Source organism: Eretmochelys imbricata, chromosome 16 (genome assembly GCF_965152235.1).
Source record: "Eretmochelys imbricata isolate rEreImb1 chromosome 16, rEreImb1.hap1, whole genome shotgun sequence".
In the NCBI taxonomy this organism is placed as follows: Eukaryota; Metazoa; Chordata; order Testudines; family Cheloniidae; genus Eretmochelys; species Eretmochelys imbricata.
This window is the reverse complement of record NC_135587.1, coordinates 1,884,857-1,954,330: the sequence shown is the minus strand read 5'-3', so window position 1 is coordinate 1,954,330 and position 69,474 is coordinate 1,884,857. Positions and strand designations below refer to the sequence as shown.

General features: G+C 50.8%; 1 protein-coding gene across 1 annotated transcript; it reads right to left on the bottom strand.

Annotated features, from left to right (window-relative positions):
- Positions 1-10,056: 10,056 nt before the first annotated feature.
- Positions 10,057-41,215, bottom strand: WDR31 (WD repeat domain 31). Its single transcript, XM_077836133.1, has 9 exons — positions 41,157-41,215; positions 39,428-39,557; positions 36,772-36,846; positions 21,952-22,096; positions 21,765-21,865; positions 16,559-16,626; positions 15,023-15,164; positions 13,697-13,859; positions 10,057-10,361 (listed from the first exon to the last, which is right to left on the bottom strand). The coding sequence occupies exons 1-9, from the start codon at positions 41,213-41,215 to the stop codon at positions 10,057-10,059; spliced, it is 1,188 nt and encodes a 395-aa protein (XP_077692259.1).
- Between the last annotated feature and the right edge of the window lie 28,259 nt (positions 41,216-69,474).

Here is a 69,474-nt window from a genome sequence, read left to right as displayed (position 1 = left end):
GCAAGCCCCTCACACTGTCACTCCCCCACCCCACCTGGCTGAGACTGGCCAGGCTTCTGCACCAGTCCCAGGCAGCTCAGCTCCGAGGGGCCGGGTGGGCCCCAACAGGTGGTGGGAAGCAGAGACTGCCCGGAGCCGGAGGCGCACTGGAGTCCAGCCAGGAGGGAGAGAGGAGTAGGGGGGTGGGGCCAAGGGGCCGAGAGGAGCAAGTGATGGGCAGCAGGGAGCCAGTGGGGTCTGAGAACGCAGTGCAAGCAGAGCAGGCTGGGGCCCCTTCTGACCATGGGTGGGAGCTTCACATAACTCACCATCACAAAACTCCTGTGCACTTTGATTTTTATTGGCTTCTGTGCGGTAACATTCAGTGCTGTGATGGAACAAACAAGGAATCTATAAAACTTCTTCCGTTTGTATTTGCTATGTAAAAAGTGCCAGAAGATCCGCTAAGTAGGTTACAGTAACACACATCCCGCCTTTCAGGTGAGACTAACAGGTAACACAGGAGATGCCACACTCCCTGCTACAGTAACATTTATTAACCTACCAAGAATTGCCACCAGCACAGACACTTAAACTTTACTTTAAAATAATGTAGAAAAAGACAAAGTGCAGTACAGTAGTTCCTCGTCCTTTACAAACCAGCCTTAGCGCAGACTGTGGTAGCATGTCTGAAAGGGCATGAAGAGGCCATTTCCATTTTGTGCCTCTTCTACAGAAGTGACACACAAGTGAGGAGGTGTCTCTTACACCGGAGTCAAAAACACATGATCATTCAGAGCATGTGGGTGGAGGTTAGGCAAACACATCCCTGGAGGAAAGATACACTCCCGCTCTCCATGAGAGGCTCACAGAGAGCATAATTCAATGAAGGGGCACACACCAAAACTAAGGATACAATAAAACTGAGCTCAAGAGGCACCGAGCACCAGCAGCTCGTCTAATGTCAGTGTCACATTCAGGATCGGGATCATAAGAACACATTGACTGATCCTGCCAGCTCCTGGTCTACAGCCAGCTCACTCAGAGTGCACATCTTTGCTGGATGCTGGTGCAGGAAGAGCTAAAGCGATGGGAAAGGGCTGAAATTCAGCAAAACAACATTGTGGTCTAATGTATGAAGGAGACAGGGAGCTCAGTGAGCTAAAACACAGGATGGGGTGTGTGTGGGGGGGAAATGAGCCATGGCAAAGGAAGGAGTTAGTGCCCAGCACAATGCTGTTGCCAAGGCCTCAGATACAGTGGTGTAGGAACACTTAGAATAGTGGGGGTGCTGAAAGCTAGCCCCCTTTCCCCTGTCTGCTCCTGAGCTGGCAGCCCAGACCTGGGGTTCCTAGTTCCCACGCCTATGCTCACACAGTAGGAGTCAGAGGAAGCTGGAGAGAAAAAGGGTGGGGGTGCCAAGAAAGGGGGATTATGGAACGAGGAGCAGCAACATGGTGGGTGAAAAGGCAAGGGGCAGACTAAGGAGAGGGATTATATCGGGGCAGTTCTCTGGCCTGTGCTATGCAGATCAGACCAGATGATTAGATGGTCCATTCTGGCCTTGGAATCTCTCTAGTTCTGCACGTTGGACGATGGAAAGGAGACCCCTTTCTAGAGCTCAGAGAACAAGGAAAGAGAAAGAAAGGCAGGGCTAAAGGGGCAGTGAGAATAACAGGGTCAGAGGCAGGATGGGAATCTTTTGCCTCAGTGCGTGGGCTAGAGATCAGATGCAGAGATTTCCCACAAGGTGGGCTAATGGCAGAGGAAACCAGAGTCACATTAGAAAAGGGGATCAAGAATTCAGATGGTTTGAAGACTGATGAAAAGGGAGCATTCTCAGGGTAGGTGGGACTAACCGTCAGCACAGCAACCCCATCCACATGGCCTACATTCTGGGGATGAGTTGGATGGATGGGGATAAGCAAAGGCAAACTCCAAATACAGGTGGGATTGTGGTGACTTGATTATTAAACCCTAGAAGTGGCTGAGAAATGGAGAAGGCAGAAGTAGCCAGGACAGTACTGCAAAGTGCAGCTCAGTCACTGCAGGACAAACCTTGGGCAAGGCGCACTGTCTCTGCACCTTTGCTTCCTCTCTGGCCATGCTAACTACACTCCCCTTCCTCAGCAAAGTGCCCTGAGCAGCACAGCTGGACACACTCAGGGTTAGTACTTGTGTATATAGCCCCTTCATCCAGAGATCACAGCACTTCATCATCCCCACTCTGCAGTCAAGGAAGTGGAGGACAAGGAGGTGCAGTGGCTTGTTCAAGGCCATTCAGTGAGTCAGTGACAGCAGGGAACAGACAACTCACTCATCCAGGGCCCAGCTCGGCAAGGTGCTGAGAAACCTCAACAGTCCCTTGCAAGAGGTACTTCTTCCTCACAAGATGGCATCTAAAGCACAGGAGATTAAGAAAGGGAGTGAGACGATGCAGCAGCTCCACCTTAACTAGTCATGTTAGAGAACAAGGGACAACTCTTCTGGGACAGGAACACAAGAACAGTCCGACTGGCTCAGACCAATGATCCATCCAGCCCAATATCCTGTCTTCCGACACTGGCCAATGCCAGGTGCTTCAGAGGGAATGAACAGAACAGGGCAATTATCGAGTGATTCATCTCCTGTCATCCAGTCCCAGCATCTGGCAGGGGCTTAGGAAACCCAGAGCATAGGGTTGCATCCCTGACCATCCTGGCTAACAATGAAAATGGAGACTAATGGAGACCAGGTGCAAATTTAGGGGATATTTATTTACATAGTAATGAATGTAAAGGGCCAGTAAGAGCAACAGTTATTACAATTTGCCTTTTTAAATGGCCAAATGCTTGTCTAACCTAGACCATGCCCACAAAGAGCAGAGAAGGGAGGGAAAGGCGGTATTCGTCTGAGCTGACAGTGCTTTCCAAGTCAGGTACTCAACCTTGCCTTCACTACAGACAGATGGAGCCTGGACTTGGGTTTGCTGATGAACGAGGGGTATCTGGCAGGGCCAGCTTTAGCACTGGCATAAGAAGGCAAATCCCATTGCCATCAATACAGGTGTGCCCACTGGGCCAGTACAGTCAGACTTGGTGGTCATCTAAGATGATTTCATATTTATTCAGTCTCATCTCAGCAAGAATTTTTAATGAATCTGTAAACTCAGGGGTTGTACCGTATGATTGGAGAATTGCTAACATAGTTCCTATTTTTAAGAAAGGGGAAAAAAAGTGATCCGGGTAACTACAGGCCTGTTAGTTTGAAATCTGTAGTATGCAAGGTCTTGGAAAAAATTTTGAAGGAGAAAGTAATTAAGGACATTGAGGTCAATGGTAAATGGGACAAACTACAACATGGTTTTACAAAAGGTAGATCGTGCCAAACCAACCTGATCTCCTTCTTTGAGAAAGTAACAAATTATTTAGACAAAGGAAACACAGTGGATCTAATTTACCTAAATTTCAGTAAGGCATTTGACACTGTGCCACATGGGGAATTATTAGTTAAATTGGAAAAGATGGGGATCAATATGAAAATTGAAAGGTGGATAAGGAATTGGTTAACAGGGAGACTACAGCGGGTCATACTGAAAGGTGAACTGTCAGGCTGGAGGGAGGTTACCAGTGGAGTTCCTCAAGGATTGGTTTTGGGACCAATCTTATTTAATCTTTTTATTACTGACCTCGACACAAAAAGTGGGAGTGTGATAATAAAGTTTGCGGATGATACAAAGCTGGGAGGTATTGCCAATTTAGAGAGAGACCGGGATATCATTCAGGAAGATCTGGATGACCTTGTACACTGGAGTAATAGTAATAGGATGAAATTTAATAGTGAGGAGTGTAAGGTCATGCATTTAGGGATTAATAACAAGAATTTCAGTTATAAGCTGGGGACGCATCAATTAGAAGTAATGGAGGAGGAAAAGGACCTTGGAGTATTGGTTGATCACAGGACGACTATGAGCCACCAATGTGATATGGCCATGAAAAAAGCTAATGCAGTCTTGGGATGCATCTGGCGAGATATTTCCAGTAGAGATAAGGAGGTGCTAGTACCATTATACAAGGCACTGGTGAGACCTCACCTGGAATACTGTGTGCAGTTCTGGTCGCCCATGTTTAAGAAGGATGAATTCAAACTGGAACAGGTACAGAGAAGGGCTACTAGGATGACCCGAAAAATGGAAAACCTGTTTTGTGAAAGGAGACTCAAGGAGCTTGGCTTGTTTAGCCTAACCAAAAGAAGGTTGAGGGGAGATATGATTGTTCTCTATAAATATATCAGAGGGATAAATACCAGAGAGGGAGAAGAATTATTTAAGCTCAGTACCAATGTGGACACAAGAACAAATGGATATAAACTGGTCATCGGGAAGTTTAGACTTGAAATTAGACGAAGGTTTCTAACCATCAGAGGAGTGAAATTTTGGAATAGCCTTCCAAGGGAAGCAGTGGGGGCAAAAGACCTATCTGGCTTTAAGATTAAACTCAATAAGTTTATGGAGGAGATGATAATGATGGGATAACATGATTTTGGCAATTAATTCATCTTTAAATATTAATGGTAAATAGGCCCAATGGCCTGTGATGGGATGTTAGATGGGGTAGGATCTGAGTTACTACAGAGAATTCTTTCCTGGGTATCTGGCTGGTGAATCTTGCCCATATGCTCAGGGTTCAGCTGATCGCCATATTTGGGGTCGGGAAGGAATTTTCCTCCAGGGCAGATTGGCAGAGGCCCTGGAGATTTTTCGCCTTCCTTTGTAGCATGGGGCATGGGTCACTTGCTGGAGGATTCTCTGCTCCTTGAAGTCTTTAAACCATGATCTGAGGACTTCAGTAGCTCAGACATAGGTGAGAGGTTTATAGCAGGAGTGGGTGGGTGAGATTCTGTGGCCTGCATTGTGCAGGAGGTCACTAGATGATCATAATGGTCCCTTCTGACCTTAATATCTTTGAATCTATGAATCTCTGCTTTTGCTAAACTCCACCACATGCAGACAGCCACTGCCGCATACCTTGGCCTAACTTGCAGACAAACATGTCACTCTCCAAAGCTAGGTCTCAAGTGTGACCTTTCTACACTGGTGCAACTTGGAGTCTCCTGCCTCACTGTGCATCCGTTCCAAACACTCCTCTCCTCAGTTCACATGGCAACTCGCACGACAGGGTTTGGTTATCAGGGGTCACCAGCTGGGAGGGAGGGGTTCTGTTACTTCCATGCTACATCAATGTCAGCTTAACGATACATTGGTAGAGTCCTTAGTATAAAACTTTAAACCCTGGATGGTCAGTTTCCAGCCCCAGCAACCATGACACGGCCTGAAATGGGCCATGTGTCCCGTGCACTGTCTGGCCCTGGTGAGGGGCACAGTTGGACATAAATCAGAGATGCGTTTTAAAAGACCCTTTGATGTGCTGTAAATGAAAAGCTGCCAAATTGCTACAGAAAGTGCTGTACACTGATATTAATCCAAATCCCTACAAGAGAAAAGGGGAAAGGACAGATCACTGAGGACAGACATGAAACAACATTACACAACAAGACTATATTACACACCCCAGCAGCCATTTTAACTGGTGGGCATTCAGATAATTTTAAAAAAATTAGTTGGCTCAAGTATAATTGTGCGAAAAAAGTGCCCAGAATCCAAGCCAGTGCTCCAAGAACTACCCCACCACACAGTCTCAGCAGTCTAGGCAGAGGGGACCCAGGGGATGGGCTCTGCAGCGGCATCGCCCCTAGACCTGGCACAAGCACCACATTAGATCACATCTGGGTGTCACTGTTAGGTCACCCGACACTCTCCATTGGCAGAGGTTCTTGTGACCGTCCTTTGAGCAGCTCTCACACCTCAGCCTCTGACAGGTTTTGTCTTGGAGCTTGAGATGTGCCTTTTGCTGGCTGCACGTAACTCTGATCAGGTCTGGCCCAGTTAGAAGGGGCTGACAATCACCATTTCCCAGCTGTGTTTTCACAGAGCACAGCTCACCTTGGCAGCATGCCCTGCAGATCCTAAAGGACCACACATGCACTCTGCCCCAGGGCCTTATTGCAACACCCCGCAGAAAGCTGGGTCTCTGGGCAAGACATGGACACAGTGAATCCAGGAGACATGGAGCAGGGGAAAATGGAACGTCTTTGGGGGACCACTACAGATGGGGGAGCCAAGGGCACAAAGAACATTGGGAAGCTCAGAGGGTTACAGAACCCTTGGGGAGGGGACAGAGGAGCAAACTATCCTTTGGGGAACACAACGGGGATTAGAGCTCGGGGGGGAAGGGGGCACAGTTTGCTCTGTAATGCCACAGAAGGGGGACAGCCTTCTCCAGCTTCCAGACCCTGCAATTAGCCTTTTGCCCCTGGGGTATCAGTTCCCAATGTGGACCTATGTAAGTGTTATTAGCCATAGTCACATACGTAGCAGGCAGCTCTGTCAGGCAAGAACTGTGAGGGAACAGCAGCAGCAAGGACACAGCTAATGCTTGTGAACTGGGAGGGTTTCGCCTAATGCCATGATGGAGAACTCCCCCCCCCCCCCCCAGTCACAGTTCACATGTGCTGAGGGGATCTCCCAGGCCACCCAAGAACCCCAAAGAGGCAAGTCCTTGGGGACCAATAAGGAAGCAACTCAAAATGCCATTAAGTAAATCAATTGGGAATATTCCAGGTATTTTAGGGATTACAGTGCAGATTAGCACCACCCATTTAATCTAGTTCTACTCTGCAGTGTAAAGAGCAGCCAGACGGCTCAGGAGCCCATAGCCCCAGGGTCCCCTCCCTCCCAAAGACTCTGTCTCTGGAAATGTAGATCTACAGAACCTCGCCTCTGGCCAAGGAGTGTACAGCCACATTCAGGAAGCAGCGGGAAAGACGGCACCAGCCCAGGGCCAGCTGCCTGCCAGGCCGCACCCCCAACGCAACTCAGAGGACCCTAAGGTAGTGCCAATTAGCCTACCAGCCAATGGCCTGTCCAAGGGAGAATACCCCAGCCAGGGATCCCCTGGCCACACCCCTATGCCACAAACAGGGCGGGGCACAGCTGCCAAGTTTTGTGCAGCTCCACGTGTGAAATTTCTCACCAGTGAGAATCACCAATCTCTCCCTTCCAAGCAGTGGGAAGAACACGAGGGGAGGGAGAAGGGGCAATGCAGGGGGTGTCCAAGGGCAGACTACAGGAGAGGTAATGGGCTCGTTTGTGGCAGAGAAGGACAAGTGAGCCTTAGGCAGCCTGGAGGGCTGTTAGGGGTGGGGCTCTCCATCCTTCTCCTCATTACCCTCCAGCTTCCATTCCTCCAGCTTCCCCTCATCCCACCACAGGCAGGCTGGGTGTCAGCCCGGGGAGCAGAGAAGAGACTCCCTGCCTTTAGTGCTGGTGTCTGGCACCACAGCTGCTCCAGGGCGGTAAATGCAGGAAGAGTATTGCTGAGTCCCTGCAGCCCTGCTGGAAGCCTGAGACTCCACCAGGGCTGCAGGCAGGCATAAGGCAGAGGGAAAATGCACGAGCGTCAGACCCAGTGGGTGACACTGGACAGCACAGTAAAGGGTGACATAGCAGTTTCTATCTCAGCTCTGTGCCACTGCAGCATCCCCACTGCACGGGGGTGACCCTTCCACGGGCCAGCACCCCCTGACAGCATGGCACAAATCATCCATATCATTTGATCTGGGCCGTAGCTCCTAGTGCCAGGTAATCAAGCACCAATCAAGGATATTAACCAACACAGACGGCATTTTCCAGGCTGCCAGCCAAAGACTGGCAAGCCCCTGCAAACCCCACAGGGGAGCCCGATCTGTACGTACGTGGAACTCTCTCAATAGCCTTTCCTGGTGGAGAAGCACCCTGTATTATACAAAGCATCCTCTTCAGCCTCTGACAAAGAGGAGAGGAAACATCTCTTGCCTACTTCTGCTCTCATTCATGGCCTCTCAGTCAGCAGTAACCCCACAGCAGCCATTGGAGCTGGCATTGTGACCTCCGAGCCGACTGGATCAGGAAAAGAAGCCTCTGCCAGTGCTGGACAGACAACTCTCCCCAGAACACTGTGAACTTCAGAGCCAAACACACCCATGGAAAGGAAGGCATCTGAGAGCTGGTTACTGACTCACTGGACCACTTTCTGCACTGAAAAGCTGGCTATCACCCTAGGTACCACACCAGGGCAAAAAGGGGCAGGCTGAGACCAGGCAAACTTGTTGAAAACACCCACCATCCCATCTGCAGAATCAGCTTTACCTGGAAGTTAAAACTGTCCCTAACCCCTCTTCTGGGGCTCTCCCTGCGCCACATCTCCCTGAATTCTTCAGCCATGGCTTCCGCTCAACAGGCTGGCAATGTGCCAAGAACATGTCATTATTTCTGCCATCCCATTAGTCTTCTTTATCAGCTTGCTTCTCCCTTGGATTGGGGAGAAACAGCTACCTTCACAGCTGCTGCCAAAGCTTTTGGTGACAGGATAGGAGCGTGAATTCTCTCCCCCTTCCAGCAGGGTGCATACACACCAGCCCTGGTTGTGGAACAAGCATTCACTTTGGGGCACAGCGTTCAGCTCCATTAAACAGCACCCTGAACCTGACCAATGGGAACGGGGCTGACCTTCTCTAGCCTGACACCTTAGCACGTTCATTCAGTTAGCCAGTCACTGGTATGTTCCGAAACAAGCCATTCACTCCACACGCTGACATCTGAAAGGTGGTTTTCAGAACTGTAGCAACTTTGCTGCTTCAGTACTTGGCTTCTACCCTGAGATAACAGAACGGTCCCTTTGTTCCTCAGTCTGCTACTGCACACAGCATCAGTAACCCAGGCTTCTCAGTGAACCAGACTCTCCCCTGGTGGCGTGACCTTGGGGGTAACAAATGGGGACGCCATCATAACATTGATAAGGGAAGAGGGACAACGATCCATGGTTTTTCCTTACCTCTGCTGACAAGCATCCAAGCCTTCCTTGATAGGCTCTTTGTAACAAGAAAAGCCATGAAACCTGCAGCATAGCAAGGAATAGATGCTTGCACGACAGAATGGAGGCTACCCCACCATGGTCAGCAGGATGTTCCCAGAAACACACTTCCCTGTAAGCTGGCAGCCTGTTTCAGTAGAGTCTCTTCTTGTGTCTTTCTTTCTCATCTAACCAATTGTTAGACCTATAACTAGTTCGCTTGTGATTTTGTGCATCAAATGTGCAAGGCTCATTTCAAGTTAAAATTTGGCCTAAATGCATCTAGGACTTGGCTTTAAAAATGGATGCAGCTAGTTTCCATAATCTCAGAAACTGGAACCTGATGACCCTCCTGGCTCTGCATTGTTGCTGCTTTGGGGCTAGGGACGTTACAGGTGCCTGGCCATTAAACCTAGTCAGCCGGGAAATGAATACCAACAACTGAGAGCCTTGTTTACCAGAGAGGCGGTTCCCGCTTTGGATTTTGACCATGATGGTCTGGGGCAGAGAGGGTCACTATGAATCAGAATGTTGCCACCTCCTGGAGCTCCAGCCCTTTAATGCTGTTTATCCTGAGTAAGTGAATTCCTGAGTTGAAGCTGGCACAGAGAAGCGTGGAGCTGTCACAGACAGCCAGGGAAGCAAGGGGTCCGGATCCATCAAGGCACACGGTGGCCAGACAGGCTGTGGAGAGAACAGGGAAGCATCAGTCAGTCAGATGCATTTCGTTGTAATTCAGAAGTACATTTTCACCAGTGAGACAACAAACAACTGACCTACAGAAAACAGTGGCTTTTTAAAGGGGGGGTGCAGTTACAGGCCCCTTCTACAGACACACAGGGATGACACTCAAAGGAAGCCATGGCCCAGCATAGGAAATCTAGCCCCACTTTGTCTCCCAGGTCAGGCACTTCTCCCACCTGACATTACTGCCACAGCACCCTGCTGTAGGAGCCTTCTTAGGGCTCCTAGTGGCCATGGGCCCCTCTGCAAGCCAGGTGTTAGCAGCTGGCATTTCTAGGATTAAAAAAGGGACATGATCAAGGTTCCCTCTTGCCCCTCTCTCAACCCAAAGAAGTGAGAGCTTCTACTGCTCAACAGTCCCATGACAGATACATGAAAACTAGCACAAAACCAGGCCCCACCTGGGTCACACCATCCCTTTGCTCTTCCACTCCCCCCGCAGTGGCGGACGGGAACAGAGATCAAGGGGAGATGACATGGCAAGCAGGTGCAATCTGTATCCGGAGTTTAGAGACAGCAGGTCACCCAGATTGTGAGCTGGGATTCCAGACTGTTGCAGTGCTTGTTTTGCAGGGGCTGCTCTCAGGATTAGCCCCTGCAGTGCCTCCGATTGGCTCTCTGAGTGCTGATATGAAGCCCATTCAGGTGCCAACATAGCCTTAAGAAACTCCTGCAAGCCTGGGACAATGGAGGAGTCAGTCCTAATACGCACTGATACAGAAAAACACCTGATTGTGACAGTAACGGGGTTGGCACAGTTTGAAACACATTCTCAGGTACCCATTACACAAGGGGTTGTGAGAATCTGTACATCCTCTCGTAATAGCTGGTACGTTACAATAGCCCGCGGAAGGATCAATGCTTGAGGATTATTTGTTCTGCTTAGGCGCTATCATTTAGCAGATTTCCACCTCAGGACGTTGCCATCACACAGAACATGCTGTTCTCACAGTGATTCGTCTGCAGGGCCCTGTTTCACCAACACATTAATTCCTTTGGCCTAATTGTTGCTGGATTTATTTTTCTCAGGCACGGGGGTGGGGTCACGTTCAGAAAGAAACCTCAGAACTTTAGAGCCTTACTGCTTTGCAGGAGGTGCAACCCGTAACACATTAGCCTCAGAGCAGAAAACACAGTCAGCCATCATATTAATTCAGCATCTCCTGATGATTTTGATCACCACCAATGGACATTAAAACAAGCCTCTCTTCCAATGCCAATTAAATTATTCGTTACTGCACTTCTGGAGATAATCCTAATTAATGCCACACAAATTCCTCGCCCTCCCCCTGCTTATTTCTTTATTACATTTTTTTTGCAATGTACATTTGATCACCAAATTGGGGGTTGGGAAGGAATTTTCCCCAGGTCAGACTGACAGGAACCTGGGGTTTTTCACCCTCTTTGCAGCATAGGGTGCAGATCACTAGCTAGGATCATCTGGGTAATATCTCACTCATTTCATTCCCTGTCATTGCAGGGTCCTTGGGCATGGGCACAACTCGGTCACCCACCAGCTGCCCTGGCTCTCGGCCTGTGGCACACAACAGTTCAGTCTCTCTTCGGTCTGATTCTGGTTGTGGGGTCTGGTGTGCGGGGCTGTTTGAATGACTTAGACTTGAACTTATTTCCAACATGAAGGAGGTTTCAGCATAAAATATATTTTAAATGGAGGCTAGATCATCGGACATTTGCGTCTATATCTGGAGACAGCCTAATGTCATGTGTCTTCTAGGGCATTTGTAGCAGCTCCTCCCATCCCAGTGGCACCAGCAGTGATTTTCACAGGGTATTTACGAAACAGGCAAACAGAATCAAATTCACTCAGTGTTGGTCTGTACAGCCCCTGGGTGCTTGGGGTCCTGGGCCATGACTGGGGTCCTAGGCACTATCGTAACACAAATTAATAATACACGATTTTGTACTCAGAGTCTTAGTTTACCTACTATTAAAACAAGTGCAGATATCAACTGCTGGTTAAGACTGAAGCTAACATACCAATAATGCCATTCAACACACTGCATCCATGCAGGAGGATTAAGGCAGTTTATCGTGGATCCAGCCTGAGCTCAGGTTCCTTCACTGCCAGGGCTGGCAGGCAGCACAGACACCTGCAGAGTGGCCTCTACAACCAGCAGACTGTGGGATGAGCATGGGTGTGTGCAGGAAGCTGAACTGTCTGTGGGCAGAGGGAGAGTCTATGCAAACTCCTGTTTACAGTAGATGCATTGCCTGCAAGTCAGACGGTGGAATGGGAAATATAAAAAGGATTGCCAGTCTCTAGAGAGTCACTTCTGCAGTTTTGTTCACCTCTGCCCTCGCAGCATCAAGCTGAGAATGGAAAGATGGCATTTCTACAACACTCTGAGCTCTACATGTGGGTTACAAAAGTGCCGCATACCACAGGAATTTGTACGTAACTAAATTTCATACTGGTTTACGTACATAGCACTGCACCTAGATTAAAGCTAAAATTCCATCAAGAGGTTCTGGCAACACCACACCCCACATGATCAAAGATCCAGTGCTTTGCTAACATCACCAGAGCTGTAAATTCAGCTGTTTCCCAGAGCTCTCTTTCCTCTCTCTGTATTCTAAACTGGGTGGCAGATAAGCAATAACTAACCCAACCCTCCCAGTCTAATAGTGCTTAGGCGGTATTTGCTCTTTGTTCTCTGATCATTGTAAGACCTAGCCTCATCATACCCCCAGGGTGGGAGGGGCTGGGAAGCAAGTAGGATTAACCCCATAATGCCTGTAATTCCCAGTCACAAAAGTGAGTAGGAACATCAACCAAAGTGAGTGGGAATGTTTGGTCAGCAGGCCCTGGTTCCAAAATGCAATTACAGCTTCTAGTCCAATTGGGACAACTCCTTGGCATTTCCTTTCATATGTTATCCTGTCCTCCCGGCTGCCGGATTGTCTCATCTGTAAAACTCTATTCTTTATCTTTCATTTTAATCAGGATGCGACTGAGTTCCGAGGCTACAAATCTGAGCACTCATTATTTTTGTGATATAGAAACTGAGTCCAAGCTGTTTATCACAGGCCACGAAATAGCCATTTCTGTCAGAACCCCATAGGCTGGATCTGGGTCAGTGACCTACAGAATGAAGCAGAGGTCCCCAAACTGTGGGGTGCACCCCCCCTATGGTGGCATGGAGGAATGTCTGGGGAGGTGTGATGGGGCCCAGGCCAGCCCCCAGGAGGGGTGGGGAGGAAGCACCACCCAGCCCCTCCCTGCCCCCAGCCTCACGCCTGGCCCCGTCCCCAGCCTCGGCACAGCTCTGCACCCGGCAGGAGCTCCACTCCCGGCCCCTGCCATCTTCCAACCTGAGCTGCTGGCTGCGGCTCTGTTCCTGGCCCAGGACCAGCTGCCAGCCACCACTGCAGCCTGACTGCAGCTCCACTCCCGCCCCTGGCCATGGCCCTGCTTCCGGCATGGGTGCTGGCTTCTGCTGGAGGGTGCTAGACTCTCCCTTCCCCACCCCCGTTCCAACCCCTTTCCCAAATCCCTGCCCCAACCCAGCCTCTTCCCCGCCTCCTCCCCTGATTTCACCCCGTTCCTGCTCCTCCTCCCTCCCTCCCAGAGCTTGTTTCACCACGAAACAGGCAAGTGCTGGGGGAAGGAGAGGTACACTCAGGGGAGGAGGCGGAGGTGAGGTGAGCTGGGGCAGGGAGCTTGGCTGCTGGTGGGTGCAGAGCACCCACCAATTTTTCCCCGTGGGTACTCCAGCCCCGGAGCACCCACAGAGTCGGTGCCTATGGCTCCCAGCACCAGCCTCATCCCCAGTTGAGACCCCAGCCTCGATCCCCTTAACCCTGTCTGTGTCCCCCCCACCCACCTGGAGCCACATCTCCACTCCTGGCCCCGAGAAGGAGGGGTGTGGACATGGGTAAGGGGGGGCGCGACCCTCCAAAGTTTGGGGACCGCTGGGATAAAGGCTCAGTAGCCCATCCTCAACCATCTGAGAGAGGAATAAAGAGGGATGTTTTAACACCCCGTCAATACATGGTTCCTCCTAAGTCACATTTTGAGGCCATACCTCCGTTGTCTTGGTTCCAGACCTTCACCATGCAGTCATGTGATGAAGTGGCAACGACTGGGGTCAGACCTAGACCCTTGGGAAGGAAGACACAGGATGTAGTGGTTTGGAAATGCCCCTTGTACTCACGCACTTGGCTTCTTGTCTGCCTTAGGTCCCACAGCTGCAAGGGAACAGACACAAAGAGCTCAACCCGAAGGCCACTTCACCAATTTGTTACTATTCCTTCACCACGCTTGGCTGCTTTACAAAGAAAAACCAATCATTACATCTCCCAGGAACCTCCTTGCTGTCCTCACTCAGCACCCGTCACCACACTGATACGGCCATGTATCTTGAGCCTGAAACAAACATACCCACGGAGGTTTACACGAGCGTTCCAGCTTGGTGCTCCGTTCCCCTCATCTCCCCATTGCATTGCTGGCAGACAGCCTGTTGCCAGTCTTAACTCCTTCACACACCTGTTCTGGGTTTGCTCTCCAGCCTTTGTCTTCCACTCCTCCCCGCAGCGGATGTGGGATGGTGTATGCCACATTCCCAGAGCTTCAGGGGTACAGCCTTGCAATCACCAAGACAGTTGTGGGACCCAGCCCCATGCCAAGTTTATTTTTAAATGCAGAGTCAAACTCTAGACTGACCGAACACAATAGGAATTTTGCTACTGGCTTTGGGTGGGATCAGCTCCCCTGAAAGAGTCAAAACCCAGTGGGATGATTTCTCATTAGTACACATTTCAAGAGGTTACATTCTCTCACTACATTCGACGCGTACAGCTTGAACAGACAGGTAATTCTCTCTCTAATAAGTGCCCGTCACTTCTCTCTTTCCTGGCATCTCTTACAGCCATATGTCTCACTTAAAGCCATCATTTAGGCCTGCAATCACTTCCACACGCAGAGTCCCACACACAGAGTCCTGGGGACACACATGTGCAGAGTTACGTGTGGACTGAAGAGGTGGCAGGATCAGGCCTTAGACTGTAAACTCCCCGGGGCAAGGAGCTTGCCTGTGTGTTTTCTGTAAAGCTTGTCCCATGTGGAGCTGAAATCCCAGCGCTGTGATGAAGGCAGAGCATTCGTTATCACAAAGGAAAGCTTTTTAAAAGCCTTAAAGAGACGCATGATGCAGGGAGCAAGCCCCAACAGATAATACCAAGGCTAAAGCCAGTCCAGCGTGCAGGCTGCACTTCCTGGCAGGATTGCTCTCAGAGCACCAAGGTGAACCCGCTGAGCCCTGCTGCCCATGAGACAGGCTACTGTCTATAGGTAACAATTTCAGGAGAGGACTAGAACAAGCAGCAATTTGCTGCCCAGCCAGCAAACTCACTGTGGCTTCGCAGCCCTCCCCACCAAAGCCATTGCTGCTGCTGATGCAGTACCGGCCGTCCTGGCTTACATCGCAGTAGGTCTGAATATACTGCTTTACTGGGAACGTATGGGCCACCTGCAGCTCCCGGCTGTCCCAGATCCTGGAAAGGAGGAAAAAAGAACAAGTGAGGGAGAGTTAATACAGTGATTGGAACTCCTAGCAACATCTGGCCAGTTACTGGGGCAAAAGCTACAGAAGAGAATGCAAACTGGCTATTTTGATGCATGCTCATGACAATATGCACAACCCAATCTCTTCACTCCTCCAGCCTGGGCTTCTCCTCCTCTATTTCAAGGGTTACCGAGCTCCATGACTCATCCCCATGTTCTAGCCCAGACCTGCCAATTCTCTAGTTCTTTGTGGTGCTCCACATGTGTGAACCGGAGCTCTCCTTCCCTCTACCCAAGCCAGAGTCATTCCTCCCTTGAGATCTAGCCTGCGAGCTCCATGGGCCTAGCACAACGGGTCAGGTCTGGGTTGGGGCCTTGAGGAGACGCTACTGCAGTACTCATGTTAAACAACAATGCTTCGCCCTTCAGCCCACAACGTGTTTTCAGTCCCATTCCCTTTGCCCCATCCATCTCCCACCCTGTAGCTCGGCTACATGGGGATTTGCATCTTGGCCACTTTGAAATGCTGTTTTTTTTCTTTGCTGGTGGCCCCCTCTGCCTGGGAGAGGGCTGGGCAGCCCTGGACATTGCTCCTCTTATAGCTCGTCACCGTCCTGCTCTGCTGCGTATCATGCACGCTGTCTGCAAACTCCCTGTTTTCTCCAGCAACGGTAACAATATTGATCAGCGATGATAAAGCCACGCCAAAAGCTAACATAGCTTCCAGCCAGTGGCAAGTGGTACTGCTCACAGCACTGGTGCCCTGATCGTGCGCTACCCTGCTGTAGATGATGCTCTCCACGAAATGCGAGGTTAGCACAAGGTTTGCTTAGAATCACAGAATCATAGAATATCAGGGTTGGAAGGGACCCCTGGAGGTCATCTAGTCCAACCCCCTGCTCGAAGCAGGACCAATTCCCAGTTAAATCTAGCAACAGAGCTTGGGAGACAACTTCACTAGCCTACAAAGCCACTCCCTGCTGTGGTTTGTGCTGCAGACGCCAAACAATATCCTCCTTATTGCCCCAGTTCAAGCAGTAATGAAGTTCTCTGTTGATGTGTCTACTTCCTCAACAGGGTTAGAAACACCTGGCCTGCCAAAAGATGGGATGAGGAATGACAGCTGCCACGGCCACCCACCCAGTGAAAGAGAGAGGCGCCCAACAGCCATAGTGCACTGGTCTGGGGATGCCCAGGCACTCATCCTGGACCCAAGTGAGCAACTCTGCAGTCCAAGGCCATTAGCAGCCCCCATCCCACCAACAGGTCTAATCACTAGCACTGTCCATGGGATGGTTTTACAAAGCTCTGGGACCCCTCACCCACATTCTCCTGACTACACCAAGTCCCACCTCTGCAGTTAGTCCCCACCACTAGGCTTTACCTGATTGTTTTATCCTCTGACGTCTGGATGACAAACGGCTCTGCAGGAACCCAGCACAGGTGTGTTACCTGCCGAAGGGAAAGTTGTACCAGAAACCTGTCCACCTAACACAGCCCAAACTGACCCCTGCCCACACATACACTGCTCTTGTGGCCCAGCCATCCTCTGTCCCAAGCAGTCATCACTGGAGCCAGGAGGGCTGGGTGGAGCTACCTCTGGATCCCATCAATGCTGCTCCCTTAGTAGCCACTGTGTGATTTGAGGTGCAACAAGGGAGGAGAGGGGACTTGGTCAGTAGGGTACCATGGAGGCCACGGGCTTTGTAGGATTAAACTGCCCTACACAAAATCCCAACGGGACATTTCTATGGGTAATTGACATGTCCCTGGTCCCATTAGATGGGCTACAAAATAGAGGGGTCAGAAACTCTTCTGTCTCAGGACAAAAGACCACCTTTAAGGAAGTCAGAAAGAAGCTTCCTCATAGTCAGGTTACACCACATTGTCCTCTCCAGGGATTCCTGCCCCCTCCTCTCAAGTAGCTGGCGCTGCACGCTGTCGACGACAAGAGGCGGGACTAGCTGGACCTTGAGTCTGACCCAGTCTGATGACTTCTGTGCTGTGGAGTTGTAAGCAGGAGTTCAGGGTTCTAGTCCTGACTCATTTCAACTCTCTGCCTTTGGGCAAGTTTCCTGGAGCCTGATTTTGAGGTGGGCTAAGGGATGGCCTTAACCCTTCAGTGCCCCAGCCTGCCCAGTGGAACACAGGGATAGGCAGTACCGGGTTTACCACGGCTCCGAGCCCAGAGTCAGAAGGGGCCCCAGCCAGCCCAATCCCCCGGCTGGGTGAGATGGCCAGGAAAGCTGCCCCCACCCCTGTTCCTCCCCCACCCCGCCTCTTCCCACCCTTTCTCCGCCCCGGCCCCAGCCCCACCCCCACTCCGCCCCTTGCCCCCCCATGGCCCCTCCCCTGAGCTACATCCCAGGGGACTGCAGCAGGGGTCGGGCCCGCCCTGCACTCACCGGGCAGCGGGAAGTGGAGTGACTCGGCCCCAGCCCACTCTGCTCCACAGGCGAGTGCTGGGGGCAGTTCCCGCCTCGCCCAAAGTCTGGGAGCCAGGGGAGCAGAGCGGAGCGGGCTGGGGCCAGGTCACTCCACTTCCCGCCTCCCTGTCAGTGCGGCGGGCCTGCCCTGCAATCACCAGACGGCAGGAAGGTGGAGTGACCTGGCCCCAGCCCGCTCTGCCGGTGAGTGCTGGGGGGAGGTTCCCCCCTGCCCCCAAGCCTGGGGAGGAGATGGAGCAGTGGGGAAGGGACATGGGATGGGGACAAGAAGGGGATAAAGGAAGCGGGACCAGGGGGGAAGCTGGAGCCCAGCATGCTGCATCCCCTTGGTAGAAGCTGGGGCTCCCCTGTTAATCAGGCCCATCGAACCCTCACCCTGACAAGCCCCACCTCCCCTGCATCTGTACAACACCAATGGGCCCCCCCAGACACCCTCCCCACTGAGCCCCTACCACCTGCACCTGGACCTCCACCAAAATGAACCCCACCTCCCCTGTACCTCGACCCCCCCGCCGAGCCCCAAACACCTTCACCTGGATCCCCTGCAGAGTCCCATTGCCCCGGTACCCCCCAGTGAGCTTCTGTGCATCCAGATCTCCCACTGAGCCACCCGCACCCAGACTGCCCCACAGAGAACTCTCTGACCCCCACCTGGATACCCCCACACTAAGTCCCTCTGCACTTGGATCCTGCTGCCAGGCTGAGCCTGCTCACCCACACCTGGTGCGCCTGGCACAGGGGGCAGGGGCCCAGGGTGTTTCTGGGGCAGGCCTGGCCCTTGCACTGTGTCAGGTTCGGGTGCAGCCTCACTGCTGAGTCCTTGTCCCGGGGTGGGATGGGGTGAGGCTGCAGGGTAAACTCCCATCTCCATTTAACCAGTGGCCTGTGCTTCCCACTGCCATGTTGGAGCCTCCAGATTTATTTATTGACAAACAAAATTTGCAAAATTTTAAAATACTGTGCACAGAATTTTTGATTTTTTGGTGCAGAATTCCCTCAGGAATATGGGGTGCTGTGCAGCTGGGATGGTGGGACTGTGAGGAAGGTGGTAGGCAGTGGGGAGGCCTACGGGTGGGGGGAACTGGGTGAGCAGTGTGGTGTGCAAGGTGCTGTGCAAGGTGCTGTGCAGTTGTGGTGGGAGGCCAGCGGGGGAGGTCTCTGGGAGGGGTGAGGGCTGGGCATAGAGATCTGTGGTGGAGGTCTCTGGGCAAGGGGGTGCTGGACACAAGGGTGGGGTACTGGGCAGGGGGGAGGTGTGGTGCGGGCCCGCCCCCAGGGGGAAGGGGTATGCTGGCAACACACGGCTGGGCCCATAAAAAGTTAATCCGGCCCTGGGGATAGGACACACCCTGCCTCACACGAGGAGCCGTGAGCCTTAACTCGCATGCCAGGCAAAGGCAGACAAGGGAGCTACACGTGCAACAGGTTATCACCGGGGTCAGCAACCTATGGCACACATGCCAAGGATGGCAGGCAAGCCGATTTTTGATGGCAAGCTGCTGCCTGCCGGGTGCCAGCCGCCGGCCCCACTCAGCGCCCGCGGGACCCTGGCAGGCAGCAGCGTGCCATTAAAAATCCTGACCCCCCTGGCCTGGTCTTCTCTGCCCCTCCCTGCGGAGGCAGGATGAAGAAGCTTGGTCCTGCCGGCTGCTGCTGCAGGGCAGGCAAGCTCCCCCCCTACCCCCGCCTCTTCCGGCCCCTCTTCCCCCCCCTTCCTGCCCCTCCTCCTCTCCCTCCCTGCTGCCCATCAGCTGATGGCTCTTGTGGGGAGGGGAAAAAGCAGAGCTGCAGCAGGCTCGCTTGCTGCTCCGGGGAGGAGGTGGAGAAGAGGTAGGGAAGGGGCCTGGGGGATGGGGGGTGGAATCAGGGCACATCCCCTCCAGCCCCCTGCTGTGAGCCGTTCTGGGCAGGGGGCTGGGACCACCCGCATGACCCTAGCCCACACCCCCAGCCCTCTGCCCTGACCCCTACACCTCCACACACACACCCAGCCCCCTGCCCTGACCACTACACCCCCCCCACACACCCCAGCCCTCTGCCCTGACCCCTACACCCCCCACACACCCCAGGCCTCTGCCCTGACCCCTGCACCCCCCCACGACCCCAGCCCTGACTCCAGCACCCCCCCACACATGCCCCCAGCCCTCTGCCCTGACTCCTGCACCCTCCTCACTCACCCCCAGCCCCCCCACCCCATGCCCTGACTCTTGCACCGCCCACATTCCCACCCCCACCCTGAGCACCAAACGGGAGCTCCTGCACTCCCCCTGCCCACATTCCCACCTGCACCCCTCGTACCAAATGGGAGCTGCCCAGGTAAGCACTCCATACCCAAATCTCCTGCCCCAACCCTGAGCCCCCTCCCTCATTCTAGCTCCTGGCCAGACCCTGCATCCCAACCCCCAGCCTGCTCCTGCACTCCCAGCCCTGTGCTCAGTGCACTCCCACCCTCAGCTCAGTGCAGAGAGAGGAAGAGAATGGGCTAGAACCAGGGAGAAGGTATGTACCCACTCTACATGGGCAGGGCCAGGATCCCAGACCGGCAGCGGGCTGAGTGGGGCTGGCAGCAGGGACCCTGTCTGGCAGGAGCCGGCGGATGGAACCCCAAACTGGCAGCGAGCTGAGTGGCAACGGGCTGAGCCGCTCAGCGCACTGCCGGTCTGGGGTCCTGGCTGCCGGCCCCACTCAGTCCACTGCCGGTCTTGGGTTCTGGCTGCCGGCCCCTTGCCAGCCGGGGTCCCGGCCGCAGGCCCCGCTCAGCCGACTGCCGGCCTAGGTGAACGGAACCCCAGGTTGGCAGTGGGCTGAGTGGACCGGCGGCATAAGGTCAGCGTTTTAATTTAATTTTAAATGAAGCTTCTTAAACATTTTGAAAACCTTGTTTACTTTACATACGACAATAATATAGAGACTTATAGAGAGAGACTTTCTAATATGTTAAAATGCATTACTGGCGTGCAAAACCTTAAATTAAAGTGAATAAATGAAGACTCGGCACACCACTTCTGAAAGGTGGCCGACCCCTGGGTTATCGCAATCACTGCTTCGTACAATGATCACACTAGCATGAGAGCAAATCAGTGTTGCACTATCACAGCTCTCAGACGCTATAGCAGGGTCTTAAAGGACTGGTAAGAAATGGGTGGAAGTGACAGAATAGCACGTGTGCTGCAAGTAGATGCCACCGGTGCAGGAACTGAAGCGTGGAGATGATGGAATGGAAGCTGAAGCCTGCTTTCCCTCACACCCTCCTGCTGGGGTCTCTTCCTGCTCTTGGGATGTGTGCAGGATTACGCTAAAATGCTGTTGTGTTCTTGCTCCTCCCGTTTTGCCTTGTCCACTGAGCACTCTGGGGCAGGGACCTCACTTCTGACAAGTCCAAGGTGCCCAGGACACATTCAATTTCCTCAGCATGGAAGTCACTGCTGAGTGTGACCCACGCTCCCCAAGGCAGTTTCACCCATTCACTCCAGGCTGCCTCTGATCCAATGGCCTGAGCTCTAGCTTAGGACTTTTGCCGGGATTCCTGGGTGATCAAGCAGGGACTCGGTGTGAAAGGCTTCTTCTAGAATTCACCTTAGTCATTCTGGAAAGCTAGGGCCCATGTCCTGGAGCTTTGGGTTACACCTGCACCACTGGGTTTCCCCAGGGGAATATTAGGCTGGCAGAAGTGGCCAGACAAAGTCCTGGGAAGCAAATGATGCAGTACATCCGGGATAGACACCTCCCAGGTACCAGCCACATGCTCTGTGGTTTTTGCATTATCTGGAGGGGCAGAGAATGCGTCCACTCACCACTGGCCTTCTTGCAGAGGCTGCTTTCAAATACACTGATCAATGCAAACTCGGCATCTGGTGAGGTGGACCCACCACTTCCAGTCACCAGGGCCCCTGAAGTGCCATCCATTGGGAACAGCTTTCAGAGACTACTGCCCTGGCCTGCCTGAGCTCAGAGCATTAATGAAACATGCAACTGGAGTTTGTATGGGGGGCAAGGCCTGCTCTCACCACACACACAAGGAAACCGCTGCATTGCTGCTAGGGCAGCAGCAAAAATAGTTTCCCCTTTGCATAGATTCACATGCACACGAGCCACTGGGCAGGGAGCTGCCATTCTAGGGCAAACAGGGACATCTGCTCTTACCAGATTCCTGGAGATGGCAGCTCTGCGCAGACATTCCCCGGTCTCTATGTCCCACTTGCACATGGTGTTGTCCCTTGAACCCGTGCACAGCTGTAAAGAGTCTACAACCACAATGACTTTATGTAAGAGAGGGCAGGGAAACCAGCATTACTGCAACTGCCAGCAGTAGGAGACAGCTGGGCCTCACCTGGGCTCACCGCCAGTCCAGTTACAACCAAGTCATGTCCTGGGAAGTGCTGGCTTGGCCCCGAGTTCCTGTGTAGCTCCCACATCATGACTGTCTTGTCACGGGAGGCGCTGAAAAAACTGTTGGATTCAAAGACACAGGCCACCTGCACAGAACAGAATGAGAGATACAAGATCCATTTGCCAGCTCAACCCAACGGCAAGGCAAGAAAAGCCCAGCAAGTCTGCAATCGTTTCAGAGCTCAGAGCTGCAGCCATGTGGCCCAGGAAACACACAGCTCCAAAGGGGGATATTTTGATTTACAAATTCCATTTTGTACTCACATGAAGACGACTCCAGGCCGTGCAATTCAGGGCGATTACTGCATCTCAGTGAATTCATGTCGCTGGCTGCAGACCCTTATCGCTCCCCTCAAGAGTTAAACGACCCCAGAAACACACTCCCTCAACTTATATGGAAGAACTGTGGACAAACGTTAACTAGTAGATCCAGTGATCCAGGTCACAGTCACAGGCAGAGGAGAGGAAGCAAAGGAAGAGATTTAGAATATATCCAGGGCCTCGTGCTCTCAACGATTCCAAGGACCCTATTCCCACCACTGACCCGAGAGACACAATCCACACGCAGGTCTACACTTCAGATGCTGCACTGGCACAGCTGCCGGCTGTAGCGCTTCAGTGAAGATGCTCCTATGCCAGCGAGAGAGCTTCTCCCATTGGCGTTGTCAGTGGGTCTCAGCCTGTGGTCTGCAGACCCCTAGGGGTCAGCAGACTTTGTCTAAGATTACCAAAGGGGTTCGCACCTTCATGTGAAAATTTGTAGGGGTCCCCACATTAAAAAAAGGTCGAGAACCACTGGTGTAATTAATCCACCACCCACCGACACAGTTCTGTCTACACGGGGGGTTACGTCGGTACATCTGTGTTGCTCAGGAGGGTGGATTTTTAACACCCCGAGCCACGCATTTATACCACTGTAGGTCTGTACTGTAGACCAGGCCTAAGCTTTCATTAACAAAACTAAATCACTCTCCAACCCTTTGGGGTGTGAAAGGAACTTCCCAGGTATGAACCAGGCACAAGCTGAGACAGCTCTGTTCTCCTGACTCTTCAGAAGCCAGAACCAAGCGCTCAGAGAGGTGCGAACAGTTCCTCCCTGGGAAGCGAGAGCTCTGAAACCTAATGATGGCCATTTAAATGTCAATAACCACTTTGCTGCTGATCATTTTAGCAGAAACCTGCAGAGCTGTGCCTAGCCACCTTTAGTGTATGCAGAGGTGTAGTAGGGAGGCAGGAAGCTGTCACAGGCCGGTAGGGCAGGGAGAAGGAAACAAGGTCCTCGAGCTGCTTCCCCTCCATCCCCAAAAGTCAATGATTGCTGCCATACTCACCTAGGGAGAGGAGGAGGGGAAGCTTACAAGAAGTGGAAATTTGGACAGATGACTAGGGAGGAGTATAAAAATATTGCTTGAGCATGCAGGGGTGTAATCAGGATGGCCAAGGCACAATTGGAGTTGCAGCTACAAGGGATGTGAAGGGTAACCAGAAGGATACCTTCAGGTATGTTAGCAACAAGAAGGTGATCAGGGAAAGTGTGGGACCCTTACTGAATAGCAGAGGAAACAAAGTGACAGAGGATGTGGAAAAAGCTGAAGTACTCAATGCTTTTTTTGCCTCGGTCTTCACAGACAAGGTCAGGTCCCACATTGCTGCACTGGGCAACACAGTATGGGGAGGAGGTGAGCAGCCCTCAGTGGTGAAAGAACAGGTTAAGGACTATTTAGAAAAGCTGGACATGCACAAGTCGATGTGTCCAGATCTAATGCATCCAAGGATGCTGAGGGAGTTGGCTGATGTGATTGCAGAGCCATTGGCCATTATCTTTGAAAATTCATGGTGATCGGGGGAGGTCCTGGATGATCGGGAAAAGGCAAATATAATGCCCATATTTTCAAAAGAGAACCCAGGGAACTACAGACCAGTCAGCCTCACTTCAGTCCCCGGCAAAATCACGGAGCAGGTCCTCAAGGAATCGATTCTGAAGCACTTAGAGGCGAGGAAGGTGATCAGGAACAGTCAACATGGATTCACCAAGGGCAAGTCATGCCTGACCAACCTGATTGCCTTCTATGATGAGATAACTGGCTCTGTGGATATGGGGAAAGCGGAGGATGTGATATATCTTGACCTTAGCAAAGCTTTTGACACAGCCTCCCACAGTATTCTTACCAGCAAGTGAAAAAAGTATGGATTGGATGAATGTACTATAAGGTGGATAGAAAGCTGGCTAGATTGTCAGGCTCAATGGATAGTGATCAATGGCTCGATGTCTAGTTGGCAGTCAGTATCAAGTGGAGTGTCCCAGGGGTCGGTCCTTGGACCGGTTTTGTTCAACATCTTTATTAATGATCTGAATGATGGGATGAATCGCCCTCAGCAAGTTTGCAAATGATACTAAGCTGGGAGGAGAGGTAGATATGCTGGAGGGTAGGGATAGGGTCCAGAGTGACCTAGACAAATTGGAGGATTGGGCCAAAAGAAATCTGATGAGGTTCAACAAGGACAAATGCAGAGTCCAGCACTTAGGAAGGTAGAATCCCATGCACCGCTACAGGCTGGGGACCGACTGGCTAAGCAGCAGTTCTGCAGAAAAGGATCTGGGGATTACAGTGGACGAGAAGCTGAATATGGGTCAGCAGTGTGCCCTCGTTGCCAAGAAGGCCAACGGCATATTGGGCTGTATTAGTAGGAGCATTGCCAGCAGATCGAGGGAAGTGATTATTCCCCTCTATTCGACACTGGTGAGGCCACACTGAGAGTATTGCGTCCAGTTTTGGTCCCCCCACTACAGAAGGGATGTGGACAAAATGGAGAGAGTCCAGTGGAGGGCAACGAAAATGATTAGGGGGCTGGGGCACATGACTTACGAGAGGCTGAGGGAACTGGGATTGTTTAGTCTGCAGAAGAGAAGAGTGAGGGGGGATTTGATAGCAGTCTTCAACTACCTGAAGGGGGGTTCCAAAGAGGATGGAACTCGGCTGTTCTCAGTGGTGGCAGATGACAGAACAAGGAGCAATGGTCTCAAGTTGCAGTGGGGGAGGTCTACGTTGGATATTAGGAAACACTATTTCACGAGGAGGGTGGTGAAGCACTGGAATGGGTTACGTAGGGAGGTGGTGGAATCTCCTTCCTTAGAGGTTTTTAAGGCCTGGCTTGACAAAGTCCTTGTTGGGATGATTTAGTTGCGGATCCGTCCTGCTTTGAGCAGGGGATTGGACTAGATGACCTCCTGAGGTCTCTTCCAACCCTGATATTCTATGATTCTATGCAGTCCCTCCCCAGTGCCAAAGCCTCCAATGAACTCAGGTGGCAAATGCCCAAACTGCCTCCCAGCCAAACTGTCCCCAGCTCCGCTGCATGGATACAGGGTACACACACCATGAGCGGGAGCGGCATGCAGTCCTGCTTCCTCTGCAACTACTTCAGTCCCCAGGCAGCGCCAGTATAGCATGCCACAGCACACAAGACCCTGGAGGGCAGAGGAAATCAAGACCTCCTGCAATGGAGATGATACCAAATTATCGTCACACAAGGAAAACGGTTCTGGCTGGCCTGTTCACTTCACATTCAACCCACTTGCCTCCTAGGGCACTCTGGGATTTAGCAATGCCATCCCTCAAGGCCTTGTCACAGGAGTTAGGCCCAGCTTGCCACAGAACGGACAGGGCGCAGGACACTTGAAATACTCTACAGCAGCGTTTCTCAAACTGGGGTCCACAAGGGTACTCCAGGGGGTCCGCAGGCCCCACTGATCAACTCCACCCCCTCCCTTCCAGTGCCTCCTGCATACAGGTGGCACTGGGAGGGAGGGGGAGGAGTGGGGACGGGGCACGCTTCGGGGAGGGGGTGGAAAGAAGTGTGGAAGAGGAGGGGCAGGATTGGAATGGAGATGAGGCCCGTGGCTGAGTGGGGGGTTTGGGAGTCTCTGAAAAATTTTAAATCAAAATTTGGGTCCTCGGGTTGCTAAAGTTTGAGAACCACTGTTCTACAGAAACGCCAATGGATTAGGAAGGAGCTGCAGTTTGCAAGAGAGCGTCTTTGGTTTAGTTCCTTACACGCTGAGGGGACTGTCCAGAGTACTCTGCCTCGCCCTGTTCGAAGCTGAGAGCACATTATTAACCCCCGTTTGCGAAGGGGGATGTTGAAGCACATGGAGGGGAAATGACTGAACCAGCCACACCCAGCAAGGTCAGCAGCAGAGCCAGGAATAGAATTTGAGTCTCCTGAGTGCCAGCGTCTTCTCCCATTCACTATTTCCACCTGACAATCAACAGGGGCTCTTGAAAATAAGGGATTACTAGCAGAGGCTAGAGCCAGGCATGACCTAACATAGTTGCACAGTTTGGCTATGTACCTGCAACACCCCGTCTATTTCAGCCCTTCATGTCTTGTGAGCTGTGCAAAGTGCACAGTGGCTTTGTGATGTACACAACTGGGGACCAGGAGGAGGTCACCAAACATCTGTGCTTGTAGCCAGAGCTAGCATTTAAACTTTAGATTACAGAGGTGGTGGGGGGTGGATGGGCAGGCAGAATTAACCTGCTTTCCCAAAAGTGAGTGCGCAGATGAAAAGACAGTTACCTTTTCCGTAACTGGTGTTCTTCGAGATGTGCTGCTCATATCTATTCCACAATAGGTGTGCGTGCTCGCCACGTGCACTGGTGCCGGAAGTTTTTCCCCTAGCAGTACCCGTAGGGGGGGAGCGCCCCCCACGACCCCTGGAGTGGCGCCTGCCTGGGGCGGTATAAGGGGAGCTGTGCACTCCCCCCACCCTCAGTTCCTTCTTGCCAGACAATTCTGACAGAGGGGAAGGAGGACGGGATGCGGAATAGACATGAGCAACACATCTCGAAGAACACCAGTTACGGGAAAGGTAACTGTCTTTTCTTCTTCGAGTGATTGCTCATGTGTATTCCACAGTAGGTGATTCCAAGCTATATCTGTTGGAGGTAGGTAGGAGTTCACAAGCCCTGCAGAACCCAGCGTCATCCCTGGGTTAGGGGACGATCACATAGTGCGAGGTGAACGTGTGAACCGAAGACCACGTGTCGGCCCTACAAATGTCCTGGATGGGGACGTGGGCCACGAAGGCAGCTGATGAGGCCTGTGCCCAAGTCGAGTGTGCCCTCACAATAGGTGGTGGGGGGACACTCACCAGCTCAAAACAGGAACGGATGCACGAAGTGATACAACTGGAAAGCTGCTGAGTAGAAATTGGCTGGCCCCTTGCGCGCTCAGCTGAGGTGATGAACAGTTGCGAGGACTTTCTGAACAGCTTGGTCCGCTCGAGGTAGAAAGCCAGAGCCCGCCGCACATCGAGCGTGTGGAGACAGCGTTCCTCACTAGTCGCGTGAGGCTTAGGGCAGAGGACCAGTAGAAAAATGTCCTGACCCATGTGGTAGGCGGAGACCACCTTTGGGAGGAACATGGGGTATGGGCGGAGCTGTGCCTTTTCTTTATGGAAGACCGTGTATGGCGGCTCGGAGGTCAGGGTCCTGCCAGCAGATCAAGGAACGTGATCGTTCCCCTCTATTCGACATTGGTGAGGCCTCATCTGGAGTATTATGTCCAGTTTTGGGCCCCACACTACAAGAAGGATGTGGAAAAATTGGAAAGAGTCCAGTGGAGGGCAACAAAAATGATTAGGGGTCTGGAACACATGACTCATGAGGAGAGGCTGAGGGAACTGGGATTGTTTAGTCTGCGGAAGAGAAGAATGAGCGGGGATTTGATAGCTGCTTTCAACTACCTGACAGGGGGTTCCAAAGAGGATGGATCTAGACTGTTCTCAGTGGTAGCTGATGACAGAACAAGGAATAATGGTCTCAAGTTGCAGTGGGGGAGGTTTAGGTTGGATATTAGGAAAAACTTTTTCACTAAGAGGGTGGTGAAACACTGGAATCCGTTACCTAGGGAGGTGGTGGAATCTCCTTCCTTAGAAGTTTTTAAGGTCAGGCTTGACAAAGCCCTGGCTGGGATGATTTAGTTGGGGATTGGTCCTGCTTTGAGCGGGGTGTTGGACTGGATGACCTCCTGAGGTCCCTTCCAACCCTGATATTCTATGATTCTGTGACTCGCCTGGCCGACGTGATTGCAACCAGGAAGACCACCTTCCACGAGAGGTGAGAGCAGGAGCACGTGGCCAGTGGTTCAAACGGGGGCCCCATGAGACAAGCCAACACCAAGTTTAGGTCTCACTGCAGGACCACGGGTCTAGAATACGGAAAAAGACGGTCCAAACCCTTAAGGAACTGGCCAGTCATAGCATGGGAAAATACCGTGTGCCCTTGCACCGGCGGATGGAAGGCCGACATGGCTGCCAGGTGCACCTTGACTGATGAACGCACCAGGCCCTGTGTCCTCAGGTCGAGAAAGTAATCAAGAATAAGCTGGATTGGGGCGGTCACCGGAGAGACACCCTGGTCCGCCGCCCACCTAGAAAACTGGGACCAGTTCGCCAAATAAGTGCGGCGAGTGGAGGGCCGACTACTTTCGAGGAGGACACGCTGAACTTGCTCGGAGCACGTCCTTTCCTCTCCACCTAACCAATGAGCAGCCACGCCGCGAGGTGAAGAGCTGCCAGGTTGAGGTGGAGGAGGCAGCCCTGGTCCTGAGAGAGCAGGTGTCAAGGTTCCTTCCCCACTCTGAACTCTAGGGTACAGATGTAGGGACCTGCATGAAAACCCCCTAAGATTATTTTTACCAGCTTAGGTTAAACTTCCCCAAGGTACAAACTATTTTACCTTTTGCCCTTGGACTTTATTGCTGCCACCACCAAGCGTCTAACAAATATATAACAGGGAAAGAGCCCACTTGGAAACATCTTTCCCCCAAAAATCCTCCCCAAACCCTACAGTCCCTTTCCTGGGGAAGGCTTCATAAAAATCCTCTCCAATTTGCATAGGTGAACAAAGACCCAAACCCTTGGATCTTAAGAACAATGAAAAAGCAATCAGGTTCTTAAAAGAAGAATTTTAATTGAAGAAAAAAATTAAAAGAATCAGCTCTGTAAAATCAGGATGGTAAATACCTTACAGGGTAATCAGATTCAAAACATAGAGAATCCCTCTAGGCAAAAGCTTAAGTTACAAAAAGACACAAAAACAGGAATATACATTCCATTCAGCACAGCTTATTTTATCAGCCATTTAAACAAAACAGAATCTAACGCATACCAAGCTAGATTACTTACTAAGTTCTAAGACTCCATTCCTTTTCTGTTCCCGGCAAAAGCAACACACAGAGAGAGCCTTTGTTTCTCCCCCCCTCCAGCTTTGAAAGTATCTTGTTTCCTCATTGGTCATTTTGGTCCAGCGAGGTTATCCTAGCTTCTTAACCCTTTACAGGTGAAAGGGTTTTTCCTCTGGCCAGGAGGGATTTTTAAAGGTGTTTACCCTTCCCTTTACATTTATGACAACAGGTCTGGGTGGAGTGGCAACAGCCACGGCAGAGCTACTGCCAGGCCCGTGAGGGTCCTGTACCAATTCTACCTGGGCCACGCTGGGGCAATCAGGAGGACCTGGGCCTGTCCGTCTTTATCTTCTCCAGGACCCTGCTGATTAGAGGGAACTCGGAAAAGGCGTAGAGAAGCCGGCCTGACCAGGACAGGAGAAAGGCATCGGAGATAGCGCCCCTCCTCAGGCCCCCCTGGAGCAGAACCGGGGACATTGCCGTTTCTGCCGAGTCGTGAACAGGTCCACCTGGGGAATTCCCCACCTTCGGAAGAGCCAGTGGGCCACTTCCGGGTGGAAGAACCACTCGCACTGCTAGGAAAAGTCCCTGCTCAAGCGATCCGCCCTCTCGTTCCGGGCGCCTGGTAGGTGGAAGGTCTTCACGTGGATGTTCGTGGGCTACACAGAAGTCCCACAGCCTGAGGGCTTCACGGCAGAGGATCAGGCCCCACCTTGCCTGTTAATGTAGAACATTGAGGCCATGTTGTCCGTGAGGACCCTGACTACCTTGCCCTCCAGGTGTGAGTGGAAGGCCATACATGCCAGTTGCACTGCCCTGAGCTCCTTGACGTTTATAGGTAAGGTCAGGTCTTGAACCGACCACAGGCCTTGGGTCTGAAAGTTCCCCACATGCGCCCCCCAACCCAGGTCTGATGCATCGGACACCAGCTCCAACGACGGGGCCCTGTCCCTGAATGGGACCCCTTGGAGCATGTTGTTTGGGGCAGACCATCACTGTAGGGAGGTGATCACAGAGTCCGGCACAGGGAGGACCTTGTCCATCCTGTCCATGGCCTGGGAGAACTTCGAGGCCAACCAGAGCTGGAGGGATCTCATCCTGAGTCTGGCGTAATGGACCACGTACGTGCATGCCGACATGTGACATGCCGACATGTGACCCAAGAGTTGTAGGCAAACCCTGGCTGTTGTCACCGGGAACCTTGTGACCAAGTCGATGAGACTTTTCATGGTCTTGAATCTGTCTGGAGGAAGAGGGGCCCTGGCCGACACTGGGTCCAGGAGCGCCCCGATAAACTCTAAGCATTGGACCGGGACTAACGTGGACTTGGTGTTGTTTACCAACAGGCCCACGGCAGTGCACATGGACAGGAGGAGCGCCACGTGATCCCCCACCTGCAACCGAGAGGTGCCCTTGACAAACCAATCGTCCAGATAGGGAAATATCTGGACCCACCGCCGTCTGAGATAGGCGGCTACCACCAACATGCATTTTATAAACACCCTGGGGGCAGTGGACAGACCAAACGGGAGGACTGTGAATTGGTAATGACTCTGTCCCACCACGAAACGGAGGAAGCGCCTGTGCCCCTCGAATATGTGGATGTGGAAGTACGCGTCCTGTAGATAGAGGACAGTGTACCAGATCCAGGGAGGGGATGGTGGACGCCAGGGAGACCATGCAGAACTTGAGCTTCACCATGTACTGGTTCAGACCTTGGAGGTCCAGGATGGGCCTGAGGCCCCCTTTGGCCTTTGGGATAAGGAAATAACTTGACCATGAACTCCTCAGGCACTGCCTCCTAGACCTAGGAGACACCCCACCTCCTGCTCGAGCAGAGCTTCATGCGAGGGGTCTCCCAAGGACAGGGAATGGTTGGGCGGAGAGGAAGTAAATTGCAGGGTGTAACCCTGGGAGATGGTGTTGAGGACCCATCGGTCCGAGGTTAGTCGCGACCATTCCAGGAGGAAAAGCTTCCCTTCTCCAACCGGTTGTGTGCTTATCAGGGGTGGATCCCTGATGAGGACTGGTGGGGTGCCCCTGAGCGTCCCTCAAAAACGCCTTTTCCCCACCTTCTTGCCCTTGGAGGACCCAGGCTGGGGGCAGGCCAAGACTGCCTCTGAGGGCGTCTCTTATAGTCTCACTGATTCTTATGGGAGGTCTTGTACGTCGGGAGGGCAGCCTGGGTGGGAGCCTGCTTCCGTTTGAACTTAGGTTTTGCCGGAGCCGAGACATAGAGGCACAGAGTCTGGAGGGTCCTGCGGGAGTCTTTCATGCCATGCTGTCTTGTATCTGTTTCCTCTGCAAACAAAGCTTTCCCGTCAAATGGGAGATCCTGCATGGAAGACTGTGCCTCGCTGGACAGCCCAGAGAGCAGGAGCCATGACGCCTGTCTCATGGACACCGTGGAGGCCACTGATCATGCGGCCGTGTCCGCAGCATCCGAGACTGCCTGCAGGAACGCCCTAGCAGCCGCTGCCCCTTCCTCCACTAGTGCCTTGAACTCCTTCCTATCACGCTCCTGGAGGGAGTCCTCAAACTTGAGCAGGGAGCCTCACAGATTGAATCTGTACCGGTCCAGGAGAGCCTGATGGTTTGCCACTCATAACCGGAAGCTCGAAGATGAATACACTTTCCTTCCAAAAGAGTCCAGTCTCCGAGAGTCTTTGTTCTTTGGGGTCGGGGCTGGCTGACCCTGCCGTTCCCTGTGGTTGACTGACTCGACCACCAAGGAGTTGGGCGCCAGCTGGGTATACAAGTACTCATGTCCCTTAGCGGGTACAAAGTACTTGTGTTCTGCCTTTTTAGAGATGGGGACCAATGAGGCTGGTGTTTGCCACAGGGCATTTGAAATCTTTGCCACCCCCTCAGGGAGAGGCAAGGCCACCCTGCCCAGTGCAGAAGGGGATAACACGTTAACCAGGCAGTCTGAGGGCTCCTCCATCTCTTCTGCCTGGAGGTGGAGGCTTGCTGCCACCCTCTCTAAGAGTTCTTGGTGGGCCCTGAAGTCCTCCTGCGGGACGGAGGGGGGCAGGGCTGCAATTGCCTCCTCCGGGCTGGGCAAAGAGGCCGGTGTGGTGCTCTGGGTGTTGGCGAGCACCAGAAGGTTTACCATCTGGTCGGACTTCAGGCACAGTGCCGAGGACACACGTCCCACTGCCTCCTTTCTTGGGGGTCTGGAGCGGGAGGCTGATGGTGCCTCCAAAGCTCCGGCCACCGAGTGAGCACCCACCGGGGGCTGCGCCAGAGACCACGGTGCCCACTGGTACCATTGGGCCGGCCATGATGCTCGGTGCCACGGCACTTGCTGTGGCACCGGCGGGGCCGGCTGTTCGGGTTGGCTGGCCTGGCCCATCGAAGGACGGCTATGAATGGAGACCGGGCTGGTGTAAGATCTGCTGTTGTCTCTGGACTGGGAGGAGTGGCAGTGCCGGGATATATGACGGCCATGGGACCGTGATCTCGATGTGGAGGACCGGTACCGGCGGTAACAGCTGCTCCGAGAACGGCCTCGACGGGCAGACCCGCGACAGTGAAATGCCGGCGATTGACACCCGGGGCTGCGATGTCCTGGTGGAGCCTTAGAGTGGGAGTCTGAGCGGGAACGGCATCGACAACTGTGCCATGATCGACTGCGGTACCCTCTCTGAGATGAGGACCGATGGCGACGCCCGCTGCAGTCCCACTGATATTTGCTCCTTGAGGAGGAGTGGTGCCGCGAGTCCCAGATGGACGGAACCCAGGCAGACAGTCTGGTCGGCGTCAAGGGCGATCCACCTGGACTCTGCCCCAAGCAATCGCTGGGCGGTGATCGGCGCTGGGAACATTCCCTCGACCGAGACCAGTACCGGGCCAGAGGCGACTGCAGAGATCCCAGCGGCGGCTTGCCTCTGGAATGTGGGGCCGACATTGGTGTGCTCCGAGCACCAGCATGGACATAACGTCCCAGGCTGCCTGGAGGGCTTCAGGAGTGGATGGCATCCGGACATCCGGAGAGGCCTGTTCTGAATGGGCCAGGCTACTCCACTCAATGTGAGTTGGAGGCCTGGGGCCCGGTGGGGATTGCGGACTGCCTGACATGGGCCTAGCCTCTGTCCCAGACTTCCCTCGGTGCCGCTGCGAAGAGGTTGTATTCCTGGCCCTCTTGGCGTGCCCTGTGGACGGGGAGCGGTGCCGACGAGTCGATGGCACCAGAAGGTTGCCGCGTACCGATGCCGCAGTGCCGGGTACCGGTTCGGAGCGGCGTGCCAGGGTCAGGGTCAGGGCCGACTCCATCAGGATGGCCTGGAGCCTAATGTCCCTTTCTCTTTTGGTCCAAGGCTTAAACGACTTGCAAATCTTGCACCTTTCGCTGATATGGGTTTCTCTCAAGCAGCACAAACAATCTGCGTGCAGGTCACTTCTGGGCATAGAACACCTACAAGAGCCACACGACTTAAACCCCGAGATGCGGGGCACACAGCTATTGCTAACCGACTAACTAAACTAACTAAAGAGCTAACTAACTACAAGTACTAACACTGAACGAACAAACAGTTCTGGGGATGAGCTACAGCCAAGCTGGAGCAGAGCAGTTCCGACGCACCGCCCCTGGCGGCAAGAAGGAACTGAGGGGGCGGGGGGCGCGCAGCTCCCCTTATACAGCGCCAGGCAGGTGCCACTCTAGGGGTCGCAGGGGGCGCTCCACCCTATGGGTACTGCTAGGGGAAAAACTTGCGGCCCTGGAGCACGCACACCTATTGCGGAATACACATGAGCAATCACTCGAAGAACTGAGCTCTCCAGATCCAGATCCAGTAAAGGGATTGTGTAAGCCAGGGGGCCAGTTTAGTCTCCATGGAGTAAACTGCTGCCACGATACCCCTGCAGCAATCACTTCAATTTAATGTTTTCTATATCTGCTGTTACTTCCTGTGACCTTAGTGGTTAGTTACTATTCAGGCTCCTAAAGGTTGTTTCTGCTAGGGGGAGAAACAGATGATCGAATCAGGCATTTCTTGATGCAATCATATTTATTTACAAGAATGTACAAAGGTTGTTTCTCTGAACACAGTAGGAATCATACAGCAGGAGACAGATTATTTGTCCACAGCTCCAAGCCTCCTTCCAGGCAACACTGTACCCCAAAACTCACTCCCCTAGCTCAGGGTCCTGCTACAAGTACTTCTATGGCTGTCTCTGGGGCTTGCTTGCTGCTTCTCTGACAGCTTTTGTGGTGTTTCTGCTGCTTTTCTCCATATGCGCATAGCTTCCTCAAACAGTACACAGCCGCCCATGTCTCCATCCAACCCTGAGTCAAACCATGTTACCCACACATAGCTCAGACTCCTGAGCAGCCTTGCACACGGCCTGCGTTTTGGGCAGCAGCTCCTATTGTTTCAACCATCTATTCCATAAAGGAGCTTAAATGTTTTGTACATTTATTCTGAGTGAAGGGCGATGGTTATGCCCCCCACCTTCAAAAAGGTTTCACGCAGCATAACAATATATCACACACAAATCTACACTAAAAGAACATATTCAGGTTGTGAGGCAAGCACTCAAAAGTTCGCAAATGCCACAATTAAGGTTGCTCGTGCAACCTTAATTCAGCTCCATTGTGCATATCCATTATGATCATCTTTAATTACATGAGCTCACATGCTGGTTTTTGCCTCACTCAGAGCAGGGTGCTCACTTAATGAACAGCTAGTCAAGGTTTTGTTTTCTCCTCCTTGTTCAATGGGTGGCCACACGCTGCACTGACGACAGAATTATTATTTTCTCAAGGGCTTTCTGATGGAGCTCATCGCTATAGTATCTGAGTGATTCACCAACATTCATCTTCACAACACCCCTATAAGAAGAGGGGATGGGATTATCCCCATTTGACAGATGGGCCGCTGAGGCAGAGAATGATTAAGGATAAAACTTCCCACTGATATGAGGCGCCAAATTTGAGACACTAAGGACCTGATTTGCAGAGTCCTTAGCATTTTATAACACTTTTTATGTTTACACCACAGCTCGCAGTGACTTCAGTCCCAGCTGTGAATGCTCCACATTTCTGCAAATCAGATCCCAGGGCGCCCAGAGAATAAGAAAACCCCACAGGGTCCCAGTTCCAATCTCCGTGTCCAGCCAATCCCAGCTCCCCCCTTCCCCTAGCTCCTTGTCTAACCTCAGTGTTCTCCTCCTCCCACACCAACTGGCTCCCAGTCCCCCCTCCCCCACCTGTTCCCCTCCCCAGCTCCCAGTCTCCTCCCCTCCAGCTCTCAGTATACTCGCTTTCCTTCCCCCCACCAATTCCCAGTCCCAGCTTCCTTCTTCCACTCTACTTCGTTCCCTCTCCCCCACCAGACTGGCTCTTATCCCCTCTGCATCTGAGGCAGGCAGCTTCCTCCTCCACACTGCCTGGGTGCTGGCAAGGGGGTCCTGAGAGTACAGGAGAGACTGGCTCCCTGCTCTCAGTTCCAGTGCCTAGGCCTTGGCCTATCTAGGAGGCGCAATTACAGGGAAAGTCCAGCTTTGCCCCCTAGCCCTGGGTTACGGCTGCTCAGTCACTCTGTGGGGATGGTGCATGCGCAGACCGGTGACACAGAGGGGCAGGAATATGCTCAAGGAGGATGGTATCTTTGGAGATTTAAGCGGCTAAACTCTAGGAAACTTTGAACATGAGCAAACTGAGATTTTTTCCAAAGGCTTATTACTAGGCCAGATGAGGGCAGATTTTCACAGGAACACCAAAACACTCATCCCTGACACAAAGGCCATCCTCTGCCAAATTTTACATTCCTGCTCCAATGCATAGGTGCGCTAGAGCCTCTCAATGAAATAGTTACCAACATTTCAACATTTTGCAAAACGATGTATTTGCCCCAGCCTCATCCACAGAAATGGCTGACCCATTTTGGCTGAAACTTTGCAAAACAAGTTTGCCTGGGGCCAGTATGGAAAATTTCAGCCAAAATGGTTAAAGTTTGGCAAAGTTATAAGCAATGGAAAAATTATCTTATGAAGCAAAGTCTTAGGCAACCTTAATAATAGGTGGTGCTACCAGTCCTGCCTCACTTTATAACAAGGGGGGGAGGGTGCGTGCATGTGTGTGCACATTCCCATGCAATTTGCTACGAAGAAAGCCTAATTGGCTTCACAAATAGGATACCAGGTCTCAGATCAAAGCTCTCTGGCGGCTGTGAGTAGCTATTAGTCTGTACCCACAATCTAGTAGCATAAGACTTGAAGACAAACTGATATCATCCCTGAAATAAAAACCTGACCCAGCAATTCATCCTGCTGTCATGGTCTCTTGATATGGAGGCATGAATACATATTAAAGCTGCATAGAGCCAGTGCTGTTTGGATGTTGTCACTTTGCATATTCATCTCTAGGGAGCAGAAACTCACTCTTCCTAGTCATGAAAAATCAACTCATATTATGCAGCAACAGGCATCCCTTCCTTGCTGACCAAGCAAAGTCATACCAGCTCTGGATGATGACCAATCACTGTCCCTTGTTATGTCTGCCTTTGACGGAAGTCAGTGATCCACATAAGACTCACCCTGCACTTTTGTCAAGTCTGATATTTACCTTAGTCACTTCACGTTGATGTCCCACGAACCTCTTCAGCACTGCTCCCGTTCTCCAGTTATACACGACTACAGTCTGAAGAGAGAAACATCTATGTGAATTCAGCCAGCACATCTGTGCGTGAGGACTGACATTACACAGACTTGTCTGCAAGGTGACAGAGTCTATGATTTTTACATATTTTTTTCCAGACAAATAGCTTTCCTGCTATAAAGGGGAGGGCACAGCAAGGGTATGTACTGGGTGAAGAGCATCAGGAAAAAATAGTCCTCATTGTGTGAAAACCTACATGTCTATTGAAATAAAAGAAACATTTTCTAGATCAAAAAGCCACCCACACCCCATTTCTATCAGGTTGGACAATACAAACTATGTCAATAAAGGGAGCATAATTTGGACTCAGCAACAGGGAATAAAAACATTGCTTTGTAATATGTGCAGCCTGGGTATGAAAACATGTAGCACACGGGCCGCCACCACACAGTCCAAGCCTAAGTAGTCAGCTGGTCTTGTCCTGAGCACCAGCGGCACATTTAGACCCCCCCTTTCAGAAGCTCTTCCCTTGTAATATAAAAGAATGCATCACAGGTTGGCTGATGTGAAGGCCAGAAGGGAGAACTGTCTCACCTAGTCTGACCCCCTGTACATCACAATCCAGAGACTTCCACCCAGTTACTCCTGTGGTGGGCCCAACATCCCTTTGCTTGTTACAGTCTCTCTGGGCTGAGTAGCTTAGGTGCTGTTTGGAACACAGGACAGGGGCTTGCTCTTAAATGTATGGACCAAAATGTTCAAATGCAGATGTCTGGAATTAGAGTCCGGGGTGACATGCTGGCCACACTGAAGTCAGTGGGTGATTTGCTGGGGCCAAGATTTCAAGTGGAGCCTAAATTTGGATTTAGGAGTCTAACTTCATGCACACAGGTTTGAAGATGTATGCCCTGATTTTTAAAAGAAACAAAACATGTTCCAAACACATAAATACTTAATAAACTGCCCAGATACAAAACCATCAGCTTAGTGTCTGTCTTCTCCCCAGGGCCACGGCTCTTGAAAATGAGCATGGCTACCCTCACCTATAATATGAGGCACTTGGGTACCATAGTGATGGGCATGAGCTAAATAGATGGATATGTCAGCAATGTGCTGCTGTTGCAAAAAATAGCAAATGCAATTTTAGGGTACATTAACAGAGGTACGAGGAGTCCAGTGGCACCTTAAAGACTAACAAATGTATTTGGGCATAAGCTTCTTTTCTGAAGAAGTGGGTTTTTTACCCACGAAAGCTTATGCCCAAATACATTTATTAGTCTTTAAGGTGCCACCAGACTTCTCATTGTTTTTGTGGATACAGACTAACACAGCTACCCCTCTGATACTTAACAGAGGTACGACATGCAAGTCACGGGAGGTGATAGTACCACGCTGCTCAGCACTAGTTAGGCTTCAACTGGAGGACTGTGTCCAGTTTTGATCACCAATGGATAGAAAGGATGTAGAGAAACTGGAAAGGATCCAGAGGTGAGCAACAAAGATGATCAGAGGAATGGAATGCAAGCCATATGAGCAAAGGCTGGGTATGGGTAGTTTGGAAAAGAGGAGATTGAGGGGAGAGATGAGAGCGGTCTTCAAATACTTGAAAGGCTGCCATAAAAAGGAGAGAGAAAAATGATTCTCTTTTGCCAAGAGAGCAGGACAAGAGTCATTGGGTTCAAACTTCAAACAAACAGATTTAGAATCTCAGGAAAAACTTCCTACCTCTCAGAACAGTACGACAATGGCACAGACTGCCTAGGGAGGTTGTGGAAGCTCCTTCACTGGAAGTTTTCAAAAGGAGGCTGGATAGCCACCTGTCTTGGATGGTTTAGATACAACAAATCCTGCGTCTTAGAAGGGGCTTAGACTAGATGACCACTGCAGCCCCTTCTAACCCTGTGGTTCTATGATGCCCTGTGAATTGGAGGATTGCACAGCTGTGTTGTGTGGCATCCCATGTGCCCTGTCAAAGGGGCAGTGATTTAAAAATAAACTTTATTTGGAACACTATTGCCACATCTTAATGTCCTCCTGACTTCACAGCCTCGCTCAGTCTCTGCTCTGGCAGTGATCCCCCTCTGCCAGCAAAGCCTGCATGCTCTGTGCCATCAGCCCAGCCTCCTCTAACTGCGTTAGCATCACAAGAGAGACACAGTGCTTATGGCTGGGAAGGTATATTTATTCTGGAACCCCTCTTCAGAAGTGGGCTGGGTAATCTGTTGCCCACAAAGATGAATTTCATGGAGCCACGATGGTTGGTTTTGAGTTCCTCACTCTGAAATAAAGGGATGGTTGATGGTTTGAAACGCTTCAGAGCAAAGGAATTGCCCCACAAGAGCTGTTTGTCTACAGGTGCCAGCAATGGCTCATGGCCACTGTGTCCCTGCCCATCACCAGTACCTGGCACTGGGAGGAGCACTTCTTCCCCACCCCAGCTAATGGGCAGTCGGTGGCTTGGAGTACTGACAGCCTTTGCATTTTTATTTTAGCCAAGTGTTGGTCTGATGCCTGTGAACACATAAACCCCGTTGTTTGAATCTCGCCACGTCATTTGCCCTTATCTCAATGGCAGAGAGTTCCAGACACACTTGATTTCCTTGTGAATTTTGACCCACCCTACCTTGTCATTTCCTCCCGACACACAGAGATCCGATGTTAGAGCAGCCACAGAAGTGACGGCGTCAGTGTGAGCAGGGATGTATTGCTGAACAGCCTGGGCAGGACTGTCGTCTTCTACATAATCATCAGGCCTGCCAAAGAGGGAAAGACACACAGCAGCAGGAACTTCAATACACATTACAGAGAAGTCACTGTATGCCATAGATCACCCATCCCACATCTCAAACCACATGGCATTGGCTCCAATTAAACTGAATGTAAGGATAGCAGCGCCTTGGTTTAGGAAGAAACGCTGAATGCTGAGATGCTGGAGAAAGGCAAGCCAACACGCAAGCTCTGAGCAATGCAGAGATCAGCTCTCCGGGGACATAAATGTATTTCCTACATGTGACATAATAGGTCTCTTCCACCTCTAATTCCTAAACCTGCAGAACAGTTACTCACCTCCACTATGGTGCATGGGACTGACTTTAACAGAACTTCACCAGTCTCCCTGCTACAGCTGGCAGATGATGGTCTGACTCAGCCACTGTTCCAACAGTTCAGACATTTTCTGCTCTCTCAAATGTCCCTCACAATAACATTCCTGTTCTCCTTTCTGCTGCTCTGTGCCCTTGGCTTATCTCCAGTACTTATGGGCCAGTACTCCCATCTCCCTACTCATGGAGAAAGGGAGATTTTAACCCTTTCTTTGCAGGGGGAGCCACGCATGTCACTTGCTCAGGATATTCAGGGTGTCTCTCTCACTCTCAGAGACTAGATTGCTCACCATTTCTCCCATGCTTGCCATAGCATATCCCCACCCCTCCAGTGCCCCTCTCCCTCCCACACGAATAGCTTGCAGCACATAAATACGGCTCAGGAACTGCTCCCAGCACAGGCTGTCAGCACCACCACGTGGTTCATTATGAGAGCAAGACAAAGCTGAATGTGTTGCTGTTAGGATACTCTCAAACCAGAGATCCCCTTTTTTCGGCCAGATACGTTGATACATCTCCCAGACCATTCAGTCTGAGGAAAGCTTTCCATTTCCATGTGTGGTTGGGGGAGGGAGGTGGGGAACTGCATCTGAAACTCTCTCTGATCTCTTCCATGGTGGCACCAGCCCCTCTCTTGGATTAATACTGGATTAATACCTGGCTAATACCTATGAAAAGAAAAGAACATGTGTGTGACAGTGCAGCTATTCGCATCCCAGCTGTACTGGTAGACACTATGCTGCAGGGCTAAGGACAATTGTTTGCTAGACGGCCCAGGGTGCAGGACTAGCAGAGCAATATCTCCTTTGTCAAGAGGAGCCATTTTCCACCCAAGATAGTACACCCAGGTCCTTTGCACCCCTGCCTAGGAACAGCCCAGGTGGATGCCAGTGACACTCTCTGGAGAGAGAGGATGGATTAGTTTGAGTGTGCTGCCAACACACTCCATTCACTAAAGCAACTTCTTATGTTCAGGGCTACAAGCAAATACTGAATGGGGGTGGAATTGCCATTTTAGCCACACAGTCATTGCAGTGCTGGGATCTAGGCCACTGATTTTGAATATATGTGGAGGCAGAGACAGGTATTTTAGACCATTGAGAAATTAAGCAACCTTTAGAATCAAAAGACAAAAGGAAAAGTTACAGTTCATAAAACCCAGATGATTACATGTGATCACTAACCTCCCTGCCATAATCGGTGGGGTTTAGTAACTTTACATGAAGCTGGCATTCCCAGGAGATTGTTTACCTGTATTTGGAGGTGCTGCAGTTGATTTTACTCTGCAGTTTCCCCATGATATTGCACATGAGCCAAGGTGAGCAGCTCTGTAATCCAGCATGTAGTGCTCAGCTTCGAAACCTCAGCATCTCAGGCAATCTCTGGGAGCTGGGGGATTAGGAGAGGACACGTTATGGGGAATTTATAAATCAGTTCTGATCTTTACATCCATTGGATCCAATGCTGAGAATGCAGCACTTTCACTACAGTCCCAGTCATTAGCTTCCCTGCATTTCCCTTACTCCTCTTCCCGCCCCCATACCCATCACTCCGGATAGTATATGCTTGTTGCTTCTCTCTGCGCAGTGCCAGTTGGGAGGTGTGGCCAGCGGATGCTGCTTTATGGGCAACTCAATCAGCATCTTATTAGCAAACACTCCAGGTGAGAATGGCCCGTAGCACTATCTGAAAGGAGAGTTTCAGAGTAACAGCCGTGTTAGTCTGTTTTCGCAAAAAGAAAAGGAGGACTTGTGGCACCTTAGAGACTAACCAATTTATTTGAGCATAAGCTTTCGTGAGCTACAGCTCACTTCATCGGATGCATACTGTGGAAACTGCAGAAGGCATTATATACACAGAGACCATGAAACAATACCTCCTCCCACCCCACTCTCCTGCTGGTAATAGCTTATCTAAAGGTTTCAGAGTAACAGCCGTGTTAGTCTGTATTCGCAAAAAGAAAAGGAGTACTTGTGGCACCTTAGAGACTAACCAATTTATTTGAGCATGAGCTTTCGTGAGCTACAGCTCACTTCATCGGATGCCAAGGCAGTTTCCACGGTATGCATCCGATGAAGTGAGCTGTAGCTCACGAAAGCTCATGCTCAAATAAATTGGTTAGTCTCTAAGGTGCCACAAGTACTCCTTTTCTTTTAGCTTATCTAAAGTGATCATCAAGTTGGGCCATTTCCAGCACAAATCCAGGTTTTCTCACCCTCTGCCCCCCGCACACAAACTCACTCTCCTGCTGGTAATAGCCCATCCAAAGTGACCACTCTCTTTAAAATGTGTATGATAATCAAGGTGGGCCATTTCCAGCACAAATACAGGTTTTCATACACATTGTGAGGAGAGTGGTCACTTTGGATAAGCTATTACCAGCAGGAGAGTGAGTTTGTGTGTGTGGTTTTTGGAGGGGGCTGGGGGGGTGAGAAAACCTGGATCTGTGCTGGAAATGGCCCACCTTGATTATCATACACATTTTAAAGAGAGTGGTCACTTTGGATGGGCTATTACCAGCAGGAGAGTGAGTTTGGGGGGGAGGGGGGGACGGAGGGTGAGAAAACCTGGATTTGTGCTGGAAATGGCCCAACCTGATGATCACTTTAGATAAGCTATTACCAGCAGGAGAGTGGGGTGGGAGGAGGTATTGTTTCATGGTCTCTGTGTATATAATGCCTTCTGGAGTTTCCACAGTATGCATCCGATGAAGTGAGCTGTAGCTCACGAAAGCTCATGCTCAAATAAATTGGTTAGTCTCTAAGGTGCCACAAGTCCTCCTTTTCTTTTTGAAAGGAGAGTGTGTTTCCTGGGAGTGTGTTGGTTGGGTTTTACTGTTGTTTTGTTGGTCTTTATGACTGTTGTAATAAACTGAATTCTGTGCTGGTGCCAGGCTGGGAGATTGATCCCCTGTGGCCTCAGAACAGGCGTAGCACGGGAAGTGTCTTCATTATGTACCTCAGTCCCTACCTGAACTACCTCAGCCTTACCCAGTCAATATACCCACTCCGTCCTTCACCTCCACAGTGCCAGTTTCTGGCAGGTTTTATGATGTGGACAACTACCCACTCACTTGTCTGAGGCTCTTCAGCAAAGCAGCGCAGGGAAGCCTACACTGTTGTGCCCGTGTTCTAACTGTTCTGGGGTAAAGGCTCCAGTCACTCCACTGCCTTTTACTAGCACTAAACTCACTAAAAGCATTAAATCAATACAGGAGAGGTGCAGCTGTCTACAGGCTGGTTTCAATGGTAGTGAATTACCAGGTACAGTAATTGGATTCTTCTCAGCAGGAGATGCTCTAACTGGATTGATTTCAGTCTGACCTGCTAAAGCTCCTGTCTTCCGGGTCAGTAGGAGTCTGCTGAAAATTCAATGACTGCATTTACCTGTTTGTCAGAGCAAACAAATCAAAATAACCTTCATGTCACTAATCATAGAAGCCTGAAGCTCAGATGCTAGAATTGCTAGGTCAGAAAGTGGACTGGTTTCCTGGCAGACATTCCCCTTCTAATTTTACTCTGCTGTCCTTTGCAATTAGCAATGAATATAACCTAGTTAAACTCTGCTTGTTCAATCCAGATGTTTATACAGCCAAAAGTTTTAAAGTGTAACCAATCTCATAGGCCAGGGAGTGTATTAATTGGGTAACTGACTTTCTTTCAGTCAAAACAAGACCAAGTTCGCAAACTATTTCAGTGTCCTAAGAACAGAGGTGACTTTTTTTTTTTTTGGCAACAGGAAGAAGCTGGAAACTCAGTCTGTATTTTATTTAATAGAATTTAACTTTATTTCCTTGGCTTTTAATTAAACTGATATTGCAAATATTAAAATTAACTGCATGAAACAGTGAACTGGCAGAAAGAAAGCAAAATGACAACAGTGCCTTTTCCTGGGGGTTTGCTTGCACTTGCAAAATGCTTTGCAGATGTGAAGAGACTGTCATTTACTATATGTCTGTATAGTCCCTATTACAATGTGCGCCCCTGAGCTGGTGTAAAAAAGTAATAATGGTAACAGTGCTAAGTGTTATTAATAAAGAGAGTCCGGGAAGTCCAGCATATTTATAAGATTTGCTGTAACAACCCCTCTAGCAATCTACTAGTAGCAGACATTCATAGCCATTTTACAGACCAGTTTTCCAGACAATCAATGGTAAATTTTTCTTTGTGGCTAATTATTCCTCATTACATGCAAGCAGCACAAGTTTTCCATTCATAAACACCTTCTGATTTTAATTGCACTATAGAATCAAGGCAGATAGTTAGCACTGTGAGAAAAGAAGGATTCAAGGAATAAAAATACAAATTACATTTTGTATCTTGAGAATGCTTCCCTACAACTGCCTAACTATAGCATAAATCTGCAGCTCCCTCTGCAACTTTGAATGCTTAATAAGAATGCAAGCTTCCAGAGTCCTGTTGCATTTTGGGAAAGCCCTCTGGTACCCCAAGATGTCATCTCTTGGCAGACTTTCCAATGCAAATTTACCATCCTCCTGTACGTACGCCACTCACTATTGTGACAGTCTACTAGAATGAAGTTCTACTGTCAGGGCTCCCATTGTAATTGAATGACAACTACGTATGCTTCAAAAAGAGTGCATTTCGTCGTAGGGATTTATTTTTTTAAATGTACATTGCTCTTTAGCAACCCGTTCCTGGGAGCAGAAAGTATTTGCATTTAAACAAGTTTTAATCTCCTCAGTCTATTGTAACACAGCAGTGAAATCTGCATGCTGGCTTTGGGAAGCAACAACAATATCCCAAATAGCAAACAGTCATCATATAACACACAGATGTGAAACTAAATCATAAGATCACACCCCGACATCTGACTATCCAGCGTCACAGCCAGGGCCGGCTCTACCGTTTTTGCAGCCCCAAGCAGTGAAAAAACCTGTCGCCGCTGCATTGCCACCGCAGATGGCAGGAGAGAGAGAAGCTGCTGCCGCAGAAACTCTGCCGCCCCTTTCTGACTGCCACCCCAAGCACCTGCTTGGAACACTGGTGCCTGTAGCCAGCCCTGGTCACAGCACTGAGCAACATGGCTAATATCTGTCACCTGTGGCTTGTTCTCTCTCTCTCATCCTCTCCCCAAGGAGAGCTGTACACACAGTGGAGTGTTTTGATTTTTTTTTTTTTTAAAAATATGTACACACTGATTGGACTAGGCCATGAAAGAGAAGGTGCTTGGTCAGCCAGATCTCTTTGGAGTTTATTTCCAAGCACCGTTAATGGGACTTGCATATGATTATGAAGGGGAGAATCAACACAAAGTGAGAACATATTGTATGTGATTGAAAGAAAACTACTCTGTTTAAGCTAATCAGTACTGTTTTGCTTTCCTCCGGCTATGCAGATGCAAAACACCCATTTACAAAGCCGATAACATCACTTGAAGATTTGGGGAAACCCTAAGTAAATTCTTTGGGGTTCTTAAAGGGCTCCTTTGACCCATTTTACAGCGGTGCTGGTTAGCAGAATCCTGGATTATTCTATGTTCCAGCAAATACATTGCAGTGTTAAAGCCTCTTTAACATATTGCACTATTTTAAGACAATCAACCAGACATTTTAAAGATATTATCAGCAGTACCATACATTATTTAGACATAGAAGGTTGGGATTTTCAAATACCACTGAAATCTGGACACTGAACTTTCTCAAAGCACTTGGAAAATTCCAGCAAAAATAAAAGCCTCTTTGTTTAAATGAAGTTACAGTGGGTTCGCATTTCCTCTTGAGCAGCTAGCGCAAGGTCTCTACTGCAACAAAAATGGCTTTTTTACACTGTTAGCTATCGCACGGTAAGATGCTAGTGGACACAAGGCATCGTCACTTTTACTGCAAGGTTTTATTACAATGCCATCCCTTCACTGAGATTGTGCAGTAGGATAGCTAACATGCATTCATTATTCCATGGTAAAAACACACTGGTTTTGGAGGTGAAGACAAAGCCTAGAAGTTTGATTCCTGCTTTTTTTCCCTCTTTTCAATGCTTGTCTTATTGTAATGATCTTCCCACTAGACCCTGGGAAAGTATGGATGGGATTGTGAACAGTGCTAACTACATATTAGCCATTTGTTATTAGTTAACTGGCCTTATTTTTGTTAAAGGGAATATTCCCTCTCTGCCCAATTACATGCGGTTTCCCTAGGAAAATGGGTCCCTCTAGTCTCCACTCCACATGCCCCATATTAATAACCCTTATATGTTAGCAACTACACTAAAAAATACAGGGCCACAATTCACTGTTTCCATGTACCTCGTGCGATTGATTCACCAAACCAGAGCCCACGGAAAACGCTAGCCTGGCAGAATGGCACCGCTTTGCACCAGTGCGAATGACTCCACAACATACAAGGCAGCAGGAAGGGCTTGTCTGCTCATGAGGGGCTGCCATAGCTCTTCGCGAAGACAGGAGAGCTTCTCCCGGCTGGTAGGAACTCCACCTCCCCATGAGGCAGTACTGTAGCTGCGTCGACAGGAGAAGCCCCCCAACAGAGCACTGTCTACAGCAGGAGTTCGGTCTGTACAGCTGCGTCGCTCAGGGGGTATATTTCCACACGGTTATATCCACAAGGTTATATGCAGACCCAGCCTAACTCAGGACCGACAACTGTGCTGACCCAGGGATGCGTCTCTCACTATCGCTGGCCAATACCTGTCTGGGAGGACGCATCAGGATATCTTGACCAGTGCCCTAGGCTGCTCCTGACCTGTACTGAACGGATACCATCCCAGGGCACCTTCTTCCCCACAGCCCGGTCTCATAGGCCTTCAGAAAGGGCACTGGTGAGCCCTATTCTTGCCCCGCAGGACCGGCCCACCCGGGGGCAGGAGGAGCCGGGTTCTATGCCCACCATCGCCTCGCAGGGCCAAGCCGGGGTGTGCGCGTTGGGAGCCGGGCTCCATGCCCCCCATCGCCCTGGGGGGCTGGCCCGCCCGGAGGGGGGGGGGAAGCCGGGCTCCGTGCCCCCCATCACCCCAGGGGGCTGGCCCGCCCGGAGGGGGGGGAAGCCGGGCTCCGTGCCCCCCATCGCCCCGGGGGGCTGGCCCGCCCTGGGGGGGGGAAGCCGGGCTCCGTGCCCCCCATCGCCCCGGGGGGCTGGCCCGCCCTGGGGGGGGGAAGCCGGGCTCCGTGCCCCCCATCGCCCCGGGGGGCTGGCCCGCCCGGAGTGGGGGGGAAGCCGGGCTCCGTGCCCCCCATCGCCCCGGGGGGCTGGCCCGCCCGGAGGGGGGGGGGAAGCCGGGCTCCGTGCCCCCCATCGCCCCGGGGGGCTGGCCCGCCCGGAGGGGGGGGGGGGAAGCCGGGCTCCGTGCCCCCCATCGCCCCGGGGGGCTGGCCCGCCCGGAGGGGGGGGGGAAGCCGGGCTCCGTGCCCCCCATCGCCCCGGGGGGCTGGCCCGCCCGGAGGGGGGGGGGAAGCCGGGCTCCGTGCCCCCCATCGCCCCGGGGGGCTGGCCCGCCCGGTGCGGGGGGGGAAGCCGGGCTCCGTGCCCCCCATCGCCCCGGGGGGCTGGCCCGCCCGGAGGGGGGGGAAGCCGGGCTCCGTGCCCCCCATCGCCCCGGGGGGCTGGCCCGCCCGGAGGGGGGGGGAAGCCGGGCTCCGTGCCGCCCATCGCCCCGGGGGGCTGGCCCGCCCGGAGGGGGGGGGGGAAGCCGGGCTCCGTGCCCCCCATCGCCCCGGGGGGCTGGCCCGCCCGGTGCGGGGGGGGAAGCCGGGCTCTGTGCCCCCCATCGCCCCGGGGGGCTGGCCCGGGCTCTCGCCGGCGCTGAGCTGCAGCCCGGGGGGTCGGAGCGCGCCGCTGGGGCTACCAGGGGCGACAAGCGGCCGCCCGCAGCTCCCAGGGCCCGGCCGGCAGCGCGTTCCCAGCGCCGCCCGCACTCACCTGCCCCCGCCGGGCCGCCCCGCGCCTCAGCGACCGGCGCCAGAGTCCGGGGTGGGGCCGCGCCGGGAAACAGCTCCGCCCCCGTCCCCCATAGGGCAGCACCGGCCCTGCACCCCCCTCGAGGCCCCGCCCCCAGCGCCCTCCCCAGTACCTCCCCTACGCCCCCACTACCCCCCTCCGAGCACCCCCGCCCCCACTCCCCAGTACCCCCCGTGCGCCCCCACTGCCCCCCTCCGAGCATCCCCCCCGTCCCCGCCCCCACTCCCGAGTACCATAGAATCATAGAATATCAGGGTTGGAAGGGACCTCAGGAGGTCATCTAGTCCAACCCCCTGCTCAAAGCAGGACCAATCCCCAATTAAATCATCCCAGCCAGGGCTTTGTCAAGCCTGACTTTAAAAACTTCTAAGGAAGGAGATTCCACCACCTCCCTAGGTAATGCATTCCAGTGTTTCACCACCCTCCTAGTGAAAATGTTTTTCCTAATATCCAACCTAAACCTCCCCCACTGCAACTTGAGACCATTACTCCTCGTTCTGTCCTCTTCTACCACTGAGAACAGTCTAGAACCATCCTCTCTGGAACCACCTCTCAGGTAGTTGAAAGCAGCTATCACATCCCCCCTCATTCTTCTCTTCTGCAGACTAAACAATCCCAGTTCCCTCAGCCTCTCCTCATAAGTCATGTGTTCCAGACCCCTAATCATTTTTGTTGCCCTTCGCTGGACTCTTTCCAATTTTTCCACATCCTTCTTGTACTGTGGGGTGCAAAACTGGACACAGTACTCCAGATGAGGCCTCACCAATGTTGGATAGAGGGGAACGATCACGTCCCTCGATCTGCTCGCTATGCCGCTACGTATACATCCCAAAATGCCATTGGCCTTCTTGGCAACAAGGGCACACTGTTGACTCATATCCAGCTTCTCGTCCACTGAAACCCCTAGGTCCTTTTCTGCAGAACTGCTGCCAAGCCATTCGGTCCCTAGTCTGTAGCTGCGCATGGGATTCTTCCGTCCTAAGTGCAGGACCCTGCACTTGTCCTTGTCAAACCTCATCAGATTTCTTTTGGCCCAATCCTCTAATTTGTCTAGGTCCCTCTGTATCCTATCCCTGCCCTCCAGCGTCTCTACCTCTCCTCCCAGTTTAGTGTCATCTGCAAACTTGCTGAGCGTGCAATCCACACCATCCTCCAGATCATTTATGAAGATATTGAACAAAACCGGCCCCAGGACCGACCCCTGGGGCACTCCACTTGACACCGGCTGCCAACTAGACATGGAGCCATTGATCACTACCTGTTGAGCCCGACAATCTAGCCAACTTTCTACCCACCTTATAGTGCATTCATCCAGCCCATACTTCTTTAACTTGCTGACAAGAATACTGTGGGAGACCGTGTCAAAAGCTTTGCTAAAGTCAAGAAACAATACATCCACTGCTTTCCCTTCATCCACAGAACCAGTAATCTCATCATAGAAGGCGATTAGATTAGTCAGGCATGACCTTCCCTTGGTGAATCCATGCTGACTGTTCCTGATCACTTTCCTCTCATGTAAGTGCTTCACGACTGATTCTTTGAGGACCTGCTCCATGATTTTTCTGGGGACTGAGGTGAGGCTGACTGGCCTGTAGTTCCCAGGATCCTCCTTCTTTCCTTTTTTAAAGATGGGCACTACATTAGCCTTTTTTCAGTCGTCCGGGACTTCCCCTGATCAACACGAGTTTTCAAAGATAATGGCCAATGGCTCTGCAATCACAGCCGCCAATTCCTTTAGCACTCTCGGATGCAACTCGTCCGACCCCATGGACTTGTGCACGTCCAGCTTTTCTAAATAGTCCCTAACCACCTCTTTCTCCAGAGGGCTGGCCATCTACTCCCCATGTTGTGATGCCCAGCGCAGCAGTCTGGGAGCTGACCTTGTTAGTGAAGACAGAGGCAAAAAAAGCATTGAGTACATTAGCTTTTTCCACATCCTCTGTCACTAGGTTGCCTCCCTCATTCAGTAAGGGGCCCACACTTTCCTTGGCTTTCTTCTTGTTGCCAATATACCTGAAGAAACCCTTCTTGTTACTCTTGACATCTCTTGCTAGCTGCAGCTCCAGGTACGATTTGGCCCTCCTGATTTCATTCCTACATGCCCGAGCAATATTTTTATACTCTTCCCTGGTCATATGTCCAACTTTCCACTTCTTGTAAGCTTCTTTTTTATGTTTAAGATCTGCTAGGATTTCACCGTTAAGCCAAGCTGGTCGCCTGCCATATTTACTATTCTTTCGACTCATCGGGATGGTTTGTCCCTGTAACCTCAACAGGGATTCCTTGAAATACAGCCAGCTCTCCTGGACTCCTTTCTCCTTCATCTTAGACCCCCAGGGGATCCTACCCATCCGTTCCCTAAGGGAGTCGAAGTCTACCCCCCCGTGTGCCCCCTACTGCCCCCCTCTGGGCACCCCCGCCATCCCCGCCCACGGCGCCGCTCCCCAGTACCCCCCCTGTGCGCCCCCACTGCCCCCCTCCGGGCACACCCACCGTCCCCGCCCCCGGCGCCCCTCCCCAGTGTAGCGCCCTGCCTCCACCCCGACCCCCGTACCGCCCCCTCAGCCCACTCCGAGCGTGGCGAACGCACCATAACAACCCTTCAAAGCTTTTTATTAGAGATACAGGAAAGACGTGTGAAATGTAAAGTATTACGTGTGGCTTTTATTTGAACAGCAGCGTCCTTTGTTTCCCTTCCCTTTAGTTTTTGAAGGAGAAAACCCCTGGTTTGAGAGAGCCTGTTAAGCGGGATCAAAGGCAGGCATAGCTGTCCCTTTTGGGAAAAAAGGCAGAGTTTGCTGAGCTGGCAGGCGCTGTTGTTGCTGTTGTTAAAGTCCAACCACAGCCGTTGACTTCCTCTACCTGGCCGGTGCTCAGGCTAAGGGCAGGAGCCACAGTCAGCCTTGGAAACTTCCTAATTGCACACAACCAACACCCCGGCCCTGCCCGTCTCGCCCCTTCTCTGAGGCCCCGCCCCCACTCACTCCAGCCCCCTCCTCCATCATTTGCTCTCCCCCACCCTCATTCACTTTCACTGGGCGGGGCAGGGGGTTGGGGTATGGGAGGGGGTGAGGGCTCCATCTGGGGGTGCAGGCTCCGGGGTGGGGCCAGACATGAAGGGTTCAGGGTGCAGGTGGTGGCTCTGGACTGGGGCGAGGGGTTTGGAGTGCAGGAGCAGACTCAGGGCTGGGGCAGGGGGTTGAGGTGTGGGAGGAGTAGTGGGCTCCAGCTGGGGGTGTGGGCTCTGGGGTAGGGCTGGGGATGAGGGGTTTGGAGTGCAGGAGGCGGCTCAGGGCTGGGGCATGGGGTTGGGGTGCAGGACAGGGTTTGGGATGCGGGCTGCAGGAGGGAGTTTGTGTGCGAGAGGGGGCTCAGGGCTGGAGCAGGGGTGCGAGGGGGGGGGAAGGGTGTGGGCTCTGGGAGGGAGTGCAGGAGGGAGTTCGGTCTAGGCGGCGCTTACCTCAGGTAGCTCCCAGTCAGCGGCGCAGCGCAGCTAAGACAGGCTCCCTACCTGCCCTGGCTCCGCATTGCTCCCGGAAGCAGCCAGCATGTCTGGCCCCTAGGCTCTGCATGGTACGTGCTGCCCTCACCCACAGGCACCGCCCCCACAGATGAGACTGACCTTGCCTGGCCAACACAGAAAGTCCTCCTGCATGATCAGGGTAGGTGAGCATAGCACTGTATGCTTAGGTGTGCAATTGGCTTGGTGATTGTTAATAAATAGAGGTTAAGGATATTACTGTGTAAGGCACTGTAGCAGAGTTTTATTGGAAAATCCCGAGAAGTGGGTGGGCACAATCCCACCCACTGCTAAAGGCCCCTCCCCCAGCCTAGCAGGAGGGACCACTGGACCCAGGGACTAACTGATTACGGGGGACAACTAATGAAAAACAGGGACGGGAGTGAGGGTCAAAGGTTCAAAATAAGGATGCCAGATGAGCAGATGACAGATGACACCAAGCAGAGAACCCCGGACAGCGCCCACTGCTCCTCAAAGCTGTCGAGGGAGCCAGCGGACGCTGCCCAGTGGAACTCTGCCCAGATGCGTGAAACTAGGGAGGAACAGAAATAGGCCCCACAGTCGCAGAGCACCCCCTTGTCCAACATCCTCCTCCTGGTATTGTAGATGGAGACTTTGGCCAGAGCCAGGAGGAGGTTGAGGAGGAGGTCTCGCGACTTCGTGGGGCCACGGATAGGGTGTGCGAAAAGGAACAAGTGTGGGGAAAAGTGCAGCCAGAACCTCAACAAGAGGTTCTGGAGGAGCTGGAATAGGGGCTGCAACCTGGCGCATTCGAGATAGGCATGCGCCAGAGTTCTCCCTCACACTGCAAAAGGCCTCAGGTGTAGGGGTGAACTGCGCCAGGTGCATGCCCGTGCTCACGGCTCCATGAAGGAGCCGCCAACTAATGTCCCCAGCGGGCCGTGGGACCAAGGTGGAATAAAGGCTGGCCCACCGGGGCTCCTCACCCTCTTTAGGTGGAAGATAGTCCCGCCATTTGGTGTGGGGGCGGGACATGAGGGTGAGGAAATGTAACGTATGGAGCATGACCGTGTATAGATGGTTTCTGGGCGCGGTTCGAAACCGGACCGGCTGCAGGGTGTGCAGCTGGCTCGGAGTGTGGGAGCAGGGAGGCCGGGGGGGCTCGCGGAACAGGGGCCCGAGAAAAAAGTCTGGTGGGCCAGGGGTGAGAGGTGGGCGGGGAGCGCCCTCTCACAGAGCTCGCCGCAGGAAAGCGAGAGAATCGGGTGACAAGGCGGCCTTCACCTCCTGGAGTACGTGCCTAGGGGTCGGAAGGGTGGAAAGCCCCATGCGTCATCCGAGCACGCGGGGCATCACCCAATCCCCCCTGTCGTAGTCCAGGAGGTCTCCGACTCTGGTGGTTTCTGCCAGGACCAACCTCCGACACACCGCAGGAGATTCCGCCACCTGCACACGGAGATCGAGGTTGTGTAGCAGGGGCTCCGCGAGGAGGTCCGCTCCCTCGGTGGCCACAAAGGACCTGATCGCCGAAAAAAGCTTCCAGGTCTGGAGGAGGTCCTGGTAGAAGACCGGCAGCTCGGAGAGGTCTCGCGGAAGGCCTCTCAGATGGAGAAGAAAGAGCTGCCGGTCATAGCGGAGCCCTCGGAGGCAGCGGAGGAAGGCGTGCGGCAACGTGCTCCACGCTGGACTACCTGCACTATAAAGGAGCCTCTGCAGGGCCTGGAGGCGGAAGACATGGACCTGGCTGCGCAAGCAAACCAGGCCCTGTCCTCCCTCCTCCAGAGGAAGACTCAAAGCCCCTGCAGAGACCCAGTGCAGCCCCGGCCGGAAGAACTCCAGAGCCATCCTCTGGAGCCTGGCCAGGACACTGTAGCGGAGAGGTCACCCCGCTCCTGCTCGGAAAGGGTTAAAGCTGGCTCTGGGAGAGGGCTGGGGCTGAGACAAAAGGCTAGGCTGATTGGGAAGCAGCCACAGCTGGGGCCACGCCTCGATCAGGCCACAGCTGGCCCTATAAAAGGGCTGTGAGCCAGGAACTCAGGCAGGCACTCTCTCTAGCTGTAGGGAGAGGAGGACTGGCTGCCTGGGAGCTGAGCAGGGCATCTAGAGTGGAGCAGGGCTGGGGGAAGGCCAGAGGAGGTGGGGAGCTCCAGCCTGGAAAACCTGCGGGTGGCAGACCTTGCTAAAGGCCAGGAAAGGTACTGGGGCTAGAGCGGGGTAGCCTGGGAAGAGGCAGCAGGTCCAAACTCTCCTTGCCGGTGATGAGTGCTTTACAGATTGCAGTCTGCCTCAGTGACTGGGGGGCTAGATAGTGACTGGCTGTAGCCACTGAGGCAAGGGGGTGATAGAGGGCTGGGGGTTCCCCTGAGTGTGGAGACCCAGATTGTGGATTACTGCTGGAGGCAGAACCCTGATGTAGAGGGGCACTGGGGTCTGAGAGGGATATGGGGGCCAGCTGCAGGCAAGACACTAGCCTGCAGAGGGTGCTTTGGGCTGAAAGAGCTAATTCCCCACACAACCAGCAGGAGGTGCTGCACCAGTGAGTCTCACCTTGCCCCAGGAACTTTTGCCAGGAAGAGACCCTGTTAGGGTGACCAGATGTGGGACTGTCCTGATTTTTAGTTCTTTGTCCTGTGCCCTGACTGATGCACGGTTGGGACTCAATTTGTCCCAATATTGCGGCTGTGGCCGCTCCTCTGGGTGTGATGTTTTTGTTTTTTGCTTCCTCCATGTGTCCTGATATTTTGTTCATTTCATCTGGTCACCCTAGGCCCTGTAATCTGCAGAAGATTACACCCTGAGTCCTAGGAACTGAGTAAGGATGTGTCCCTTTCACCTGGAGCCCTAGAACTGGGAAAGGGTGGGGGTGCCTAAATTAACCAGTGAGGGTGACCTAGAGTGTGTGGGTAACAGAAGGTAACAGGAAAAAGGGATTAGCTAGTTAACTTTGAAGCAAAGGAGGAAGTTAGACAAGTCTTGTAGGGAATTTGTGCTTCTAGAGCTTATCTAAACACAAGTAGCATCAGTTTAAATGCAATCAGTTTAGTTAAACTGGTGCAAACCCCTTGTGACATTTTACTCCATCCATTTTATTGAAATATGCTAATGACTGTGAATATAATATAACTGGAATATGCTTCATGCAAAAGGTCTCCAGTAAAGTATCATTACAAATCTTATAATCTACTGAGTGTGTTCATCCTATTTGTATGAATGTGTCATTTTTGGATCTGAAGCTAGGAATATGAAGTATTACTCTGAAGTCCTATTGAAATTATGCAAAGTGTGGCCATTAATCATGGTTTAGAATCTTGATGGCTCCTGTCATAAATATAAAGGGAAGGGTAACCACCTTCCTGTATACGGTTCTATAAAATCCCTCCTGGCTAGAGTCAAAATCCTTTCACCTGTAAAGGGTTAAGAAGCTAAGGTAACCCTGCTGGCACCTGACCCAAAATACCCAATGAGGGGACAAGATTCTTTCAAAGCTGGGGGGGGGACAAAGGGTTCTCTCTGTCTGTGTGTTGCTTTTGCCGGAACCAGAGCAGGAATGCAGGTCAGAACTTCTGTAAAGGGCTAATAAGTAATCTAGTTGATATGCGTTAGATTCTGTTTTGTTTAAATGGCTGATGAAATAAGTTGTGCTGAATGGAATGTATATTTCTGGTTTTGTATCTTTTTGTAACTTAAGGTTTTGCCTAGAGGGATTCTCTGTTTTGAATCTGATTACCCTGTAAGGTATAGACCATCCTGATTTTTGCAGAGGTGATTCTTTTACTTTTTCTTCAATTAAAATTCTTCTTTTAAGAACCTGATTGCTTTTTCATTGTTCTTAAGATCCAAGGGTTTGGGTCTGTGTTCACCTGTACAAATTGGTGAAGATTCTTGTCAAGCCCTCACCAGGAAAGGGGGTGTAGGGGTTGTGGGGGGGGGATATTTTGGGGGAAGATGTCTCCAAGTGGGCTCTTTCCCTGTTCTTTGTTTAACACGCTTGGTGGTGGCAGCATAGGGTTCAAGGACAAGACAAAGTTTGTACCTTGGGGAAGTTTTTTTTAACCTAATCTGGTAAGAATAAGCTTAGGGGGTCTTGCATGCAGGTCCTCACATCTGTACCCTAGACTTCAGAGTGGGGAAGGAACCTTGACAGCTCCCATTGACTAGGACAATTGGTTGTAAATAGCTCTGTTTACTTGTAAGCCTTCTTGTGAGTCAGGCCGGAAAGAATGAAGGCTTGGGGTCTTACAGGACATGTGACCATTTCACCTGGTACTGGAATCCATCTTAAACCTGGTCCTTTTCCGTTTAGAAGGAGGAGTGGAGGACCCAGAGAGACAAAAGATTCCTGCCTTGTGCCAAAGCCATGAAAGGGGGTGGAACAGAACAAAGGGGGCTGCCGGTATATTTATATAGCACCTCTATATTTACAGAGGCAAACTGAACTGATGTAAACCAGATTTCAAATGATGTAAGAATGGCCACATCTAAGGCTTCAGAGCTTTCACTAACTCAGATTCAAATCACATCATAGGTAACCTGCTGCAATGCTGTGTGCAAGGCAGGCCTGAGACTGTAAAGTCATCACACAGAGTGAATGGCAGCACAGGAAGGTGAAACCCCTCCTGCCATTGCCTGTGCCTTGGCTTGCGACTCCATCGCTTGTGTCTGCACTTAGACCTGCACTGAAGTGTGTGCCCAACATCTGTACCAGACCCATATGGGACTGCCAGCTTCCGACCACTGGAGGCCAAACAAGGATAAAAATGACCCACTCAGCAGGAGCTCCTGAAGCTCAGGCCCGTGAGATTCCTTGGGTTATGGACTTGACACCTGCTCCCTTTAAAATAAAAATAGCAAACAAGAAACAGACCTCTGTGACCAAGTGCCTTGACAACACACTGGTCCCTCCTGCACATCATCACTTGGGGCAATAGCCAGCTGACTCATACGGTAAGGTCCCAGGGTAGCCCGAAGGAGAAACAGCACCAACCTTCAGCTCCCAACTAGGACAGCCATGCACTACAGAAATGGGATTTGAACCCATGCCTATTAAAAGGCCAAGACACACATCTTAACTGCCCAGCCCTCCTAGTGATGTCACAAAGGCTTTTGCAGCAAAACCGCAACATCTTGGGATGTCTCCAAGGGCACAGCTAGGTTTGGGCTTATGCATGTCCCCAGGTGACCATTGCAAGAACAGATCCCACTAGAAACACACCCACTCCGTGATGATTCCCCCTTGACAATTGCATTTTGAGACAGATCAGTTAACCAGCTTTTAATCCATTTGATGTGTGCCATGTTAATTAAACAGAGTTCTAGGGTTTTTAATAAAAATATTGTGTAGTACCAAGTCATACACCTTACAAAAGTCTATTATATCAGCAGCATAGATGGCATGTAATGGAGGCTGGGGGAGGCTAAGCCAAATCTCACGCCATCAGGGGTTGGGGGGAGTGGCAGATTTGGACCCCCAGAAAAATATCCCCCCATCACAGCTCTGGGACTGGAGGAACTCTCGCTGCCCTCCAGGGCCACAAGGGGGGCAGAGAGCTTTTCTGGTTCCAGGGCTGGGGTGTGGGAAAGAGGTGGAGTGGGAAGAATAGAGGAGGGGCTGTGGGGGAAGGGGTGGAATGGGGTGGAGCTGTGAGTGGGACTGCAGGTGGAAAGAGTGGAACTGGAGAGAGACTCCAGGCTAGGAGCTCCAGCCAGGGCTGAGCGCTCAGTCCTCTCCTCTCCTCCCCCCAGCCAGAGCTCTGACTGAGCTCTCAGCTCTCCCAGCCAGGGCCATGGGGGGGCCTGAGAGCGACAAGCAGAGACGTGGCCTCAGACAGAAGAGGCGGGGCATGGGGTTAGCCTTTCCAAGGGAAAGCTTCACCCACCACCCATGATCAATAGTATTATTTACATCAGCTAAACTTCTAATCTCATTGAAAAGAAAAAGATATGAAGTTAGTTTGACAGGACCTATTTTCCGTGAATCCATGTTAATTTACATTAATTACCTTCCTTTACCAGCTGAGTCCCATATCAGCCATCTCACCTAGGATTGATGTCAGACTGACAGGCCTATAACTACCCACATCATCCTACTTACCCTTTTTACTGTGGTTAGAAAGGACTGAAAATTGTTTTCATCAGATGGTGGCTTGTAGGAACCAGATCTGGTGGGTCCAGTCCAGATCCCAGCAGACAGGTGTCCCCATCACAAAGCCACCCACTGGCACAAGTTGGCAGCCTCAGCAGAGAGGTTAACGGCTGAATGAGCTCAGGAGAGTGAGCCCCATGCTCCACCCTAGAGCGGAGTTCGGTACATGCTGGCAGCACAGTGTGTGGAAGCTTACTTGGCTGCTATCCGGGCTGTGTATCTGTCACGGAGTGTGGGGGAGTCAAAGCCCTGCACCCCCCCCCTTCCTGTGATTCACCAGGACTCTCAGCCAGCCAGTAAAACAGAAGGTTTATTAGATGACAGGAACATAGTCTAAAGCAGAGCTTGTAGGTACAGAGAACAGAACCGCTCAGTCAGGTCCATCTTGGGAGGTAGGCAGGGGCGCCCCTAGACGTTGTGGTGCCCTGCGCAGCCCCCCTCCATGGTGGGGGCTGGCTCCACGCCTCCGCAGGGGTGGGGGGCTGTGCACAAGGTCTGTGGGAGGCAGGAGCAGGCTTGGGGAGCAGGGGGGAAACTGCCTCCCAGCATGAGCCGGTGGAGCAGAGCGGGTTAGGGTCGGGTTGCTCCACTTCCTGCAGCCCAGTGATTGCAGGGCGGGCCCGACCCTGCACTCATGAGGCAGTGGGAAGTGGAGTGACCTGGCCCCAGCGCACTTCACTCTGCTTCCCTGGCTCCCAGCCTTGGGATTTGGGGGACAGGGGGGAACCACCCTCCAGCACTCACTGGTGGCGCAGCTGGGAGCCAGTGGAGTGGAGTGGCCTGGGGCCGGATCACTCCGCTTCCCGCCACCCAGTGAGTACAGGGCGCAACCGACCCCTGCTGCAGTCCTCCAGGACATAGCTCAGGGCCTAGGGCAGGGCTGGGGCAGAGCAGGATAGTCATTGTGGATAGTTCTTGTACTGTGGTGTGCAAACAGGATGTTAGGAATCATTAAAAAAGGGATAGAGAATAAGATGGAGAATATCTTATTGCCCTTATATAAATCCATGGTACGCCCACATCTTGAATACTGCATACAGATGTGATCTCTTCGTCTCAAAAAAGATATACTGGCATTAGAAAAAGTTCAGAGAAGGGCAACTAAAATGATTAGGGGTTTGGAACAGATCCCATAAGAGGAGAGATTAAAGAGGCTAGGACTTTTAAACTTGGAAAAGAGGCGACAAAGGGGGGATATGATAGAGGTATATAAAATCATGAGTGGTGTGGAGAAATAAATAAGGAAAAGTTATTTACTTGTTCCCATAATATAAGAACTGGGGGCCACCAAATTAAATTAATGGGCAGCAGGTTTAAAACAAATAAAAGGAAGTTCTTCTTCACATAGCACACAGTCAACCCGCGGAACTCCTTGCCTGAGGAGGTTGTGAAGGCTAGGACTATAACAGGGTTTAAAAGAGAACTAGATAAATTCATGGAGTTTAAGTCCATTAATGGCTATTAGCCAGGATGGGTAAGGAATGGTGTCCCTAGCCTCTGTTTGTCAGAGGGTGATGATGGATGGCAGGAGAGAGATTACTTGATCATTACCTGTTAGGTTCGCTCCCTCTGGGGCACCTGGCATTGGCCACTGTCGGTAGACAGGACACTGGGCTGGATGGGACACTAAACTGACACTAAACTGGGAGGAGAGGTAGAGACGCTGGAGGGTAGGGATAGGATACAGAGGGACCTAGACATATTAGAGGATTGGGCCAAAAGAAATCTGATGAGGTTCAACAAGGACAAGTGCAGAGTCCTGCACTTAGGACGGAAGAATCCCATGCACCGCTACAGACTAGGGACCGAATGGCTAGGCAGCAGTTCTGCAGAAAAGGACCTAGGGGTTACAGTGGATGAGAAGCTGGACATGAGTCAACAGTGTGCCCTTGTTGCCAAGAAGGCCAGTGGCATTTTGAGCTGTATAAGTAGGGGCATTGCCAGCAGATCGAGGGACTTGATCGTTCCCCTCTATCCAACATTGGTGAGGCCTCATCTGGAGTACTGTGTCCAGTTTTGCACCCCACAGTACAAGAAGGATGTGGAAAAATTGGAAAGAGTCCAGCGGAGGGCAACAAAAATGATTAGGGGACTGGAACACATGATTTATGAGGAGAGGCTGAGGGAACTGGGATTGTTCAGTCTGCGGAAGAGAAGAATGAGGGGGGATTTGATAGCCTCTTTCAACTACATGAAAGGGGGTTCCAAAGAGGATGGATCTAGACTGTTCTCAGTGGTAGCAGATGACAGAACGAGGAGTAATGATCTCAAGTTGCAGTGGGGGAGATTTAGGTTGGATGTTAGGAAAAACTTTTTCACTAGGAGGATGGTGAAGCACTGGAATGGGTTACCGAGGGAGGTGGTGGAATCTCCTTCTGTCATAAATATAAAAGGAAGGGTAATCACCTTTAAAATCCCTCCTGGCCAGAGGAAAATCCTTTTATCTGTAAAGGGTTAAGAAGCTAAAGGTAACCTCATTGGCACCTGACCAAAATGACCAATGAGGAGACAAGATACTTTCAAAAGCTAGTAGGAGGGAGAAAAACAAAGGGTCTGTGTCTGTCTGTGTGATGTTTTTGCCGGGGACAGAACAGGAATGGAGTCTTAGAATTTAGTAAGTAATCTAGCTAGATATGTGTTAGATTATGATTTCTTTAAATGGCTGAGAAAATTAAGCTGAGCTGATTAGAATGAATATTCCTGTCTGTGTGTCTTTTTTGTAACTTAAGGTTTTGCCTAGAGGGATTCTCTATGTTTTGAATCTAATTACCCTGTAAGGTATTTACCTTCCTGATTTTACAGAGAAAAGGAGTACTTGTGGCACCTTAGAGACTAACCAATTTATTTGAGCATGAGCTTTCGTGAGCTACAGCTCACTTCATCGGATGCATACCGTGGACACTGCAGTAGACATTATATACACACAGAGACCATGAAACAATACCCCCTCCCACCCCACTGTCCTGCTGGTAATAGCTTATCTAAAGTGATCATCAAGTTGGGCCATTTCCAGCACAAATCCAGGTTTTCTCACCCTCCGCGCCCCCCCCCCCCACACACAAACTCACTCTCCTGCTGGTAATAGCCCATCCAAAGTGACCACTCTCTTCACAATGTGTATGATAATCAAGGTTGGCCATTTCCTGCACAAATCCAGGTTCTCTCACCCCCTCACCCCCCTCCAAAAACCACACACACAAACTCAATCTCCTGCTGGTAATAGCTTATCCAAAGTGACCACTCTTCTTACAATGTGCATGATAATCAAGGTGGGCCATTTCCAGCATAAATCCAGGTTTTCTCACCCCCATACACACACAAACTCACTCTCCACACAACAGAACCACTAGCCCAGGAACCTATCCTTGCAACAAAGCCCATTGCCAACTGTGCCCACATATCTATTCAGGGGACACCATCACAGGGCCTAATAACATCAGCCACACTACCAGAGGCTCGTTCACCTGCACATCCACCAATGTGATATATGCCATCATGTGCCAGCAATGCCCCTCTGCCATTTACATTGGTCAAACTGGACAGTCTCTACATAAAAGAATAAATGGACACAAATCAGATGTCAAGAATTATAACATTCATAAACCAGTCGGAGAACACTTCAATCTCTCTGGTCACGCAATCACAGACATGAAGGTCACTATCTTACAACAAAAAAACTTCAAATCCAGACTCCAGCGAGAAACTGCTGAATTGGAATTCATTTGCAAATTGGATACTATTAATTTAGGCTTAAATAGAGACTGGGAGTGGCTAAGTCATTATGCAAGGTAGCCTATTTCCCCTTGCTTTTTCCTAACCCCCCCGAGAAGTTCTGGTTAAACTTGGATTTAAACTTGGAGAGTGGTCGGTTTGGATGAGCTATTGCCAGCAGGAGAGTGAGTTTATGTGTGTGTGTGTGTTCCCCCCTGGGGGTGTGTGAGAAAGCCTGGATCTGTGCTGGAAATGACCCACCTTGATTACCATGCACATTGTAGGGAGAGTGGTCACTTTGGATGAGCTATTACCAGCAGGAGAGTGAGTTTGTGTGTGTATGGGGGTGGGGGGGTGAGAAAACCTGGATTTATGCTGGAAATGGCCCACCTTGATTATCATGCACATTGTAGGGAGATTTCAGAGTAACAGCCGTGTTAGTCTGTATTCGCAAAAAGAAAAGGAGTACTTGTGGCACCTTAGAGACTAACCAATTTATTTGAGCATGAGCTTTCGTGAGCTACAGCTCACTTCATCAGATACATACCGTGGAAACTGCAGCAGACTTTATATATACACAGAGAATATGAAACAATACCTCCTCCCACCCCACTGTCCTGCTGGTAATAGCTTATCTAAAGTAATCGTCAGGTTAGGCCATTTCCAGCGCAAATCCAGGTTTTCTCACCCTCCACCCCCCCACACAAATTCACTCTCCTGCTGGTGATAGCCCATCCAAAGTGACAACTCTTTACACAATGTGCATGATAATGAAGTTAGGCCATTTCCTGCACAAATCCAGGTTCTCTCACTCCCTCACCCCCCTCCAAAAACCCACCCCCATACACACACAGACTCACTCTCCTGCTGGTAATAGCTCGTCCAAACTGACCACTCTCCAAGTTTAAATCCAAGTTAAACCAGAACATCTGGGGGGGGGGGGGAAGGAAAAAACAAGAGGAAATAGGCTACCTTGCATAATGACTTAGCCACTCCCAGTCTCTATTTAAGCCTAAATTAATAGTATCCAATTTGCAAATGAATTCCAATTCAGCAGTTTCTCGCTGGAGTCTGGATTTGAAGTTTTTTTGTTTTAAGATAGCGACCTTCATGTCTGTGATTGCGTGACCAGAGAGATTGAAGTGTTCTCCGACTGGTTTATGAATGTTATAATTCTTGACATCTGATTTGTGTCCATTTATTCTTTTACGTAGAGACTGTCCAGTTTGACCAATGTACATGGCAGAGGGGCATTGCTGGCACATGATGGCATAAATCACATTGGTGGATGTGCAGGTGAACGAGCCTCTGATAGTGTGGCTGATGTTATTAGGCCCTGTGATGGTGTCCCCTGAATAGATATGTGGGCACAATTGGCAACGGGCTTTGTTGCAAGGATAAGTTCCTGGGTTAGTGGTTCTGTTGTGTGGTATGTGGTTGTTGGTGAGTATTTGCTTCAGGTTGCGGGGCTGTCTGTAGGCAAGGACTGGCCTGTCTCCCAAGATTTGTGAGAGTGTTGGGTCATCCTTTAGGATAGGTTGTAGATCCTTAATAATGCGTTGGAGGGGTTTTAGTTGGGGGCTGAAGGTGACGGCTAGTGGCGTTCTGTTATTTTCTTTGTTAGGCCTGTCCTGTAGTAGGTAACTTCTGGGAACTCTTCTGGCTTTTTACTCTGAGCAAGGAGGCAGTTACCTGCGTCTGCAGGCGAATGATGCATGACTAGGTCATGGATGAGCCTAGTACATAGCTAGGGACTGATCTAAATGATAGGGTTTGTACTTGTAATGTCTCTGAAAGGCTCCCTGTGCCCTTGGCTTAGAACAGTGGAACGTTTTCTGGAAATCTACATAGATAAATACAGAGTTACCGAGAAAAGAGTGAGTATTAACCATACACTACAGTCCTGCAAAGGAAGAATGATACTAACTGTCACAGAGCTACAGAACAGAAATATTTATTGAACACGGCTGCCTTTTCCACATCATTAACACATTTGCTGTCTCCATCTAGACCATTGATAAGATTGCTTTTGTTCCTAATATACTTAAACTGTTTATTGTCTTTAACCCTGCCAGCCACAGTTCTACACCACCACCCCATCCCACCCGTCAGTGCTAACTGGTCAGGCACATAAGCAATGCTCCACTGAATAAAGCTGCTCCAGATTTCTGCTCCCTGCAGAAATAATGACTTGATTTCCTCCTCCTCGTCGTCCACTCTTCAGGGACTAGCGGAGTGTTTCTCAAATGCAGCCACCAAGGGCTTTTCTTGCAGCCACAGCCTCCTTGCATGGTGATGTGGGGGGAAAGCAGTGGCCCCTCCCCAAGTGCTCCCAGCAGGAGTTGGGCCCTGCCCCCCTCTGGAGAGACAAATGCTGGAGGAGCAGGCAGCCAGTGAGTTCCCCACCTTCCCAGAGGCAGTGGGGTCAGGCTTCAGTCTTGGGGTGACAGGCAGCAGGCTCCAGCCCCTGGGCTCTGGCCCCCAGGCTCACCACCCTCCCCTTCCCTCGCTCCTGACCCCCACTGCCTCCTTGCCCACCTCCCCATCCAGGGCTTAATTTGTCCCCAGAATTGCCAAGGCTGAGTAAATCTCCTGTGAAAAGAGATATTTGTATGTTTGTTAATATCACTTTTCATGTCAGACTTAGTAGTTAGCTGGAGGCTATGAAAAGTGACATTAATATACAAGTATCACTTTTCACAGCAGACTAACTAACTAGCAGGTAAAAAAAAATTCAACCAAAAAAGCACAAGAAATAACAATAGAAAAGACAAGAATGTGGAAAGCACCTTATTTGTGTTTCTACTCTGTTTAGCTCCAGTAAAGAATAGAGATAATTATACATTATTTTGGTTATTCAGCCTGTAAAAAAGCCCTACATAAATAAATGACAATGATTTGGACGTGGATATGTGCATATTTATTTGTTTTTTTCTAAAGTTAAGTATTTTAGGAAAAATTGTGAGCACAGCCACCAAAAAATTTGTTGTGAGAACCCCTAGCGCCCCTCAGCAAGTATTTGCAGTGACACCCCCAGGCTGCATTTTCAGAACAGAGGAGGATTTATTAGTCAATTGGAATGCAACACTGGAAGTCCTTAGCATAAAAGAAAAGAAGGTTAAAGCATAGTCCACTCTGATCAAGCCACAGTGCACAAGCCAAGCTGTAGTGAACTCCATTCTCAGGCTCTGGCTCCGTCTTCCTCTGACTTCCTTCCTTCAGCCCAGGAGAGAGCCCCAAGCTTCTTCCAGGACCTACATTTATACTCTGCTGGACTAGGGTGACCAGATAGCAAGTGTGAAAAATTGGGACAGAGGGTAGGGGGTAATAGGAACCTATATAAGAAAAAGCCCCAAATATCGGGACTGTCCCTATAAAGTCGGGACATCTGGTCACCCTATGCTGGACACATCTGTCTTTTGTTCTCCAGGCAGAGTGATGCTGAGTTCACCACCCTGCTGGCCAGAGTTTCCCACTGTTGAGTGTCGATTCATGAGTCACTGGAGCTTGTGTTGGTTGATCTGGGTCGATTTCAGCCAGTTCTTTAACAACTCTATTTATGCCACCCAGTCAGTGAGGCAACACACACACACAAACCACCCTTATATCTCTGCCCTGAGAGCAAACTTGATCCTTCCCCCGCCCCGGATGGCAGTGAAGCATAACAAGCCTTGTGGATAGAGGAAGCAGTATATAGCTCAACTTTTGTAAGGCATCCTCCTTATAAGGAAACTAGGGAAATACAGCCTGGACAAACCTGCTCTAAGGTGGATGCACAACTGGCTGGAAAAGCGTACTCAGCGTGAGCAGTAAGGTTAAGATGTCGTCACGGTGATGTCTAGTAAAAGCCACGGACAGGTCATGGGCAACAGACAGAAATTCAAAGAAGCCCATGACCTGTCCGTGGCTTTTGCTAAAAATAAAGGAGAGGGGGCGGGGGGGACACAACACTAACAGCTCCAGCCCCCATCCCCTGTAGCAATGGCTCAGAGCTCCAGGGCCCCCGCTGCAGCTCAGAGCTCTGGGGTCGGCGTCTTGGCGCTCTGGGGTCCCCGCAGCGGCTGACAGCTTTTGTCCTGCCCCTCTAGGGCACGGAACACAAGAGGTGCAACACCTGTGCAGTTAGATACACCCAGAGAAGATCCCACAATCCCTCTGGACCACGTGGAAGACCCCAGCACTTTCATCTGGGTGCATTTTAAGTCTCTTGTACCACAGTCCTTCCTGGGAAGTCTTTATGTGGGACACAGGGGTGAAGACTATTTGTTATTTTAAAATCCTTTTGCTCTTTTTCTTTTACCTTGCTGCAAAATAAAACAGCCTTCTTCAAACTAAAGTGGTGTTTGTCACTGCACACCACTGATCCCAGGCTCCCAAAGGTGTCTGCACTCAGCCTGACATGCTGGGGAAGCACAGTTGACATGCTGGGTATGGTAGCCCAGAGCCCAGTCTAGGAGAGGGAGAATTACAGAAATCTGCTCCAGAAAAACCTTGAGGCTGAAACCTTGGGAGGAGCAGGAGGCACTCAGAGAAACTGGGAAGGCGACAGAGATATAGCTATCCCTGTCGCTCCCCAGGACATCCACTCCCTGCTCTCAGCGCTCCCTGCTTTGTGGTACTGCAGGCACCAGCTCCCTCATCCCCATCATCCCCATCATCTCATCCCCCCCACCGCTCTCTGCTCTCCCTTCTCCCAAAGACCCCTGAATAGAAACCTCACCCTGTCTTTCACCAGCGGAAGAGCCCAGCTGTCACACTCTCCATGCGTTTGGGAAGTGATTATGGCAGAGCGCCAGCTCTGACACTGTTACAGTTAAGCACGATGTTCTGTTTAAAAGTTGAGTATTCTAACTGCTCTGAAATGCACGTGTGCTCGGATTGTCTTGGCATTTGCTACTCTCTGTGTGCATGCAGGGTAAGGTTAGTGGTTTAAATTTGGGGTTATTTGAGCAAGCAATTCCTTAGGACCCGCCCCCCCCAGAATCCACCTAAAAAGAACCTTTTTACAAAATCCCCTTGTTCCTACAACATTTTGCACACACACAGGCTGAAACTATGCTTCTAATTGTCCCGCAACTGATCTCATCTGATTTGTGTCCATTTATTCTTTTGCATAGAGACTGTCCGGTTTGGCCAATGTACATGGCAGAGGTCATTGCTGGCACATGATGGCATATAGCACATTGGTAGATGTGCAGGTGAACAAGCCCCTGATGGTGTGGCTGATGTGATTAGATCCTATGATGGTGTCCCTTGAATAGATATGTGGACAGAGTTGGCAATGGGGTATGTTGCAAGGATAGGTTCCTGGATTAATGGTTTTGTTGTGTGGTGTGTCATTGCTGGTGAGTATTTGCTTCAGGTTGGGGGCCTGTCTCCCAAGGTCTGTGAGAGTGAGGGACCATCCTTCAGGATAGGTTGCAGATCCTCGATGATGCACTGGAGAGGTTTTAGTTGGGGGCTGTAGGTGACGGCTAGTGGTAGTCTGTTACTTTCTTTGTTGGGCCTGTCCTGTAGTAGGTGACTTCTTTTGGGTACTTTTCTGGTTCTGTCAATCAGTTTCTTCACTTCAGCAGGTGGGTATTGTAGTTTTAAGAACACTTGATAGAGATTGTATAAGTATTTGTCTCTGTCTGAGGGATTGGAGCAAATGCGGTTGTATCTTAGAGTCTCTAAGCAAAAGAATAAAGGGACACAAATCAAATGTCAAGAATTAAAACATTCAAAAACCAGTCGAAGAACACTTCAACCTCCCTGGATGCTTCATTACAGACTTAACAGTGGCAATTCTTCAACAAAAAAACTTCAAAAACAGACTCCAATGAGAAACTGCAGAACTGGAATTAATTTGCAAACTGGACACGATCAAATTAGGCCTGAATAAAGACTGGGAGTGGATGGGTCATTACACAAACTAGAAACTATTTCCCCGTGTTAATTTTTTCCCCTACTGTTACTCACACCTTCTTGTCAACTGTTTGAAATGTGCCACCCTAATTACCACTACAAAAGTGATTTTTCCTCCTGCTGATAATAGCCCACTTTAAATTCAATTGTCTCGTTAGAACTGGTAAGGCAACTCCCATCTTTTCATGTACTCTGTACATATATCTTCCTAGTGTATTTTCCACTCCATGCATCTGATGAAGTGGGTTTTAGCCCACGAAAGCTTATGCCCAAATAAATGTGTTAGTCTCTAAGATGCCACAAGTACTCCTCGTTGTTTTAGCATTCACAGGGACTCACGCCTTTGTGGGTTCTCTGACGTCTAATAAGGTGTGAGAGCCAAGGGAAGGTTTTCCCACACTCAGGGCACATGTTTTGTCTCTCTCTCCCTTGAGGATTCTCTGCTGGGCTGTGGTTTCCTTGAGGTCCTTGAGATTTTCCTCACAGCTGATGGATTTACCCACTTTCTCCCCTGATTTGTTTCCCTGCTGCCTCTCTTCACGACTCCTGGACACGTTCCCTTGAGTTCCTTCTGGTAATCGCCCTTGCAGTTCCACGTGCTCAGCATCTTCCTGCTGTGGATTCTGCTCCTTGTTCTCACTCACCATCCCATCGTCTCCTGAGCCAGAGAGAGAAACCTCAGAAGCTGGGATGGAAAAGGGGAGAGGAAACCAAAATAAGTGCTAGAGAGATGGGGGGAAGATCAGGAAATCAATTCCCCAAAACTCTTCCCTAAAGGGGAGAGAGGAGAGGATCAACTCAGTCTCCATATCCCATCCCAATGCTCAGGATGAAGGGACGTTAGGAATTCAGTTATTGTTACTAGGGCTGTTGATTAATCGCAGTGAACTCACGCAATTAACTCAAAAAATTAATCGTGATAAAAAAATTAATCATGATTAATTGCACTTTTAATTGCACAGTTAAACAATAGAATACCAATTGAAATGTATTAAATATTTTTGGATGTTTTTCTACATTTTCAAATATATTGATTTCAATTACAACACAGAATACAAAGTATACAGTGCTCACTTTATATTATTTTTATTACAAATATTTGCACTGTAAAAATTATAAAGTATTTTTCAATTCGCCTCATACAAGTACTGTAGTGCAATCTCTTCATCAAGAAACTTACAAATGTAGTTTTTTTGTTACATAACTGCAGTAAAAAAAAAACAAAAAAAACCCCAACAACCTAAAACTTTAGAGCCTAAAAGTCCACTCAGTCCAACTTCTTGTTCAGCCAATTGCTAAGACAACAAGTTTGTTTACATTTATGGGACATAATGCTGCCTGCTTCTTATTTACGTCACCTGAAAGTGAGAACAGGTGTTTGCATTGCACTGTTGTAGTAGCTGGCATTGCAAGATATTTACATGCCAGACAAGCTAAAGATTCTTATGTCCCTTCATGCTTCAACCACCATTCCAGAGGACATGCATCCATGCCAATGACGGGTTCTGCTCGATAATGATCCAAAGCAGTGCAGACCGATGCATGTTCATTTTCATCGTCTGCGTCAGATGCCACCAGCAGAAGGTTGATTTTCTTTTTTGGTGGTTCGGTTCTGTTGTTTCCACATCGCAGTGTTGCTCTTTTAAGACTTCTGAAAGCATGCACCACACCTCGTTCCTCTCAGCTTTTGGAAGGCACTTCAGATTCTTAAACCCTGGGTCAAGTGCTGTAGCTATCTTTAGAAATCTCACATTGGTATGTTCTTAGCGTTTGACAAATCTGCAGTGAAAGTGTTTTAAAACAAACAACATGTGCTGGGTTATCATCCAAGACTGCTATAACTCGAAACACCTGGCAGAATGTGGGTAAAATAGAGCAGGAGGCATACAATTCTCCCCCAAGGAGTTCAGTCACAAATTTAATTAACACTTTTTTTTTTAAAATAAGTGTTGTCAGCATGGAAGCATGTCCTCTGGAATGGTGGCTGAAGCATGAAGGGGCATACAAATGTTTAGCATATCTAGCATGTAAATACCTTGCAATGCAGCTACAAAAGTGCTATGAAAATGCCTGTTCTCACTTTCAGGCAACATTGTAAATAAGAAGTGGGCAGCATTATGTCCCATAAATGTAAACAAATGTATTTGGCTTAGTGATTGGCTGAACAAGAAGTAGGACTGAGTAGACTTTTAGGCTCTGAAGTTTTACATCATTTTATTTTTGAGTGCAGTTAGTTTTTCTACATAATTGTACATTTGTAAGTTCAACTTTCATGATAAAGAGATTGCACTATATTATTTGCATTAGGTGAATTGAACAATACTATTTTTGTTTTTTACTATGCAAATATTTGTAATCAGAAATAATAATATAAAGTGAGCACTGTACACTTTGTAGT

Coding starts and splice junctions, on each gene's coding strand:
- WDR31 (XM_077836133.1), bottom strand. CDS start 41,215: ATGTGCAATATCATGGGGAAACTGCAGAGTAAAATCAACTGCAGCACC. Junction 39,558..41,156: donor TGCAGCACCTCCAAATACAG/GTAAACAATCTC, acceptor CCTCTTTGGCAG/GCCTGATGATTATGTAGAAG. Junction 16,627..21,764: donor CTGCCATCTCCAGGAATCTG/GTAAGAGCAGAT, acceptor TCCCTTCGGCAG/GTAACACACCTGTGCTGGGT.